This window comes from Azolla caroliniana, unplaced genomic scaffold (assembly GCF_043228905.1).
Source record: "Azolla caroliniana isolate FFs.n. ecotype wild unplaced genomic scaffold, voAzoCaro1.0.p SCAF_3, whole genome shotgun sequence".
NCBI lineage: Eukaryota > Viridiplantae > Streptophyta > Polypodiopsida > Salviniales > Salviniaceae > Azolla > Azolla caroliniana.
Window position 1 is genome coordinate 13394172 of NW_028230438.1, and position 72089 is coordinate 13466260.

Genomic DNA, 72089 nt, shown 5'->3' on the forward strand with positions numbered 1-72089 from the left:
CAAGGTTACTCAAATAACAAGTCCTATTTGCTTACTAGTTAGTCTATCATCCTTCTACCACAATCATCGTGATAGAACGTTCGGATTGGAATGTTCGACCTATTCTGTCAGCTATGTACAGTAATCAACTATCGGCCGAAGAACACAAATTATAATTTTGGCATGCCCGGTTACATATGCAATAGGCAGAGAACAAGGTTGAATGGATGTCGTCTAGTCTGAAAACATCTGTTGGCCGTAAATGTCTTCGCACACGATTAGAGACTTAAAGTGTAGTAGAAGGTAATGTTGACAATTTCGAACATAGCCATCAACTAACAATGGGCATGGTTTCGGCTCAAACCGAACTGAACCGTTAAGCCATGGTTTAATAGTTTATTGGTTCCAGAAATTTATAATGGTTTGGTTTGGTTTAGAAATTCAATAAACGGTTCAGTTTCGGTTCTAAAACTTGGGTTTATAGGTTTATAGGTTTTTGGTTAACTTTTTTAATTGTTTACCTTAAAAGTTTATTGATTTAGTGGTTTAATTAATGGTTTTTTATTGATTTAATAGATTTAACTTAAATGCTTATTTAATTTAATGTATTTTTGTTTATTTAGATGTTTAATCAGTTTGACTTAAGTGGTTAGGTTTAAACTTTTTATTAAATGGTTTAGTTTGGTTTCATATTTTTTGTAAACGGTTTGGTTTCAACTTTTTCTTAAATGGTTTGGTTTAAATATTGAGAGTTCATAAACGGTTTGGTTTCTTTGTCTTGAAACCGAACCGAACCGAAACCGAACCGTGCCCATTACTACCATCAACATCAACAACAAGCTGATCGGGAGTGGAGTACAATTCCCGATTTAACTGATAATCATTCAGACAAGGAGGAGTCTGATCAAAGTTTTGTTTACGACATTTGGGGAGACGACAATATGCCTTGCCCTTACACGAAATATCGAGATGGTGCTAATGCCGAAGCACACATAAGAGATTTTCGGACGACATGGGAGGTGAACCATGTGGCACAACAACTGTCGGCAACAACCGACGAAAAATAAAAAATTGCCGAGTTCGTCTTATCGCTTGACGGTCCGTCGGCAAATTGGTATGCTCAGAACGGGCCAAAAGTGTTTGACTCGTTCGAACAATTAGTTGCAAAATTCTGTCAAAGTTAATATGCGGAAGCTTTGACAAACCGGTTTATTCGGATAGTAACAGAAAACAGAGACAAGGTTAATGGAAGCTAGGAACGGAGAATACACAGGAGAGAGAGAGAGTAGAAAGCATAAACTCAATTCAAAATAACAACACTTTGTACATACAATGTGCTCAATGAGCACTTTTATACAAGCCCATAAAGGATTGACAAAAGTACTGACAAGTACTTCTATGCTCATACGAGTGACTATCACCGAATCCAAGGAATCTGCCTATGTACTAGGCTAGATTCATAGGCCTCTAATGGCCTACCGATTACAATCCGATCGGGCTCCTAGTTCCGGATACCATCCAGACACCGATCCGGTTCATCGTTTCGGAATCCGATTTGGCTCTGGCTTGTTCAGCCGATCTGGATCCAGTTGAGCTTGTCCGCTCAACACTCCCCCTCAAGCTCAACTTGAGGTCGGATCACTATGTTTGTGTGTGTGTTTGCCAGTCGTCTTCTCCGGCTCCACTTGGTGTCTTCCCACCTAGCTCACGTTCCACGTCTGGTTCGGTTTTGCTTCCCACAACGCATTTGGTTGTGCGCACCTCAACCCTCTCGGTCGGCTTGTCTGCTCATAAGGCCCTTCCTAGCTCCTTCGCTGTTTTGACTTCGGCGCTTCTCGACCCGTCGGTTCCTCTGTGTCAGTGTTGACTTTTGTTGCCTCCTCATCCGTTTGGCCTCCTGTTGATTCGGCTCCTTCGAATCGAACTCCCCTTCAGAATCAACTGCCTCCTATTCGTTCTAGCTCTTGTTTGAATTAGTTGTCTCCAATTCGTCCTCAATCTTCAGACCCTTCACAACATTGGACCATGTCCATGTCTTGGTCTTCCCAGCTTTGCCTCCCCCTTTTTCAGTTGGTTTCGGCTTGGGCTCTCTGTTCCAGTGGCTCTGCTTGCATCTGGTCTCGGCTTCTTCAGCCGTCCTGTGCACTCAGACTTCTTCAGTCGGGCCGAAATCGAAATTGGTTTCCGACTCGGTTTTTCGGTCGTCTTCCTCATTCCTCTTTTCATTCCCACCCCTCAAGTTTGGCACATTGAGGTACTACACACTTGTGCACCGGAAAATTACCGCAACTTGTCTAAGTCGAGGGGTTTGGTGAAGATATCGGCCACCTGCCAATCCGTCGGAACATACAAAAGTTCGACTTCACCGGAAAGAACGCACTCGCGGACAAAATGATAGTGCACCTCACTGTGCTTAGTCCGGGCGTGAAAGACGACGTTCTTAGCCAACTAGATCCTGCTAAGGTTATCGCAATAGATCACCGTCGGATCCGATACCTCCACATGCAAATCCTTTAGGAGCCTCTTGAGCCAGATGGCTTCACACGTTGTGACAATCGCTCCTCGGTACTCGGCCTCAGTGCTTGACAATGTAATTGTTGGTTGCTTCTTACTACTCCAGGCGATCGTGGCGTTCCCAAGTGAAAACGAATATCCGGATGTAGACCTAAAGTCGTCAGCATTTCCGGCCCAATCAGCATCCCTGTTGACGACAAGCTGTTTGGCTACATCGGTCTGATACAACAGTCCCCTGTCCTTACTGCCGCTGATGTACCTTAGTATTCAGTCCGACCGGATAACTAAGGTGCGGCTTGGTGATGGCCAGATAGATGAGGCTTCTGACTATTTGTCGGAACCTTTTCGGTTCGCATGCCATTCTAGAGTCGGGGCAAAGCTTTACATTCCTGTCCAGAGGAGTCGAGATGGATTTGCATTCCGTCATACTAATTTTGAAGAGCATACTCAACACATAGTCGCATTGATTGATCAATATGCTTTCGGGGGTTTGGATCCCGAGGAAGTAATGAAGGTCTCCTAGATCCTTCATCTCGAATGATGCCGCGAGCTGGGATTTGATGAAGGGGGAGTTTGTTGGGAGATAGGTACCTCCGGATGGGAAGGAAGAAGAACAGTGCCGATGAAAAAACTCGGCCGAGGCCGATAGGCCGAGTACGAAACCAGATGAGGAGTACCCGGCTACGGAGAGCCGGATGGTGCAGACCCGGTACGAAACCGGATGAGGAGTACCCGGCTACGGAGAGCCGGATGGTGCAGACCCGGTACGAAACCGGATGAGGAGTACCCGGCTACGGAGAGCCGGATGGTGCAGACCCGGTACGAAACCGGATGAGGAGTACCCGGCTACGGAGAGCCGGATGGTGCAGACCCGGTACGAAACCGGATGAGGAGTACCCGGCTACGGAGAGCCGGATGGTGCAGACCCGGTACGAAACCGGATGAGGAGTACCCGGCTACGGAGAGCCGAATGGTGCAGACCCGGTATGAACCGGATGAGGAGTACCCGGCTACGGAGAGCCGGATGGTGCAGACCTAGTATGAAACCGGATGAGGAGTACCCGGCTACGGAGAGCCGGATGGTGCAGACCCTGTACGAAACCGGATGAGGAGTACCCGGCTACGGAGAGCCGGATGGTGCAGACCTGGTACGAAACCGGATGAGGAGTACCCGGCTACGGAGAGTCAGATGGTGTAGACCCGATACGAAACCGGATGAGGAGTACCCGGCTACGGAGAGCCGGATGGTGCAGACCAGGTACGAAACCGGATGAGGAGTACCCGGCTACGGAGAGCCGGATGGTGTAGACCTGGTGAGAACCGGATGAGGAGTACCCGGCTACGGAGAGCCGGATGGTGCAGACCCGGTACGAAACCGGATGAGGAGTACCCGGCAACGGAGAGCCGGATGGTGCAGACCCGGTATGAACCGGAGGTAGAGACATATTTGTAAATATGTTTCTGAGGGCAAACTTTTAGTTGTTGTTGTCATTTTTTTTTGTTGGTGCAAGAAGAAGAGAGAGCATGTAACAGTGTACAGAGAGAGAGAGAGAGAGAAAGAGGTCGCTGCCTCTGTTGTAATCGCCGCCTGTGGCGAAGATCGTGAGCACAAGGTCGTTGCCTTTGTGAACTCACTGTTTTGTACATTCCAACTTAGTGATAGTTTGCAACCTGTGGGCTGCCGTGGTTTTTCCCTCTTTGGCTTTTCCACGTAAACATTCTGTGTACCCTTTTCTCTCCTGTGTCGCGTGTTTTCGTTTCCTGTTTCCTGTGTATGAAAAGAAGCTCGGTTGCAGCCGAGCGTTGTGTATAAGGAGCGTTGAGTTCCCGTCAGATTTCATCTAGGTCGGTGCCGGCGATGACTAAATCATCAACATAAAGTAAATTACTAACTGGCCCGTTCTGACCTTGTTGGATGAAGAGAGAAGAGTCCGATTTCGATGGAACAAACCCCATCCGATGTAGTCTCTGCGTGATTTTCGCGTTCGTAGCACGCGAGGCTTGCTTGGGTCCGTAAAGGGACTTCTTCAGTCAGCAAACGACCGACGTGTTCATTCCAGACTGAAATCAGGGGGTCTGAACCATAAACACCTGTTCCTCAAGATCACCTTGCAGGAACGCGTTTTTCACATCTATCTGATGCAGATGCCACCCCTTCGCCGCTGCTACCACAAGCAGGACATGGACGATCGTTATCTTTGCAGCTGACACGAACGTCTCATTGTAATCGATGCCGTGCTGCTGCGCATAGCCCTTTGCCACTAATCAGGCCTTGTACCGGTTGACGGAGCCGTAGGTGTTGTATTTGACCTTGTACACCCACCGAAAACCGATCGACTTCACTCCTTTCGGTACATTGACTAAATCCCACGTCTCATTTTCCATGAGTGCATGCATCTATTCCTCAATGGCCTTCCTCCAGTTCAGATCCTTAGCCGCTTCTGCGTAACTCTCCAACTCGTGCGCATAATGATGTGTCATACATTGTACCCATACCTTTTCACGGGGTTTTTCGGGCGGGTGGAGCGGCATAACTTTGTGTTAGCTGATTTCAAGGTCCTCTTGGCCGACTCAGACTTCTCTTCCGAAGGTCCATCTTTGTTCTTTCTAGAGTCGGATTCGCTCTGACCCGAGTTGTCTCTGCCGGTGGCGTTGTCGTGAAGATTCTCGGCTATAGTGTGAAACCGGGGTGGAATAGGGCCAGTCGGTGGTGTGCAAACATGTGCACATGTATAGTAGGAAACGGTGGGAGTATTTGTCCCACATTGTAACGCCCTCCCCACCTTGGTCTATAAAAGGAGGGAGGGGTCCCTTGTTGAGGGGTTGCCCATTTTGAGTTAGGAAGGGTATACTGTTAGATTTAGGCAGTTTCCCTTATTCTTACTTCATTCTAGGGTTTCATCTAGGTAGTTTCTTTTCTTCTTCTTCTTTGTCGTGTCGGTGGAGATTTTGTGTCTGTTTAGGGTTTGCTTATGCTCGGTCTCCTGTGCAAGACCCCACTCGGCACGACGATCCCGAGAGCTCCCCGATTGGCGGCTTGGCAGTAGACTACTGTTGTAACCTACCTTACCTTGGTTCGTCTCAAAGTCGGGGTTGTATCTTTCCCCTTGTAATATATATAATCATATCTGTTTGTGCATATTGGTGTATTTGGTGGTGTCAAGAGCATAGCCCCTTGTTTCCTGTGCATAAGAGTCGGTGTCGCGCACATGCTCTCTCTCTCTCTCTCTCATGTTCGGTTGCCTCCGGGATGTGTCCGGAGTCGGCTTCTCGGCATCCCTTCCTCCCTCGTCCGAGACCCCCGTGGTCCCGCCGCTTCCACACGCACGTGTGTAATAACGCGACATCTTTGGTGAACCCAACGTGAACGGCGGTAAGGGAGAATGGAGTTGGAAGAAGACGACTTTGCACAACTTTTGTCGAAGCGGTGTCGTGCCTTTCGGCTCCGGATCGTTTGCGTGAGTCGGGTGGGAACCGCCGAGGTTTTGGACTAGGAGAAAGAAGAATATGAGATGAGGCTAGTAATGAATAGATTATTAGAAAGAGAGATAGAAATTTCGTGAATCCCACGAGTGTATTTTATTCGATTAATCAATATTTAGATAAGAATATGTATTTAGATTGAAAGAAAGATATAAGAAGCTTGTGAATCCCACAAGTATAGATTATACTATTTTCGTGAATCCCACGATTATATTAATTGGTGTTTTAGGAAATATATCCAATTTCCCAAATATTTTTCACACACCTATTACATTGTGCTCCCCATCCTTATGTAGTGATGGGAGAGACTAAGCATAGCTACATGCTTTTTTTCTAATATGTTCATGCACACTAAATGTGCATGTGATGCTTTTCTAATCCTTGCTTTTATTTGCTAAATATAGTGCTCATGCACGCTAGATGTGCATGAGTCACTTTTTTAGTTGCTTGCGTTTTTCTATAAAATATTCACGCACTCTAAAAATACATGATTTACCTTTTAATAAGGGTAGGCGCAAATAAAGCACTTATAGTTATTAAATCTATTTATAGAACACTAAAGATAAGGTAGCATAATGGTAAAGTTGAGGTTTGGCTATGTGGAGGTATAGGGTTCGAATCCTGCCCTATGCACGTGATAAATATCTTGATATATTATTTTATTTATTTATATGTAATTAAATCGGTTATATTATTTTTACTTTTTCACGTAGTGTACGAAATACACTACGACACTCGCCCCCTCCGAACCCGCACATCCTCCGGTATGTGCCGAAGTTGCCGATGCTCGTTGTCTCCCCTTCATCCTCCGTTTGTCCCGCTATGTCAACTTTGTCTCTCCATTTTGAGTAGACCCATTCTTTCCACCCAAACCATTGTCGCCATCCGATCCACCATATTCTTTGTTCTCTCTCGTCATATTCTTGGCCCTTGTCATTCGTGGTAGTGTCTTTTACTGGCCTCTTTCTTGTCTTCATCAACCTTGACTTTTTTCCGGATCGCTCTCGTCCGATCGACTTTCGGTTTGATCGGCTTCCGATCGGATTCGTATTCGGCCGAATCGGAATCGGTTGTTCGGTTTCGATTGAGTCGGTCTCCTTCCGGCCCGGTTTCGATCTATCGGTTTCGGTTTCGTCTTTTCTTTCGGGTCGACTTTCGGTCGAATCCTCTTTTACCCGGTTCGGCTTTCTTTCGGATCGGAATCCCATCCGGATCACCTTCCATCCTAACTGGCTTCTGACTTTACCTTTCTTGCTGCCACCTCCCGTCTCTCCGGTCTCACGTTGCTTCTCAGACACAACCGCCGAAGTCTCTAGGATTAGTGGGTAGGAATCCTCGGTATTATCATCCTCCATTGTTTCACCCATAGCCATATTCTCGGCTATCTCTCCGTCGTATGCATCGACTTCGACCTTTGTTTTCTCTCCGCCACCTTCCGTCTCTTCGGTCTCATGTTGCCTTTCGAACGCAACCGCCGGAGTCTCTAGAATCAGTGGTGGGGAAGTCTCGATATGGCCATCCGTCGTTGATTCGTCCATAGCCACCTTCGATTCGATGTCGTCTTTTGTGGCTACCTCCTTAATCACATCCGCTTCACACTCTTTATCTGCATCAATTATGCAAACATCTATTATGCTTACCCCTTTTTGACCCGATGTCTCGGGCACTTGTATCCCGAAATTTCCTTCTACACTTGAATTATCGGCCTTATCCTTCGCCATCGTTCTTTCACAAGACGAGTGGGTGTCTTGTTCCACTCTTTCTCCCGTGGTACCATCATGTTGTATTTCGGCCTTCATATTGGCTTCATCGTTTTTCCTCAATCGACCATCCTTCATGGGCCATGTCGTTGTTGACGAGATTCTCAGCTTCCTTTCATCATGTCTTCGGCATACCCTTTCGACTTTAGCCCAATCCTCGGTAAGGCCGTTCGCACCGTCATCATCTTCGAGTTCGATCCCAATGTCCATCCTTTCTTTCCGATCGATCGATCTTACGAACATTAAGACTTTATCTTCTCCCACCAATCTTCGTTCCCGCTCCGAGAGTCGAGCAAAACGATGCTCGAACTCTAGGAACGCTTGCGTTGCACTTCGGTGAGTCTTCTCCGACGCCACCCATTCGTTGAATTCTCGTCGATCTCGTCCCGTCCATCTCTCATAGTCATATGCCTCCCGTAAAGCTTCTTCAAAGGACTCCCATGTCGAGTTTTGTTGTTGTATCTTGTGGATTCTCTCTTGTAGTTCGTCCGAGGCCACCCGACTAAAGGATATCACTTGCAATCCTTCCGGTATCCGATATTGCATCATCTCCGCCTTATATTCACGTAGGTAGCGTGACACACCCTTACCGTTGAATTCCCCGTTTCGTCGCAGAAGCCGCTCTACTGCCACCTTCATCTCCGACATCGCACGTTGTTCTTGTTGCATCCGCTCAAACATTATCATCATCATGTTCATCGCCTCTTGTTGATTCTCCATCTCCTTGCCACCTGCCTTCACGTCGGGTTCACCAACTGTGTCGTGCCTTTCGGCTCCGGATCGTTTGCGTGAGTCGGGTGGGAACCGCCGAGGTTTTGGACTAGGAGAAAGAAGAATATGAGATGAGGCTAGTAATGAATAGATTATTAGAAAGAGAGATAGAAATTTCGTGAATCCCACGAGTGTATTTTATTCGATTAATCAATATTTAGATAAGAATATGTATTTAGATTGAAAGAAAGATATAAGAAGCTTGTGAATCCCACAAGTATAGATTATACTATTTTCGTGAATCCCACGATTATATTAATTGGTGTTTTAGGAAATATATCCAATTTCCCAAATATTTTTCACACACCTATTACATTGTGCTCCCCATCCTTATGTAGTGATGGGAGAGACTAAGCATAGCTACATGCTTTTTTTCTAATATGTTCATGCACACTAAATGTGCATGTGATGCTTTTCTAATCCTTGCTTTTATTTGCTAAATATAGTGCTCATGCACGCTAGATGTGCATGAGTCACTTTTTTAGTTGCTTGCGTTTTTCTATAAAATATTCACGCACTCTAAAAATACATGATTTACCTTTTAATAAGGGTAGGCGCAAATAAAGCACTTATAGTTATTAAATCTATTTATAGAACACTAAAGATAAGGTAGCATAATGGTAAAGTTGAGGTTTGGCTATGTGGAGGTATAGGGTTCGAATCCTACCCTATGCACGTGATAAATATCTTGATATATTATTTTATTTATTTATATGTAATTAAATCGGTTATATTATTTTTACTTTTTCACGTAGTGTACGAAATACACTACGACAGCGGTGAGGGAGTTTGGACGAAGCAACAACAAGAAGAGAGACAACACAACAAGCTATTGAGCGAGTGGTCGAAAGAGTCGGCCGTTTCAACCGGGACAAAGTCCAATTCTACTTGGAGGCCTACAACGCAAAAATGGAGGAGCAAGACGTAGACGAGGCGTTGAGGTTGGAGTTCTTCTGTCGGGTTGTCGTTGTCCGTATGCATGCGGAAGTGAAGGAGATCCGAGAAGCTCATAGTTCGTGGGAGGCCTTCGAAGAGGCGCTCCTCTAGGCATATGGAGGACGACAGAAGAGCTGGGGACGACGCGACTTCGACCAGTGGGTGGCATCGACGAAGACCCACCAGGGCGCAACGAAGGTGTTCTGAGAGTTTGAGCGACGGCTTGCTCAGCTCCCGGAGCGGGAGCAAGGTTTGGTGGGGGCGGACAAAGTCCTGTTGTTCGTTAGGTCAATCGACCGAGTAGAACGGAAGGCCATCGGGATTGAGCTCGAAGATGAGGACAGAGTGAATGGCCTTACGGAGGATTGGCTGAAGGTCGGAAGGGTATGCCAACGGCTAGATGACGAGCGAGCCGCGAAGCCTAGGAGGAAGGCGCGCGACGGCACGCCGTCACAACGGGAAGAGGTCGAACGACAAAGAGAGTCGGCAAGGCTCGGCTTTGGGTCTAGGATTGCGGAGGCATATGCAGCTCTCGAGGCAATGCTCGAGGAAGAGGAAAGATCGAGGCCGCAAGCTAACGCCAAGGAGACGGACTTGCCCCACAAGATGGCAGAAGATCGGTACGACGGTACCAATGGAGAGGGTGCATAACAAAACACCCTCTCGGCTTGCAGAGATAGAACAGCCAAGGACAAGGCCGAGATACCGATCGCAGAATTGGAACGTTGGGACCGGCGGTTTCGGGCATGTCAGCCCGAAACTCCGGATGTTGGAGAGGCAAGCCCAAGTAGGGCTTGTGCGATTGGGAAGAAGTCGGCCACCGACCACAAGGAGTCGGCGGCTACATCCAAGGGCGTAAATAGGACGGGCAATTCTACGCGTCTTCCCACACTTGCTCCCGAGACGATGGCAGTCGGGCCCGAGTGCCCAAGTGAGTCCCAAGAGGAGGAAGGCGGTGGCGTGAGACCGAGAATCGCACCGATTCCGGAGAACTCGGCATTTGGGCCCTTACGCCCACGTGAGACCGAGGAGATGGATGACGGTATCGAGGAATCCTGGCATGATGCCAACGAAGATGGATGGGAAATGGCCCGTAGGACGGTCGACGGAGGAACCGGAACACAACCTGAACGGGGACCGAACCACGCGGCATTCCGATTCGGGTGGAGCACGATCCGGTCGTGGATTGTTCGACCGAGGTCAAAATCGGCATGAAGGTGTCGATACAGAAGAGGGTGCGGAACGAGCCACCCTCTTTTACATGGGGAGAAAGACCGACTGGGCGAAGGTCGGGAATCAAAAGGAAGGTGATCAAGGGTTCAAAATGAGTCCTCCAGGATCAACATCAGAGCCGAAACTCTGGACATTGGAGAATCAAGCCCAGGCGAGGCTTGGTTGATCACAGAGTGGATGCTATCCAACGACACTACTAAAAGGGTCGGTGGCCCCGGATGAGTCGTCGGGAATCATTACGAAATTGGAGCCCCACATCTTGACCGGAGACTTCGGTAGTTCAAGCCAACATGGCAATGTGAGACCGAAAGAGACGAGAGATGGTGGGGAAGCGCAAGAAAGGGGATCAACGGCGACGAGGAGAAACGGAAGGGGCGGTTGACCGAAGTATGGGTCCTCCACACTCGTTCCCGAGACTTAGGAGTTTGCGTCCGAGAACCAACGGAAGACCTAAGAGACGGAAAGTGGTGGCGAGGACACTGAGCTCACGGCCAATACAACCGATCCGGAAAGAGGAGGAACAAAGAACAGTCCTATGGGTCACCTCACACCGGGCTAGAGACTCCGGCAGTCGACATCGTATCCGACGTAAGACCAAGATACTGACGGTGGCGGTAGGAGAATGAGACCCGGCAATCCAGAGAATGACGGACGGACCCGGGCGGAGCGGACTTCCGGATAACCGATCCGGAAGAGAGGAGAGAGCAGGCCTATGAAGAGGCCGGGGGACACGGTTTGTCGGTACCATGGGAGAGGGTGTGGAGTGAGCCACCCTCTCAACTTGCGGAGAAAGGCGACCTGAGATAAGGGTCCGAGATACGAAGAGCCCAAGGAGGATCCTTCACACCGGTTCCAGAGACTCCGACGGTCGGCCCGAGAGCTGGCTTGAGACCTAAAGTGACGAACGGTGGTGGTGAGGGGACGAAGGCAAAGGACGGCAGAAGGGGTGGTCCCACGGAGATCCTCACACTGATCCGGTGGTCGGCCCGAGTGCCGGCGTGAGTCCTATAGGAGAGATCGATGGCGGTAGGTGAACGTGATCGGATGACGAAGGCAGAGCAGCAAGGAGGTATCGGGCCGACGAGGCGGTCACAAACCAAAACCGGACCTTCCGGCAAGGTCGATGGAAGGAAAGAGGGGAAGAAGAAAGGGAAAACCGGTCCTATGGGATCCTCACACCAATTCGGAGACACCGACAGTTCGAGCCGACATGGCAACGTGAGACCGAGTGAGAAGGGTGGTGGCGGTAGGAAACGGGAACTGGCGATGTGGGAGATGCGGATGGGCAGTCCTAAGGGATCCTCAGACTGATCCGGAGACATCGGCAGTTCAAGCCGACGTGGCAACATGAGACCGAGTGAGAAGGATGGTGGCTGCAGGAACGAGAATTGGCAACACGAAAGATCGGATCGGGAGCCGATAAGACGGTGTCGTGTGAATCTTCACACACTATGTAAAAAAAATAATGAAATAATTATTATAGATTAGATTAGTAGAGTATTATAGAAAGATGGATATACTCAAGAGCTTCAAAACGTTTTTTACTATATAAAAAATGGAGAAATACATATCAAGTTATGAGAAAATAAAGTTTGAGAAGATAGGGAAATTAGAACTATCCCACATAGATAGGAAAGTTAAGGCCCTGGCTATATAAACACCATGAGCTCCCTCATTTGTCATTTGTGCTAAGAGCACTTTGGCCACTTTGTCTTGATGGATGATGGTGGCCAAATTCCCTAAAACCGGAAACCAGTCGGTAAGCAAATCTGGAAAACGGGGCCGATAAGCAAATCCGGAAACCGGCTGGTATGCAATCCGGAAACCGGCCGGTATGTAATCCGGAACCGGCCGGCAAGCAAACCAGAACCGAAACGGGTATGCAAACCGGAAATTGGCCGGCAAGCAAAACCGGAAACTGGCCGGCAAACAAAACCGGAAACTGGCCGGCAAACAAAACCGGAAACTGGCTGATAAGCAAAACCGGAACCGAAACCGGCAAGCAAACCGGAAACCGGCCGGCAAGCAAAACCGGAATCTGGCCGGTAAGGAAAACCGGAACCGGAACCGACCGGCAAGCAAAATGGAACCGGCTACCGGACGAGGTTGGACGCGGACGGACGAAAGATTGGATCATGCAACAAACTAAAGTAAAGGTCAAGTGGACGGTCGCATGCAACTAAAGAAAAAGCCATGCAACTAAAAATAGATTCAATGAAAAGAAAAGCTATGCAACTAAAAGTGGAGGCATATGATCAATGAGGAACTCCATATATAATTCCATTTTTTTTCCTATACTAGCATACTCTCCATATTATCTTAATTTTCTTCTCAACTCCCTTATCTTAGGGAAGCCATAACTCTCATAAACCCTAAAATTCCCTACGGAAGCCATAACACTCAAAAACCCTAATCTTCCCTACGGAAGCCATAATACTCATATAATCTAATCCTAATCTTCCCTACGGAAGCCATATCTCTCAAAACCCCTAATTTTTCTTTTCTATTAATCTTAGTAAACCTAAAACTTCTAAATCCCAATCTTGGGACATATTGTAATTTCTTTTTCCTTTGTTAATGAAAATTATTAAATTTCTTCTTTCTGTTAATTGTTAAAAATATAAACGCACACATGTGATTATCCTCTGGTCGGAGGCCCCGGGGTCTTGCCTCAAAGTTCACGTATCCTCGTCGTATTTTCGCGACAACGGGAGCCGGCAAGACCGGAGTTGACAAGGGCGAAACCCTTACCGGCCAATTACGGGTTCGGAAGGAAGCCAATAAAGGGTGAGCGAGGAGCGGTGTGCCAAGCCGGATGGGCACACCCAGGAATGGATTGAGAGACGTGCATGTGGTCATTAAGGGCCGGTTTGAAGCACGAGTACGACACGATGTTCGGCACGGGCGGTGCCCAACAAGGACGACGGAAGACGGCACACAACGCCGCCGGGAACAAGGTAACGGGCATGCAACAGACTACATGGGTCAGAGATCAGCAATGATATCACGGGCCGGAGAAGGATCCTCCACACCCGCTTCGGAGATCTCGGCGGCTCATCCGGAGTGGCAACAACTGGCGTGACAAGACAAGCCTGAGATGATAAGTTGGTGGGGGCGAGGGGACGACGGCAAGCAGAAGGCTCCAGACCGGTCGCAACAGCGCGAGATGAAAGGGAGCCAACCGGGCTACTACTAGGTGATCCTCGGGCACGGAGGATACCATCATGCGAAACGACGTCAATGGATGATCTAGCCGGGCAAGGGCCGACGACGCATGCATGGGAAGTAATCGGAGTTCGGCACGAGCGGTGCCAAACAACGAGGAGGGGATGCGTGGCACACGGAGGTGCCAGAGCGGGTGTACATGCGCGAAGGATGGTTGCCGGTTCAGGTGATCTCGCGTAGAAGGCCGGAGAGGGATCCTCCACATTGGGTCCCGAGACCTTGGTAGTTCGAGCCAACGTGGCAACGTACGACCAAGGAGAAGGAAGGTGGCGACGAGGGGATGAAGGTGACGGACGACAAGGGACATCAACCAACACGATGCGAAGGTCTACGAAGGCTAAGACGAACATCATGGGTGCTCCTCGGACGAAGAACACCGCATAATCCGGAGGAATGGGAAGCATGTAGGCGATCGAGAGAAGGACCAACAAGGGAGCACGCGCGTAGGAGGGGTCATGACAAGGATCTATCGATGGGTCAAACGAGCCTACGGAGAGGCGAGCGCGAGGAGGAACTGGAGCCGACGGTTCGGACTGGCAAGGCCGACGCAGTAGCCGGAGGGCGGATTACGGGAGACTGGTTCCACACCTGTCGGAATCTTTCACCTTCCCCGAATTTGGCACATGCCGGTGGATGGGCGGTTTGGTGGGGGCGGATGTCGTGAAGATTCCCGGCTATAGTGTGAAACTGGGGTGGAATAGGGCAAGTCGGTGGTGTGCAAACCTGTGCACATGTATAGTAGGAAACAATGTATAGAATAAGGGGGAGTATTTGTCCCACATTGTAACGCCCTCCCCTCCTTGGTCTATAAAAGGAGGGAGGGGTCCCTTGTTGAGGGGTTGCCCATTTTGAGTTAGGAAGGGTATACCGTTAGATTTAGGCAGTTTCCCTTATTCGTACTTCGTTCTAGGGTTTCATCTAGGTAGTTTCTTTTCTTCTTCTTCGTCGTTGTGTTGGTGGAGAGTTTGTGTCTGTTTAGGCTTGGCAGTAGACTATTGTTGTAGCCTACCTTACCTTGGTCCGGCTCGAAGCCGGGGTTGTGTCTTTCCCCTTGTAATATATATACTCATATCTGTTTGTGCATATTGGTGTATTTGGTGGTGTCGGGAGCATAGCCCCTCAATAGGAACTACACGCTCCCTTTGAAGAACGCTCGGCCACAACCGAGCCTAGAATAAAACACAGAAAACAGGGAATGGAACACAACACGATAGAGAGAAGAGTACACAGGATGTTTACGTGGAAGACCCAAACTCGGGAAAAACCACGACAGCCCACAGACCGCAAACTATCACTATGTCAGAATGTACAATAAGAAAGCACCGAGGCCACGACCTCGAGCTTGCTATCTTCGCCACAAGCGGCGGTTACAATCAGAGGCAACGACCTCTTCCTCTCTCTCACTCTCTCTGTACACAGTTGTGTGCTCTAATCTTGCGCCAACAAGAATGAAAACTACTCTATTCATAAGTTTGCCCTAAGTCATATTTATACTAATATGACTTTTTGGCTATTTACAAATATAGCCACGATGGACTCTCAGAAACATATTTACAAATATGTCTCTTCATCCGGTTCTCACCGGGTTTGCACCATCCGGCTCTCCGTAGCTGGGTACTCGTCATCCGGTTCTCACCGGGTCTGCACCATCCGTCTCTCCGTAGCCAGGTACTCGTCATCCGGTTCTCACCGGGTTTGCACCATCCAACTCTCCGTAGCCGGGTACTCGTCATCTGGTTCTCACCGGGTCTACACCATCTGGCTCTCCGTAGCTGGGTACTCGTCATCCGGTTTCGGCCGAGTTTGCTCATCAGTACTATTCTTCTCACTTCCCATCCGGAGGGACCTATTTCCTAACAAACTCCCCCTTCACTCCGGCATGGGATGTCTTACTAGTTCGACCCGCTTCCGAAATGCATCCAACTTGTCGGGTATCAATATTTTGGTCAGCATATCTGACCCGTTCTCGGCCGTGTGTATCTTCGTCAGCGCGAACTCCTGGTCATCTACTCTTTCTCGGATCCAGTGATACCTTTGCTGGATATGCTTCGTCCGGGAATGGTAGGCCGCATTCTTAGCAAGGTGGATGGCACTTTGACTGTCGCAATAGAGCCGATATTCATCTTGCCAGATACCGAGCTCTCCGATGAAGTCCTTCATCTATAGTATTTCCTTGCCGGCTTCCACAGTCGCCTTGTACTCCGCCTCCGTGGTTGACAACGCAACCGTCTTCTGCAGCCTTGATTGCCACGAAACAGCTCCCCCTGCATATGTCATTACATACCCGGATGTAGACCGGCTGGTATCCACATCAGCCGACATGTCCGAATCGGTAAAACCGTCAAGTTGAGGTTTTCCGGAGCCGAATCGGAGACACATATTCGAAGTGCCCTTCAAGTACCGAAGTATCCATTTGACCGCGTTCCAGTGCTCCTTGCCGGGATTGCTCATAAACCGGCTCACCACTCCGACTGCATAGCCTATATCCGGTCGGGTACACACCATTGCGTACATCAAGCTCCCGACGGCAGAGGCATATGGAACCTTCATCATATCAGCCTTCTCTACTTTTGTCTTCGGGCTTTGCTTACCGGATAATCTGCAGTTTGCCGGGGGTGTCGATCCGACCGGTTTCGCATCTATCATGTTGAACCGGTGAAGCACCTTTGTCACGTACTTCTCCTGTGACAACCACAATTGCGTCACTGACCGATTCTGGATAATATGCATCCCCAACATCTGTCTTGCCGGACCCAAGTCTTTCATTGAGAAGGTCCGGTTGAGAGCCTTCTTCAGCATCCGTATTTTGGCTTGGTCCCGTCCGACGATCAACATGTCGTCCATGTACAGAAGGAGTATCAGGAAGTCGCCTCCTTCGAACTTCTTCACAAACACGCAGTGATCGGCCTGCGTCTTGTGGTACCCTTGATCGGTCATGAAGGAGTCGAACTTCCGGTACCATTGCCGAGGGGCCTGCTTCAACCCGTAGAGGCTCTTCTTCAACCGGCAAACCAGGTGCTCCTTCCCTTTCTCCACGAATCCTTCCGGTTGCTGCATGTAGATCTCCTCTTCGAGGTCGCCGTGAAGGAATGCTGTCTTCACGTCCAATTGCTCTACCTCGAGGCCCATGCTTGCCGCTATACTCAGCACCGTCCGGATGGAGGTCTGTTGAACACAGTGCTCGGCCACAAGCGAGGAATAGGATCAACTCGCAGAAAACAGGAAATACAAAATGCACGAAGACAGTAGAGAGAAGAGTACACAGGATGTTTTACGTGGAAAACCCTAAATGGGAAAAACCACGGGAGTCCTCAAACTCCAACTATCACTATAAACAGAGATGTACAATGGTGAAGCTACAAGGCAACAACCTTGAGCTCACTGTCTTCGCCACAGGCGGCGGTAATACACAGAGGCAACGACCTCTTCGTCTCTCTCTCTCTCTCTCTCTCTCTCTCTCTCTCGGCTGCTCACTTAGCTCCCTCTAAGTGGAAAATCAAAAAAATGAGTAACAGCACACAAAACTGTTTGCCCTAAGTCATATTTATACACATATGACTTTCGGGATATTTACAAATATAGCCTCAAGGGCCCTTGGCAAACATATTCACAAATATGTCCCCGCATCCGGATCTCTCTCCGGGTTCATTCGTCATCCGGCTCCGTAGCCGGGGTCTTCATCATCCGGCTCCGTAGCCGGGGTCTTCATCATCCGGATCCGGAACCGGGTCTTCATCATCCGGATCCGGAAACGGGTCTTCATCATCCGGATTCCCGGACATCCGACCATCCCATCCGGAGGGACCGTAATCCCAACAAACTCCCCCTTCACTTCGGCATGGGATGTCTCTCCAATCCGATCCTCTTCCGGCATGCTTCCAGCTTGTCGGGTGTGAGCACCTTGGTCAGCATATCTGACCCGTTCTCGTTCGTGTGGATCTTCGTCAGCACGAACTCCTTGTCTTCTATCCTTTCCCGGATCCAGTGATATCTTCGCTGGATGTGCTTCGTCCGGGAGTGATAGGTCGCGTTCTTCGCAAGGTGGATGGCACTCTGACTGTCGCAGTAGAGTCGGTAGTCCTCCTGCCGGATACCGAGCTCTCTAATGAAGTCCTTCATCCATATTATTTCCTTGCCGGCTTCAACAGCCGCCATGTACTCCGCCTCCGTGGTTGACAACGCAACCGTCTTCTGCAGCCTCGACTGCCACGAAACAGCTCCCCCTGCATACGTCATCACATACCCTGATGTGGACCGGCTGGTATCTGCATCAGCCGACATATCCGAATCGGTAAAGCCGTCGAGTTCGGGCTTACCGGAGCCGAATCGGAGGCACACGTTTGCCGTGCCCTTCAGGTATCGGAGTATCCACTTGGCCGCGTTCAAGTGCTCTTTGCCGGGATTGCTCATGTACCGGCTCACCACTCCGACTGCATATCCTATGTCCGGTCTTGTACACACCATTGCGTACATCAAGCTTCCGACGGCAGAGGCATATGGTACTTTCATCATGTCCTCCTTCTCAGCCTTTGTCTTGGGGCTTTGCTTGCTGGACAACTTGCAGTTTGCCGGGAGGGTCGATCCGACCGGTCTTGCTTCCGACATGTTGAACCGTTGAAGCACCTTTGTCACGTACTTCTCCTGTGACAGCCACAACTGCTTCTTCCTCCGGTCCCGGATGATGTGCATCCCTAGTATTTGCCTCGCCGGACCCAGGTCCTTCATTGAGAAGGTTCGGTGAAGCGCTTTCTTCAGCATCCGTATCTTGACCTGGTCCCGTCCGACGATCAACATGTCGTCCACGTACAGGAGGAGTATTAGAAAGTCTCCTCCTTCGAACTTCTTCACAAACACGCAGTGATTGGACTGCGTTTTGTGGTACCCTTCGTCGGTCATGAAAGAGTCAAACTTCCGGTACCATTGCCGGGGGGGAGCCTGCTTCAGTCCCTAAAGGCTCTTCTTCAACCGGCATACCAGGTGCTCCTTCCCTTTCTTCTCGAATCCTTCCGGTTGCTACATGTAGATCTCTTCTTCGAGGTCACCGTGAAGGAATGCCGTCATCACGTCCATCTGTTCTACCTCGAGGTCCATGCTTGCCGCTATGCTCAGCACCGTCCGGATGGAGGTCATCTTCACTACCGGGGCAAATATTTCGTCGAAGTCGACGCCCTTCTTCTGTTGGAACCCCTTCACCACGATCCTGGCTTTGTATCTCAGGGGGTTTCCGGCATCTCCCGGTTTCAGCTTGAACACCCACTTGTTTCAAAGTGCCCGCTTTCCTTTCGGCAACTCCACAAGTTCATATGTGTGGTTCTCATGCAGGGAATCCATCTCCTCCTGCATGGCACTTAACCACCTGCGGCTATGGGTGTCAAGCTTTGCTTCTTCAAAACTCTCCGGCTCCCCCTCGTCGGTTAGCAGCACGTGCTCTGGTTCCGGAAATCTCCGGGGGGCCCTTCTCTCTCTGAGAGGATATCTCCGTTCCGGAGCTTCGGTAACCGGCTCCTCCGTTTCCTCTTCATCCGAATCCATTTCGGGATCGGGGCCGGTTCCGGTATCAGTTTCATCTTCCTCGGCCGGTTCTGTTTCTTCACCGTCTTCGGCCGGATCCTCGAGTGCTAACCGGTCCCTTGCCGGTCGGGACTGCTCCTCGTAGAGTTGATTCTCACCGGTCGACTTAGAGCTCTTCATCTTCTTCTCCGACTCCCAGTCGGCGAGTGTCTTGTCCTCCATGATATCTCGACTCCTGAATATCTTCTTGTCGACCGGGTCCCATACTCGGTAGCCGAACTCGTCGTCGCCGTAACCGAGGAATATGCATGGCCGGGTCTTTGGATCTAACTTTCCTCTCCGGTCCTTTGCCACGTGCACGTATGCGAGACACCCGAACACCTTCAGATGCCGGTAGGATACTTCCCTACTGGTCCACACTCTCTGCGGCGTGTCTCCGTCCAAAGGTACTGAGGGTGATCTGTTTATCACGTATGTCGCCGTCGACATTGCCTCAGCCCAAAACCCCTTGGGTAATTTCGCATGCGCCAGCATACTCCGGACCCTCTCCATTATGGTCCGGTTCATCCTCTCGGCCAGCCCGTTCAGTTCCGGCGTCTTCGGCACAGTAAACTCGAGCCGGATTCCCTTCGAGCGACAGTACTCCGCGAACTGCCCCCGGTATTCCCCTCCGTTATCCGCTCGTATCGCTTTCAGCTTCTTGCCGGATTCTCTTTCCACTCTCGCGTGAAGTTCTTTGAAGACGGACAATACTTGGTCCTTTGTCTTCAACGGTGCCGTCCACAGCTTCCGGCTGTGGTCATCAATGAATGTCACGAAGTACTGGGCTCCGCCATGTGACTTCGTTTCTACTTGACACACGTCAGTGTGCACCAACTCCAATGGTGCGCTACGTCTCGTCGGTGGCCTTGAGTGGAAGGAGGTCCGGTTTTGCTTACCGGCCAGACAGTCGGTACACTTCCCCAAGTGTACATGCTTTACCGGTATCAGGTTGTCTTCGGCAAGCCTCTTCATCCCCTTCTCGCTCATGTGGCACAGTCTCTTGTGCCATAGCTCACCGGCAGTGTCAGCTGCCACGTTCAGCTCCTCCGGACATAGCCGGGAATTCATCAGGTACAGTGTGTTGATCTTCCGGGCCCGAGCCACTATCAGGCTCCCTTTGCTGAACTTCATGACACCGTTCCGGATGCTACCCGTGTAGCCTTCATCGTCTAGCCTCCCGGCCGAAATCAGGTTCAATCGAACCTCCGGAACGTGTCGAACATCCTTCAGCAACATCTTGCATCCGGTTGATGTCATCAGCCACACGTCTCCTATGCCGGCAATCCGGCATGTACCTTCATTTCCCATCCGGACACAGCCGTGCTCACCGGCTGTGTAGGATGAGAAGTATTTCTTCTCCGGGGTCAGGTGGAACGATGCTCCGGAATCGACCACCCAGGTCATCTCTTCACCGGCAAGGTTCAGCTCCCTCTCTTCGGTAATGAGCATTATCTCTTCTTCACTTGCCGCGAGTGCCGTCGTTCCTTTCCGGTCCTGCCCTCGCCGATCCGGACCTCTCCGGTCCGTGGCTCCCCGGTATGCACCGTTTCGCTCCGGTGACTTCTTCGAATCGGTGTCGTCGGCTCCGTTGTCTTTTCGGTAATGCCGACAATTCTTCCGGAAGTGCCCCGGCTTCCCACAGTGGAAGCATGTGGGCCTTCCTCTTGACTGCGACCGGGTCCCCGACTTCTCCCGTCTTTGCGGACTCCGGTTCCGTTGTCTTCCCCGTTCCGATTCGGTAAGCAGCGCCTTCGAGTCGGAGGCCGGTTCTTTATCTCTCCGACGCGCTTCTTCGTTCAAAATACTTGTCTTTACCGTTTGTAGGGACAAGTTATCTTCGGTGCAGGAGGTGCTGAGAGTCACCACCAAGTTCTCCCAGCTTTCCGGCAATGTACACATCAGGATGATGGCTTGCATTGCATCCTCCAACGGGAACTTGATCGCCGCAAGCTGGTTCACGAATCCCATGAACGTGCTTACGTGTTCCACCATACTCTCGCCGTCCCGGTACTTGAGGTTCACTATCTTCCTCATCAGGGAGGTCCGGTTCAACGCATTCTTCCTCTCGTAGAGGCCCGACAGCTTCCGCCACATCTCATATGCGTTGGTGTCGTTCGCCACATGTTGTAGAACGCTCACGTCGACGTATTGCCGAATGGTTGCAACGGCTTTCCGGTTTAGAAGCCTCCATTCCGTCTCAAGTACCCCCTTGGGTATTTCCGACCTGTCGATCGGTTCATACAGGTCCCGAACAATGAGCAGATCCTCCATCTTTATCTTCCAGTCGGCGTAGTTCTGCGCATTCAGCACCATCATCCCCGGCTGCCCGCTGCCGCCGCCTTCCATTTTCTGCACTGCCGTTGCTCTGATACCACTTTGTTGAACACAGTGCTCGGCCACAAGCGAGGAATAGGATCAACTCGCAGAAAACAGGAAATACAAAATGCACGAAGACAGTAGAGAGAAGAGTACACAGGATGTTTTACGTGGAAAACCCTAAATGGGAAAAACCACGGGAGTCCTCAAACTCCAACTATCACTATAAACAGAGATGTACAATGGTGAAGCTACAAGGCAACAACCTTGAGCTCACTGTCTTCGCCACAGGCGGCGGTAATACACAGAGGCAACGACCTCTTCGTCTCTCTCTCTCTCTCTCTCTCTCTCTCTCTCGGCTGCTCACTTAGCTCCCTCTAAGTGGAAAATCAGAAAAATGAGTAACAGCACACAAAACTGTTTGCCCTAAGTCATATTTATACACATATGACTTTCGGGATATTTACAAATATAGCCTCAAGGGCCCTTGGCAAACATATTCACAAATATGTCCCCGCATCCGGATCTCTCTCCGGGTTCATTCGTCATCCGGCTCCGTAGCCGGGGTCTTCATCATCCGGCTCCGTAGCCGGGTCTTCATCATCCGGCTCCGTAGCCGGGTCTTCATCATCCGGCTCCGTAGCCGGGGTCTTCATCATCCGGATCCGGAACCGGGTCTTCATCATCCGGATCCGGAAACGGGTCTTCATCATCCGGATTCCCGGACATCCGACCATCCCATCCGGAGGGACCGTAATCCCAACAAGGTCATCTTTACTACCGGGGAAAATATCTCATCGAAGTCCATGCCCTTCTTCCGCTGGAACCCCTTCACCACGATCCTGGCTTTGTATCTCGGGGGGTTGCCGGCATCTCCCGGTTTGAACTTGTACACCCACTTATTTCGGAGTGCTTGCTTTCCTTTCGGCAACTCCACCAATTCATACGTATGGTTCTCATGCAGGGAATCCATCTCATCCTGCATGGCACTTAACCATTTGCGGCTGTGGGTGTCATCCTTCGCCTCTACGAAGCTTTCTGGCTCCCCCTCATTGGTTAGCAGCACATGCTCTGCATCCGGAAATCTCCGGGGGGCCCTTCTCTCTCTTAGAGGATATCTCCGTCTTTGGGCTTCGGTAACCGGCTCCTCCATTTGCTCTTCATCCGAATCCCATTCGGGGTCTTGGCCGGTTATGGTTTCGGCTTCCTCTACTTCTTCTTCTGCCGGTTCGATATCCTCACCATAACCGGCTGTTTCCTCCAGTGCTAACCGGTCTCTTGCCAGTTGGGTTTGTTCATCATAGAATCGATCCTTACTGGTCGACTCAGAGTTCATTATCTTCTTCTCCGACTCCCAGTCGGCGAGCATCTTGTCCTCCATGAAGATAATATCTCGACTCCGGAATACCTTCTTGTCGACCAGGTCCCACACTCGGTAGCTGAACTCATCGTCGTCGTAATCGAGGAATATGCATGGCCGGGTCTTTGGATCTAACTTTCCTCTCCGGTCCTTAGCTACATGCACGTACGCGAGACACCCGAATACCTTCAGATGCCAGTAGGACACTTCCTTACCGGTCCAGACTCTCTGTGGCGTGTCTCCGTCCAAGGGTACTGAGGGTGATCTGTTTATCACATATGTCGCCGTCGACAGTGCCTCAACCCAAAACTTCTTGGGTAGTTTTGCATGCGCCAACATACTCCAGACCCTCTCCATTATGGTCCGACGCGCCTCCTCATCTAGCAAGCTCGACTTCACTCTTGCTAGGGATAACCGTTTCCTTTCCGGCCCGGCGTTACCGAAAGTGACAACCAACGTCTCCCAGCTATCAAGGAGGGAACCGAGCAGGAGTAGCGCTAGTACCTCATCGGCGAGAGGTACTTCCAATGATGTTGCCTGGTGTATCAGCCCTTGGAAGGCATTCATGTGCTCCGCCATGCTGGAGCCATCTTGGTACCGGAGTCTTACTAGCTTCCGAAATACCGAAACCTGGTTAACAACATTTTTGTTTTGAAACATAATGTCGATATTCTCCCAGAGCTCATGAGCCTTGCTCTCTTCATTGAAGTTGTTGTATAGGCTCATGTCGATAAAGCACCGTATGTAAGCCGTTGTCTTCATGTGCATCACCTCCCATATCGTGGCGTCGATTTTGTCCGGTCTCTTGTCCCCAAACTGAACCGGCAACCAAAGATCTTTAACCACAAGCATGTCCCTCATCTTCGACTTCCACACCGAATAGTTGGAGCCGGTGAGCTTGAACATGCCTCCCAACGAGTCGTCCATTTTCTATGTTGTTTCGCTCAGATACCACTTTGACAGGAACTACACGCTCCCTTTGAACAACGCTCGGCCACAACTGAGCCTAGAATAAAACACAGAAAACAAGGAATGAAACACAACACGATAGAGAGAAGAGTACACAGGATGTTTACATGGAAATCCCAAACTCGGGAAAAACCACGACAACCCACAGACCGCAAACTATCACTATATCAGAATGTACAATAAGAAAGCACAAAGGCCACGACCTCAAGCTTGCTATCTTCACCACAGGCGGCGGTTACAATAAGAGGCAACAACCTCTTCCTCTCTCTCACTCTCTCTGTACACAGTTGCGTGCTCTAATCTTGTGCCAACAAGAATGACAACTACTCTATTCATAAGTTTGCCCTAAGTCATATTTATACTAATATGACTTTTCGGCTATTTACAAATATAGCCACGATGGACTCTCAGAAACATATTTACAAATATGTCTCTTCATCCGGTTCTCACCGGGTCTGCAGCATCTGGCTCTCCGTAGCCGGTACTCGTCATCCGGTTCTCACCGGGTCTGAACCATCCGGCTCTTCGTAGCCGGGTACTCGTCATCTGGTTCTCACCGGGTCTGGACCATCCGGCTCTCTGTAGCCGGGTACTCGTCATCCGGTTTCGGTCGAGGCCAGTTTGCTCATCAGTACTGTTCTTCTCACTTCCCATCCGGAGGGACCTATTTCCTAACACCCCTTGTTTCCTGTGCATAAGAGTCTGTGTCACGTGCATGCTCTCTCTCTCTTCTCTGTCTCTGTCTCTCTCTCTCATGTTCGGTTGCCTCCGGGACGTGTCCGGAGTCGGCTTCTCGGCATCCCTTCCTCGCTTGTCTGAGACCCTCGTGGTCCCGCCCCTTCCACACGTACGCGCGTAATAACGTGACAACGTATTTTAGCATCTTCTTCTTCCCATTCTCTTTGCACGTGAACCATCTCCTCTGTTCCTTACGCGGGGAAAGGACGATCGAGTCTCCACTACTTGCCGACTCTTCATTTGATTGGTCATTCCGACTCAGTAGCTCATTCGGCCCACTTTGCCGGATTGAGATCAAACTCTCATCTAGAGTACCGAATCCTTCTTCATCTTCTGTCGAGATCTTTTCGGGCTCACTAGCCCCATCCTCCAAAATTGGGCCGTAGTCAGACATTGGAGCCGGTAGAGAGTACCATGATGCCGACTTATCAAATTCTACATTTCAGCTCACTCAAACTTGTTTTGTTTGGGGGTTATAACACTTATAACCCTTTTGCTCATGTGAGTAGCCGACAAGGATGCACTTCTCTGACTTTGGGTCCAACTTTCTCCGCTTCTCATTTGGCACATGCACATATGCAATGCTACTAAATATCTTAAGGTGTCTTAAATTTGGCTTCTGCCTGAAATATAGCTCATGTGTTGACACCTTATCCCCTATTCAATTTTGGATGTAGATGACCGTCCAGACCGCTTCGGCCCAGTAGAACTTGGGCATGCTCTTCTCTTCAAGAATCACCCTTGCCGCTTCCACAATTGAACGGTTATTCCTTTCGGCCACACAATTTTGTTCCGGTGCGTATCTAAAGTTGAATTCTCTTTGAATTCCTTTGTGCTGTAGATAACTGTTGAATTGGCCGGAAAAGTATTCTTTTCCACCATTTGACCGCAGGCACTTGATCTTCCTCTCCATTTCCTGTTCTACAAGACTTTGCAAGTTTTGGAAACAATCAAAAACTTCGCTTTTTCTTTCGATTAGGTAGATCCACGTTGTCATGAAGAAAACCGTCCACAAGCGGAATCGGTGTACGGAATGAAACCAACTCTTCATGCACGCGCGCCTTAAGTTGTACATAGGAGATCCTAGGTAGATTCGGTAGGTAGGGAGTGAAGGGGGGGAAACGGCTCCTTCCTTGCCTATAAAAGGGAGGGGGATGAGGAGAGTAGGGGATGGCGGAGAGTCGAGGACGAAGAGCTGTCGGATTGGGCGCGAGGGCTTCTCTCTCTCTCTGGTTCGCAGACTCCATAGCTACCTTCTGTGCAGGTTTCGGGAGGCTCGCGTTGCTCTGAGGAATGCCCGAGTGCTTCCGGCAGCACCTCCAACTTGTTCCTGTCTTTCTGTGCGTTTACGAACAGGTATCGGCATCTGTCCGCCGGCCTGTTCGGTTGTAACCGACTTCGTGTTTTGTTGTCTTCGTGTTCTTGTCGTTTGTCTTGTCAATACATACATACTTTCGTGTCTTTCTGTGTCGCTGTCCCACTCGCATCTTTGCTTCGAAGGTCCGTGTCCCTGTGAATCTACGCTCGCACGTAGCGGGTCTCTCTCTCTCTCTTACTCTTCGGTACAGGACCCCCGAGGTCCCGCCTCACTCCACGCATCCGCGAGGAATACCTCGACATATTTGGTGAACCCGACGTGAAAGAGGCGGCAGAAGAGCAGAAGATGAGGGGGTCGGATCTTGCAGAGGCCATGGCTTCGGCCGTGGATCGGATATTGAGCACACGCGAGGGCACCGGTGCTCTCGACAGAGCCATTGAGGCAGTCGTCGGTACGATCGGCCGTTTCAGCGGGAAGGATGCTACGAAGTATTTGGCGTCCTACGGGGCGGAAATGCTGATGCGGGACATTCCGGAAGAGAGGCGTCTTGCCGGGTTCCCTCGAGTGGCGATGCCGAGCATCCATGCTGAGGTGCTCGAGGTACGGGCGGAGAGCCGTACCTGGGAGGAGTTCGAAGGCCGACTCCTAGAGAAATATGGGCTGGACGACGCGCTCCGGCTTTCGAAGCGGGACTTCATGGAATGGGTGGAGTTCCTCGGCAAGGGAAGAAACGCGTCGGCACTCCTCCGGGAGTTCGAAGAATGCTTTGCGCGCCTTTCGGCGCTTGACCGAACCATTCTGGATACGAGCCGGGTCCTATTGTTCGTCAAGTCGGTGGACGAGCGGGACCGGGATCAAGTCGGCTCCTTGCTGGAAACTGAAGACGGGCTGACAACCGATTGGGCTGCGGTTAAGAGAGTCTGTGGCCGTTTCGACAAACGACGAGAATGGGCTGACAACGGGGCGGCAGGTGCAGGCTCTGTTACAACAAGGAGGCTTGAACCGGCACCGCAAGTGCGAAGGGAAGAAACCCGGGAATGGCTCGAAACCGGTCCGGCTTCGACCAGCATGGTCAATGGCTCGTCCGGAGGAGCCGCGCTAGAGGAGTTGACGCGGGCGATAAAGGATCTCCAGATCGCCCAGACTCGAAGGGAAGGCGGCGAACCGGCTCGTGATCGACGGCCGGCAGCGGGGAACAGGTGCATGTGGTGCGACGAGGTCGGCCACATTCGGAAGGACTGCGGCGATTTCGCAGAGGCGTTGAGAAACCGGGCGGTGTACCTGTGGGAAGGCCGGGTGCACGCTGGCGACACCAGGAGGGCCCTGAGCCGAAACGACGGGCGAGGAGGTATGAAGAGATTGATGGAAGAGGCAACGGCCCGACACGTGGAGGCCATCCACTACTCGGCGTCGGCCGGTATTCGGGTCGGGGGCAGCGAGACCCAAAAGGAGAGCAAAGACGGTTTCTGGTCGGCAATGCTAGAAGGCCTCGCCGGCGCGCGACTGAGGAAAGATGAAACGGACCACGCTGAGAGATGGGTCCGGGAAATAACCGGGTGGAGCGATCCGGTCGAGGAGAAGACGGGCTTCGTAGAAGCCGCTTGCCGGAACTACGAGGCTCTGGTAGAAGAGAAACGAGTGGGGAAAGCCGGAGCGACCGGGCCCTCACAACGGTACGAGACCCGATTCGGACAACAACGGAACGATGCCGGTGGGCCCGGCCCGCAAGATAACCCCAGGAAGGGCGGGTACTGACTGGGGACAGAAATAGAAAGGACTACGGACCTACGGAAGGTCCTAGAGGAACAGATCCTCGATAGCAAAGTGGAGCTGTCATTGCAAGAGGTGCTAGGGATCGCCAAGAAGGAATTCCACGACTCCATTGTGGACCTGGTGAAACGGAAGAGGCTGTCAACGGAGACGGATGCGGAAAGACCGGTAGAGGTGCGGACGACGCACATCGACGACTCGGCGCTGGCAGATGAGTGGGCGGAGAGCCACTATTCGAGGCCACACTGGGCCCGAGCGACCACGGAGACCCCGGTAAAGATCGGAGATGTTCGGGAACTGGTGGTGGCGTTGGTGGACCACGGTTCGGAAATAAACCTAATGTCCATGGACTTCTATAAGAAGGGGAAGTGGCCGATCAACACCAAGCACGGGTGGAAGATACGGGCGGCGACGCGCGCCACCGAGGAACTGCATGGGGCCTGCCCGAACGTGCGAGTCAAGATCGGCGACGTCGAGGTTGACCAGCACTTCTTCGTACAGGAGACGTCTTCGCATCCGGTCATATTAGGGGAACCATACATCACGGCAGCTCGAATGGAGACCAAGGTGCTAGACAACGGTTCGGCCTACGCAAGGGTCAAAAGCCAGGACGGGCGCCATTCGGTGCAATTTTTGACGGTACGGCCGAACCACGAGAGAAACCGCGAATCCCTCGGTGGCGAGAGCCGGGAGGATTTTTAGAGAGGGCTGCCAAGGCGTGGGGCCGAGACAGCCCGGACACCCGGAAAAGACCCCACGATTGTACGATAGGTAGGGGATTTTGCTTCTTCGACAGCGGAGGGTGTATGATGGTCGGCATCGTTGGCCGAGAGAAGACAAGGGTGGAAGAGCGACTTCGAGCGTGCGGAGTTCTTGGCCCGGACGAGGAAATCAGCGGAGCCGTGGAGGCGGTCTCCTTCGACGACACCTTGAGGATGCTGAGGAAGGTTGCCGGGGAAGACCTTAACGAAGACCGGACGATACCGGTATGTTCCGAAGAGATGTACGAAGTCATCGCGGACTTCAGTCGGGGGCTTGGGTCGGATCGGACGGCCCGAGTTAGCACAAAGTACAAGACTGTGGACCGGAAGGTAAGGCCAGTCGCGGCACCCTTACCGGAGGGCAGCGAGTCCCGGATCAGAGGGGTTGCGTCGGACCCCAGTTTACGAGATCCGGCCGGCATAGGACACACCTTCACCGACGGGACGCTCCGGGAGCTCAAAATCGGTGGGGGCGGGTTCCTACTGCCGGCGGAGGAAGACCGGTTTCGGAGGATGCTCGGAAGGCACGGGAAAGCCTTCGCATTCTCACCGGAAGAGATCGGGTGCGTAGACCCGACGATCGTGGAGCCGATGGTGATATTCACGGTACCGCATGTACCGTGGAATCTCAAGCCGATTCCAGTACCGAGAGCTCACATCCCAAAGTTGATGGAGCTATTGAGGCAGAAAGTCGATATGGGTATTCTCGAACCGTCGAGCACCCCATACTCGAACCGATGGTTTACCGTACCGAAGAAAAACGGAATGTTGCGTTTCATTCAGGACCTGCAGCCGGTCAACAGAGTGACCATTCGAAACGCAGGAATCGGACCGACCATAGACGAGTTCGCAGAGGCCTTTGCCGGAAGGTCGATTTACTCGGTCGGTGATCTGTACTCGGGGTACGACCAGTTCCAGCTAGCCGTGGAGAGCAGGGACATTACGACAATGCGAACTCCCCTCGGTCTAGTGCGAATGTGTACCCTGCCACAAGGAGGGACCAACTCGGTGGCCCACATGGTGAATGCAATGAACAAAGTACTGAGGGATTGCATACCGGACATCACCATGCCGTTTCTAGACGACATCCCCATAAAGGGATGCCCGGTGGAGGAGAAGGATGAGACAGTCGGGCCGGACGAATGCCGGCGATTCGTGAAGAAACACATCGACGACTGCGAGAAGGTGCTACAAAGGCTAGAGGATGCTAGGCTCACCTTCTCCGGGGAGAAATCGGCCTTCGGGCAATCGGAAATCCTGGTAGTCGGACACCTATGTGGGCCATATGGCCGGAAGCCATCTCCGGCAAAGGTAGAAGCCATCTCCGTGATGAAGACCGACTGTGGCTCGGTTACGGAGGTTCGGAGGTTCCTGGGGGCATGCGCATTCTACCACATATGGATCCCGCATTACGCCCACGTTGCGGAGCCGCTATACGGGCTGCTGAAGAAAGGGCAAAAATTCGAATGGCGAGACGAGCATACGGAGTCGGTCCGGAAGCTGAAGGAAGCTCTTGCGGCAGCACCGGCGCTCCGGAAGGCTGTTTACGGGAAGGGTACCCCGGTATACATAACGGTGGATACGAGTCCGACCGGGATTGGATGGGTCGTCAACCAAGAAGACGAGGACGGCATTCGGTTCCCGATCCGATTCGGCGCGAAGGTCCTCAGTGAGCGACAGCGAGGGTACGCCCAGGTTAAACGTGAACTCTGGGGTATCGTTTCGGCAGTAAAGGCCGACAAAGACTACCTGATCGGGGCAGAAGTGATTATCGAGACGGATTGCCTGCCAATTCTCGGCATGGTTTCCGGATGCGCGACACCGGACCTGGCAATGCTCAGGTGGATAGCGTACATCAAGTCCCTGGACCCGGAGATACGACACATTTCCGGAAAGGACAACGCCATGGCCGACATGCTTTCGAGGGCGAGGTTTGATGACGAGGGCGGCATGGTTTCGGAGGACGAAGAAGTCGGCGTGGACTTCTTCGAGTCGGCGTACGTGACGACCGATGGGACGAGCACTCCGGCACTTAACGACTTCGACGAGAGCAAGTACGACGGCGAGTGGCTCCAGATCGGTGGATTCTTGAGGACAATGGCGCTGGATGCGTCATGGACGAAGGACGAGGCCAACCGGATCCGGAAGAAAGCTTACCGATTCTTTCTCCGGGACGGATACTTATGGAAGCACCCGAAGAAGAGGGACGGCGCTCCGCTCCGGGTGGTGGCGATGAAGGAAGAATAGGAGGAGCTGCTGACGGCCTACCACGACAGCCCTTGGGCCGGACACCGTGGAACCTGGGCCACGTTCAAGAAGATAAAAGGGAAGTACTGGTGGCCGGGACTGTACCGGGACGTGCATCGATTCGTGACAACTTGCGAGAGCTGTCAGATGCACTCCATAGTCCGACACCGGGACGAACTTCACCCTACGTACCCTCCGACCATCCACTTCAAATGGATGGTAGACCTGGTAACGATGCCGATAGGAGTAGGACAGATGCGGTATCTGGTCCTGGCTCGGGAAGATCTAACGAACCAGGTGGAAGGCCGGGCCCTTCAAAACAAAACGACTGCGGCCGTATGTCGGTTCCTGCTCGAGGACGTAATATGCCGGTACGGGTGCGTCGGGAAGATCGTGGCTGATCGCGGGGAGTTGGACGCCGGAGAGGCCGAGGAGCTGTTCGACCGGCTAGGAGTCAAGCTCTCGCTTACCACTGCGTACAATCCGGAGGCGAATGGAAAGGTGGAGCGCGGACACGGACCGATCGTCAAGGCGTTAGTTCGGGCATGCGGAGGTCGAGTCGGGAACTGGCCGCGGCTACTGCCTTACGCGTTGTGGGCTGACCGGACTACGCACAGTTCGGTAACCGGATTCATGCCGGCAGAGCTCATGTTTGGGCAGAAGCCGATCATGCCGATCGAACGTACGGTCTCCTCATGGGCAACCGTGGACTGGAGAGACGAGATGAGCCGGGAGGAACTGTTGACAGCGCACATACGACAGCTCGAGCGGAGACCGGAGGACGTGGAGCAGCCTGCGGAAAAGCTTTGGGAAGCAAGGATGAGGAACAAAGCCCGGTTCGACCGAACACACCGGCTCCGACCAAAGAAGATCGAGGAAGGCGACTGGGTGCTAGTCTACGACAGCAGCCTCGACAACCAGCACCGAGCAACGCGGAAGTTCGCAAGAAGGTGGTTCGGGCCTTACGTGGTACAAAGCGCCAACGACAACGGGACATACCATCTGGCGGAACTCAACGGTACGAAAATAACGATACCGGTAGCCGGGAAGCGGATCAAGATGTTCAAGAAGCGTCACGACGACATGCCGGATCAGGTTGACTTGGACCGCGACGACGAGCGGTCCGAAACCGAGGAAGAACCGACGGGCGGGGAATGAAGGCTGGACCGGTTTCCTCCGTCCCAACTCAATTTGGCGCATGCCGGTGGATGCACGGTTAGGTGGGGGCGGATGTCGTGAAGAAAACCGTCCACAAGCGGAATCGGTGTACGGGAGCGCAGAAACCGACTCTTCATGCACGCGCGCCTTAAGTTGTACATAGGAGATCCTAGGTAGATTCGGTAGGTAGGGAGTGAAGGGGGGGAAACGGCTCCTTCCTTGCCTATAAAAGGGAGGGGGATGAGGAGAGTAGGGGATGGTGGAGAGTCGAGGACGAAGTGCTGTCGGATTGGGCGCGAGGGCTTCTCTCTCTCTCTGGTTCGCAGACTCCATAGCTACCTTCTGTGCAGGTTTCGGGAGGCTCGCGCTGCTCTGAGGAATGCCCGAGTGCTTCCGGCTGCACCTCCAACTTGTTCCTATCTTTCTGTGCATTTACGAACAGGTATCGGCATCTGTCCGCCGGCCTGTTCGGTTGTAACCGACTTCGTGTTTTGTTGTCTTCGTGTTCTTGTTGTTTGTCTTGTCAATACATACATACTTTCGTGTCTTTCTGTGTCGCTGTCCCACTCGCATCTTTGCTTCGAAGGGCCGTGTCCCTGTGAATCTACGCTCGCACGTAGCGGGTCTCTCTCTCTCTCTTACTCTTCGGTACAGGACCCCCGAGGTCCCGCCTCACTCCACGCATCCGCGAGGAATACCTCGACAACGTGTGCAGACTGTAATCGTCGATGAAGGAGACGAAATATCGGCACTCGCCAAGACTAACATTCCGTGTCGGTCCCCATACATCTAAATGTATTAGATCGAGCTTGTTATGGCTCCAGTTTCTTTCGGTGGGGAATGGAAGCCGGTGTTGCTTCCCGAGTTGGCAGGCTCCATAAATTTGGGCCTTCCGGGCACAGAATTTCGGCAATCCGAAAACAACTTGTTTCGATTGCAGGTCTTGAAGCCTTTAGTAATTGACGTGGCCGATCCACTTGTGCCACAGGTCGATATCTGATTCGATCTTCTGTCCTTTTGGGAACATAGCAGTGTCGACGTCGTTGGTGTTGAGGATGAATATCCTCCTGTCCCGGTGGCCTTGCGCGATGATCCGACCTTCTTCCTCAATGAAGGACCCGAGGTGCGTAAACCACACCTGCATCCCCTAGTCGACGATCTGCGTAACCAACACTAGGTTCTTTACGATTGTCGGAACACGAAGTATGTTTATTAGCTTTCCCTTTCGTCCGACATGGCTTAAAGGGACTTCTCCGATCTCCACTATCGGGTGAGGAGTGTCGTCTCCGGTTTTGACAACTCCCGGTTGCTCCGGTTTTCCAGAAATGAGAACCACTCTTCGTGGCTCGTCATGTGGTTAGATGCACCGGAGACAACGTACCATAATTCCTCTGATTTGGAAGTGGTCTTCTTCATTGAGTTTTCCTTGTGCTTGATCACAAAGGTTGGCCCTTCTCCGGTCTTACCGGTTCTAGATCCTTCCGATCCTTCTGCGTAGTGCGAGCTCTCCCGGTTTCCTTGTCCGGCTTTGCTGGATCCGGATTTATCCGAATCGGCGCGCTTCTTCCAGCACTCGCTCTCTCGGTGGCCTTTCTTGCCACAATACCCTCATTTCGTTTTGGTCTTTGATTGCCGATTTCTGGCGTCACTTTGACTCCCCCTGCTTGTGGAGGGTCCAGAACAACTGTCAGCACTATCTCTATGCCTCTAGTTTTGCTCTTGCCGGACGCTAGTATTGTGTGCTGACCCACTTCGTCCTCCACGCCCACGGGGCCGATACGCCTCCATGTATAGCATCCGGTTGTCTGATTGTGTGGTCCTTGACCCACTCGCGTGGTTTTCTTCGACCATCAACATCGATTGCAGGTCGAAGAAGGACAATGGTTTCTCCCGGGTGCAAATAGTCGTTCAGATTGGCCCGTACCATTGTGCTAGACAACCGAGGCAGATCTAGACCATCTCGTCCTCGTCCACCGTCATGTTGATGGAACCGAGCATGACGTAGATCTCCTTGATCTTGGTGGTGTAGTCGGTGATCGACATGTCTCGTTGCCGGATACTGTTAAGCTCTTGCCGGAGCTGCAACTTCCGAGCCGTGGTATGGTTAGGAAATCGGTCTCTCCGGATGGGATTCAATGATGAATAAAGAGGACCCAGTGTGAACCGGAAGAGATCCGAAAACCGGAGGAGACCTGGTGAGAACCAGAAGAGAAGACATATCTGTAAATATGTTTTGAGTAAGCCTATTGAGGCTATATTTGTAAATAACCCTAAGTTCACATAAGTATAAATATGACTTAGGGAAATCACTTTAAAAGGTGTTGTTATTGTCATACCGGTTGGGCAATCACATAAGGAGAACGGGTCGGACATGCTGACCAAGGTCCTGACAACCGACAAGTTGGACGCGTGCCGAAAGTGGATTGGGGTAACAAGATATCCCATGCCTGAGTGAAGGGGGAGATTGTTGGGAAATCGGTCTCTCCGGATGGGATCCATTGATGAATAAAGAGGACCCGGTGAGAACCAGAAAAGATCTGGAAACCGGAGGAGACCTGGAAGAGAGCCGGTGAGAACCAGAAGAGAAGACATATCTGTAAATATGTTTTGAGTAAGCCTATTGAGGCTATATTTGTAAATAGCCTTAAGTTCACATAAGTATAAATATGACTTAGGGCAATCACTTTAAAAGGTGTTGTTATTATCATATTGTTGTACAGATAGAGAGCGACCGAGAGAGAGAGTGGGAGATATAGAGAAATACTCTGTTGTAACTGTCGGTTGGCGAAGATACAGAGCTCGAGGTCGTTGCCTCCGAGGCTCTGATTGTACCTTTCTCCTATAGTGATAATTGGAGTCCGTGGGCTCTCGTGGTTGTTTCCCTATTTGGGGTTTCCACGTAAACATCCAGTGTATTTCCTTTTGTGTACTCTCCACTTCCCATTTCTATGTTTGATTCTCATTGAAGCAATTCATTACTCGGAAGATTTGACAAACCGGTTTATCCGGATGGCAACAGAAAACAGAGACAAGGTTTAATGGAAACTAGGAACAGAGAATACATAGGAGAGATAGAGAGAGCAGAATGCATAAACTCAATTCAAAATAACAACACTCTGTACATACAATGTGCTCAGTGAGCACTTTTATACAATCCCATAAAGGACTGACAGAAGTACTGACACGTACTTCAATGCTCATACGAACGACTAGCACTCACTCCAAGGAATCTGCCTATGTACTAGGCTAGATTTGTAGGCCTCCAACGCCCTACTAGTTACAATCTGATCGGGCTCCTGGTCCAGATACCATCCAGACTCCCATCCGGCTCTGGCTTGTTCAGCCAATCCGAATCCGGTTGAGCTTGTCTGCTCAACAAATTCACACAATTGTTTCATCGACAGATCCCACAAAAGGATTTAATAGGTTAGTTCTATGTGGCTTATCAGGAGCCACAGGAAATGGTGTCACAATTTGTGATCCAATTTTAGAACCTACGACTTCAAATTTCACGGCCAATTCTAGAAGAGGAATTGAAGGATATTTTCCTAGAGACTATACGTGAAACTCTTCATACAACTCTAGTAGTGTTCGACTTCTGGAATCAATCATTGGAACAAGTGGTAGATAAAGCTCTATCTATGGATCAGACGCACAATAATAACAATATGAACATGTCGGTGTTACATAGGCACTTACCTACATTAGAAGAGCTAAGATTCAGGCAAGTTGTTCAGTGTACTACTTGCCTCAACATAGGGCATTCGACAATTGAATGCAGTCTATGCACTCATTGTACAATTTGCCATTCCAAAGCTCATTCAATCGAGTGGTGTGAGTATAATTTGCTCAATAAAACAGCTGCACTGGTTCAACAAATACATGCTGAAAATAATTATCAGGGAAATCAAAATAGGTCACGTGAAGAGGATCGCTATCAATCGGAGCGGCGAGATGATTCTCGACGTGAAGATAACCATAGAGATGATAATCGATGAGACGATTGTCGGTGTATTGATTGATATGATGCGGATCATCAGGAGGACTACCAACGGTATAGTGGAAATAATTTTGATTGGGATTACTCACTCCGACGAGATAACAATAACCAACAAGTACAACCCTATAGGGAAAGTCGTTATCAGGACGACAGAAGGTCCAATAACTATAGAAGACATGATGATAATAGACCACCAAATCATCGATTTAATGACAACCAGAAGCCGAAAGGGTCTCAGTAACTTCAACATGATACCAGAGACGGGGATAATTCTGAACCTCAGGATGCTCGTCGAACTCAATATGAACTCGGAGAATCTAGTGGCTCATCATTTCCAAATTGCTACATATGCAAAAAAGATGGGCACTATGCAAATCAATGCCCAACGAAAGATAATGGAAAGGCACCAACAGTAAATATGGTGTTACCGGAAATACAACAAGTAACCACTCGTAGTAAAGGAAAACAATCAGAGTGGGAGGTGCAAGAAGTAGTATGGAAGGAGGCTAAGGAATGGGTCGAAGAAGCCAACAACAAGAATGTCGCTAGAATGTTGCAAAACAATGATGCATCATTTGACGCTCAACTAGACGGCCAATCGGCACCCAAAATGGGGTAGAAAAAGTGTCGGTTAATTATAACAATCCAATCACCGGACCGACAGTAATGGATGAACAGAGTCCATCAATAAAAGTAATTCGGGGTTAGGAAGTCACCGACACTATTGTCGACGACGGATCAGGGGTAAATGTGATTAATAAGATCACATGTGATCGGCTTGGAATTACTAAATGGGACACCTGTCCTTCCTGGTTAAGAATGGCCGACACAAGTACAGTCCGGCCACTGGGTCTAATTCGCCAATTGGATGTCATTGTGGGGGGTCACACTTTCGTAATCTCGGTTGTAGTGCTTCATTTGGATGCACCTGATGCATATCCATTATAATTAGGCCGACCTTGGCTAAAGACAACAAATACAGAATTGGAACAAGAACATTGTAACATTCCGGAAGGGTAAGAGTAAATTTTGGGTGTCAACACAAGAAAAGATTAGTACGACTCGGTAGTGTTTACCAGTTCATGACGAAGCAATGAACATGATGGAAGGATTGGATATTTTGAAGACAATACAAAGATCATTCCACTATTCGAAGTCGATATCATACAGACACATACAACATATATGGGTGAGGAAGATAAAGAAGAAGAAATTCTTGTTGATGACAAAATGTTGAAGGAGTTACGACTTCAACAAGAAGCTATAGAAAGGGAGATGCAGGTGTCCCAAAGAGTTCAGGCGTTGGCACTCGAAGAATTAAACTTAGCCGACACCAACTCCAAACCGAAGACCATTCTGATAGCTAAAGAAATAGAGTCGGTTGATAAAGCTAAGATGATTGATTTATTGCTTCAATATAAAGATGTGTTTGCTGAGTCATTTGAAGATATAACAGGATTAGATCCGGCCTTCTGTCACCATAAGATAAATTTGCATAAATATGCGAAGCCAGTACAACAACGTTGGTACCAAATAAATCCCAATTATGCTATGAAAGTAAAAGAGGAAATCGACAAACTACTTAGAGTTGGTTTTATTCGAATAGTGAAGAAGGCAACTTGGTTAAGTCCAATCGTAGTCGTACCCAAGAAGAATGGAAAGATCAGAGTATGTGTTGACTATAGAAAGCTTAATGCGGCTACAACAATAGATGCATTTCTGTTACCCTTTATAGATGGACTTTTGGATGCGGTGGCAGGACATGAAATTTACAGCTTTCTAGACCAAGTTAGTGGCTATAATCAGGTTCGCATGCACCCGGAGGATCAAGAGAAAACAACATTTGTAAATGAATGGGGAATATTTGTCGTAGTCGTAATGATGTTGGGCTGAAAAACGACTTCGGCGACATTTCAGAGGGTCATCTAGGAAATTTTCATTGATTATATATCTACATTTATGCAGGTATTTTTTGATGATTTTGCTTAAATATATACTAAAAAAGCTAATCATTTCAAGCATTTACGTCTCTGTCTAGAACAGTGTCGACAAGGCCGGCTTAGTCTTAATCCTGCTAAATGTGCATTTGGAGTAATAAGTGGTACGTTACTCGGCCATATTGTCAGTCGGGACGGCATAGCAGTTGATCCTGGCAAAGTGAAGGCAATAAGGGAAGCTCCGACGCCGACTAATGCTAAAGCTCTCAGTAGGTTTTTGGGCCAAATCAGATGGCATAGTCGGGATGATTCGGTATTTAGCCGATGTAGCAACACCTTTGCATACGATAATGCATAAAACACCTTTTCAATGGACAAATGCAGAGCAGGATGCCTAAGATTGTCTTAAAAAGATGCTAACAAGGTACTAGTTGTGCAACCGCCCAACTGGGGAAAGCAATTTCATGTCTTTGTCAATGCGTCCGATATAGCTATCAGAAGTGCCTTAATGTAGCTGATGGAGCCTAACTGGTATAGACCAGTTTTTTACGCGAGTTAGAAGCTATCAATGGGAGAACGCAACTATTTGACAACCGAATGCGAGGCTCTCGGCATGATATATAGTATCAATAAATTCCAACATTACTTGTTGGGCCGAAAATTCACATTTCATGTGGATCATTCAACATTATTATATTTAGTGTCCAAGCAGGAATTAACAAGAAAACTGGCCTGATGGACATTATTGCTGCAAGAGTTTGAATTTGACATAATCCATCGCCTAGGGGTACAACATGTAGTCCCGATTGTCTGAGTCGACTAGAGTTGGGAGAGTTAGGTACAGGAGTTAAGGATGATTTTCCCAATACTCAGCTTTTTAGAGTCGACACCGTAGTAGCCATAGAGATGGATGAAGATAAGGCAAATTTATGGATAACTAAAATGACGATTTTTTTGAGTACAGGATTGCCGCCAGAAGGCATGCCACTTGATGAAAGAAAAAGGCTAGCGGTAAGAAGTCAGAACTTCTGTCTCCTGAATGACACATTATAACATAAAGGAGTCGACGACATATGGTGGTGGACGGTTCGACAATACGAGAAAGAAGCGGTTCTATGCGAGGCCCATTGCGGTATTGTCGGCGATCATTATGTGAGGGAAACGACAGTGAGGAATATTTGGAATAGTGGCATGTGGTGGCCGATTACCTCAAAAGACGCTGTCGTGAAGATTTTCGGTAATAGTGTGAAAATCCCATAAAACGTACAAAATCGAGTATGAATCACATAATACAATAATTGTGAAGATAACATTTTAAATAAATTTAATATCTAAGTACAAAATGATGGAGGTTTCGAATGCACTTTATTACACGAGAAACGGATAACTAAATGTCAAGATATGAGGGTATAAAGTTTCTGAAAGGAAAAGAGAAAATTGTGAGATATCCCACATAGGCACGACAAATACGGCTCTCATCATATATAAGGTAGAGCAAAAGATATTATCTTTGTGTCTATGTGTGGAGCATAGAGAGTTCAAGGTAACTTGAACTAAGAGTGGAGGTGGGCTAGCTACTCGTAAAGGGTTTTGGCCAACCAAAACCGGACCGACGATGGAGCCGGTGATCCGGCGGCATCCAGTGCCAGTGAGACACCGACATCCGACGACAATCCGGCGACGACGAGGTGACGGTATCCGGCGGCGACATCCAGCGCCGGTGAGACGACGACATCCGGCGAGGCAGTAAAGGGTTTTGGCCAACCAAAACCGGACCGACGATGGAGCCGGTGATCCGGCGGCATCCAGTGCCAGTGAGACACCGACATCCGACGACAATCCGGCGACGACGAGGTGACGGTATCCGGCGGCGGCATCCAGCGCCGGTGAGACGACGGCATCCGGCGAGGCACGGTAACCGACGGCATCCGATGCCGGTAAGGCGACGACATCCGGTGACTAGATAAATAAATATATAAATATATATACATATATACATTTACAAGGAGGGCAAGTAAGGATTCGAACCTTGCACCTCCGAGTTAGGAGTCAATTGGCTTACCATTAAGCCATGCCATTTAGTTGAATTTATATTTCTATCATTGTACTTTTACATGTAAATTCTCATACATGAGAGCTAAAATGAGTGACATGGTTATCATGCACCACATGTAATACATAAGCGCCAAATGGCAAACATGCATTTTATGCATGTCTTGTACCCTCACATGCATCATATGCATGAGAGCATCTATAAAAGAAGGAAGGGGGAGGAGAAAAAACGTTTTTTTTTTTTGGGTTATGAAATTAAGAGGAAGAAATTCGTTATCAAATTGATCGTGTAACTTGTTTCTTAAATCCAAAGATAAAAGTTCAATCAATCTCTCTCAATCGTTTAATCCTAACTTCTCTCTTTCCCAATCTATCTTAAGTACTTTCTCGCTAAAGCTTGCGCCAAAGCTTGTACTGACTTTGAATCCTTCCGGTCCAGAACCCCGGTGGTTCCGCCTCACGATCCGCGTGTAGTGACGGATCTTCACGACATAATTAAGTGGTGAACCCGCCATGAAAGAGGCGGTAGGAAGGATCAAGTCGAGATTAATACTTGGAGATGGCGTCCTCAAGCAACCAAGCGGGAGAGCTCGAAAGGATGATGCTAATCGTCGAGCAAATGATGAGATCTCGGGACAACGACGCGAGCGTGGAGAAGGCTGTCGATCGTGTCGTAGAGCTCGAGGGCCAATTCGATGGAAGGAATGTTACGAAGTTCCTTGATGCATATAGAAGGGAGATGAATCAGAGGGACGTGTCCGAGGCACGTCAAATCGTAAGCTTCAAGAGAGTTGTCACCAACAACATCCAAAGACGCGTCATCGAGCTTCAGGAAGGTAAGACAACATGGTCCGAGTTCGAGAAAACGATACTAGCGGAGTTCGTGATTGAAGTCTCAACGAGGATGACTCGACATGCCCTGATGAAGTGGATAGAGAAGAAGAATAAGAAGATGAGCGTCTCGAGGGTGTACGACGAATTCGACCAGATGTTTAGTCGTCTCCCCAATACGGACCAAGTGTTGCTTGAAGAGGACAAGACTTTGTACTTCTTGAAGGCCGTGGACATAAAGGATAGACGGGAGTTGGGGACTCTTCTCGAAGATGATACCCAAGCAAATGGGCTCGTAGCAGACTGGATCACGGTGAAGCGGGCATGCAATAGGCTCGACAAGTGTCGCCAATGGGTTGATGACACCGACTTGACGGGATCGACTACCACGGAGAAAGGAAGACCACCGAAAGTAGCTGAGCCGCCAAGACAAAGTAACGTGGAAGAAAAGAAGATTGATGATGACATCATTGAAGAGCTAGCGAAGAAGTTCGAGAAGGTCACGCTAGCCAACATGAATCGTCAGGGCCCTAAAGGAAAAGAACCCTTTAGATGCGTGTGGTGCGATAGCATGGACCACATGAGAAGGGATTGTGCGAGCCTTCGAGAGGCGATTCGACAAAATATCGTATACATAGAGGACAACATGATCTGCTCAAGCGAGACTAGAAGACCCCTACGGGTGAATTTCGGAAGAGGAGGAATGAAGAAATCTATGGAGGATGCCGATGCGACTCATGTGGATGCGATGCACTATGCTGCGTCGGCCGGAATAAGAGTCGGGAAAGACAAGACTGAAGCTGCTAGAGCGGGAGCAAAGTTTTGGACTTCCATTCTTGAATATGAGAAGAAGGGAAAAGTCACATTGAACGAGGTAGAGCTTGCGGACCGAAGCATGCAAAGCATAACCGGGTGGTCGGATCCGGTGGACGACAACACCATACTCGCAGAGGTGATGTGCGACAACCACGAGGTGTTTGTCGAAGAAAAGAGAAAGAGAATAGAAGAGCAAGGGCCATCAAAAAGACATGAAACAAGGAACGCGAAAAAGAAGGATGATGCGGAGATGAGTCGACCTTTACAAACGGAGGAACGAGAATCAAGCCGAAAAGGGGAGCCGAGCATACGAGTTGAAGAAACGGTTCGGCCCGTGAAGGTTGGTGTCAAAGACCCCGCTCGGAGGACAAGGACTATACCTACCTATAAGCTAAGGTCGGACATAGAGCAGACGACGGAGCTAAAGAATATTCTCGAAGAACGAGTTCTTGATAGCCACGTAACTTTGTCCCTGAGGGAATTGCTTGGTATTACGAAGAAGGAGTTCCATGACACGATCGTGGACCTTGTAAATGTCATGTGGCAAGACTCGAACCCATGACCTTAGGTTATATGGGTCGAGCTCTTGACCATTAGACCATCTATTGTAATACGTAGGATATTATTTTCATTTTCATTTTATTATAGGAAATTAGTGTATATTCCAGATTTCTCTGGAACATTCTAGAAGCTTCAGGATTACTCCTGAAAACACTATAAAAGAGGGCACTAGGCATTATGTTGAACCAAATTGGTTCAACGCCAGTCTTAAGACTTTTAGCCACCATTGTATATTCTCTTCATATAATACATATCTTTCTTATCATCACACACACTCTCTCTCTCGATCTCTCTCTTTCTCTCTGTCTCGCTCACTTCTTCCTTCTCTCTCGAAGAAGTTCCACACCCCTCATAGTATTAATCCTTCGTTTAGTACTAATTCCTTCTCTGTCTCAGTACTGTTCATGACAGTTTGAACCAATTTCCCTACCTTTTGTCTCTCTCATTTCCTACTAATCTTTTATTCCTCTTTTCTTTCATCCCATGGCCACTGTTAGCGCTGAAGAATATCAATCTGTTTTCTCGGAATTTCAATGCTTGAAGGAGAAGTTCCATGTTTTGGAACAAGAAAACCAACTGTTGCTGGGGGATCTTCAGCAAATCTCCTTAGAAAAGCAGCAAACGCAACAACAACATGGGGAACTTGCGTTATGCATGCAACAACTCGAAGCCACCATCGTAGTGATGCAACAACAAGGGCCCGGAACACAAGGGATTCATAAAGAACCTAAGATTGGCCTTCCCACGAAGTTCGATGGAACGCGATCGCAGTTTAGAGGGTTCCTTAACCAGGTACGATTAGTTATTCAAATGCATCCTTCCCGATATCCCACCGATGCATCACGAGTGGGTTTAGTAGGCACTTTGTTAAGTGGCTCATCGTTGTCATGGTTCGCTCCACTATTAGAAAAGGAATCTCCATTACTCAACAATTTTGAAGAGTTTCTAGGTGAGTTTAAAGCATGTTTCGGAGATACTGACAACATCAAGACCACAATCAACAGAATCCGGCGATTACGCCAAGGTGACCGTCCAGCCTCTGCATACGCTGCAGATTTTCGCCTACTTGCCGCAGATATCCCTTGGGATGATCAAGCGTTGATGGAGCAATTCCGTTATGGTTTACGCAACGACGTCAAGGATTTACTCTTGACCTTCCCCGAACAGCCAAAGTCCTTAACAGAAGCAATCAGTCGCGCGGTGAGATGTGACAACCGCCTCTTTGAGCGATGTTCGGAACGACAACTACAGATGCCGAGGGCAAGATTAGAGCCCACCTACGCCTCAGTGGTAGCAAGACCTTTTCCGAGGGAGTCATATAATGCGCCTCCAGCGAATACTCCGACTCCGATGGAGATTGACACTACACGTCATCGAGGGTCATTATCCGAAGAAGAAAAGCAGTGACGCCGTACAAATCGACTATGTCTTTACTGCGGTGGACCAGGACATATCGCAATAAATTGCCCCCATAGGCCAAGAAGACAGGTAAACCAAATAGTCGCTAGTTCTAATTGTACTAAATCCGAGCCTATTTTAGTAGGGATATTTAATAGTCCTAATAGTACTAATATCCCAGATCTAGCAAACAAATTTGATGTCCTTAGTCAATTAGAAGAAGAGTTAAACGACTAAGTCCAGCCAAAATAGGAGCCGTTTGGTTGGACAGCCCTAGATCTGTGCAACCCATTAGTGGTTCCATTCCCTCTAAGCAAGTTAGTGATGTGTTCGTAGCCCAAGTAATAGTTAGTACTAAAAGTACCCCTCTAGTACATGTCCTAGCACTCCTAGATTCCGGAGCTAACCCTTGCTTTATGGATAAGAAATTTGCTCAAGCTCATAAGATATCCCTAAGAAAACTCTAGTGTCCAGCCTCTGTAGTAGTCATTGATGGACGTCCCATTGCTTCCGGAAATATCATAGAAGAGTCAGAGCCCATTAATATTGTCCTAGATAACTTAGCATGTGTAGTATCATTTAATATTATTAGTATCCCAGAACATCCTATAGTTTTAGGACTACCGTGGTTCGAGTTACATAACCCAGACATAGATTGGAGAACAAGAGAAATCCGGTGTCGACAAACCCAAGGGTCAACTCAGAAGATGGCAACCATTTCGCTACGTCAGTTGCGTAAAGAAGGGCACAAGGAGGAAATGTTCCTCTTTGCAATATCAGTAAACCCCTCCAACACCACTAAAGAAGAATCCACCGTTCAACTTCCCGAGAAGTATCGTCATTACACCGATGTGTTCGATAAAGTACAAGCCAACACACTTCCTCATCATCGACCGTACGATTGCCCCATCGATTTACAACCGGGAAAAGAGCCGCCATGGGGACCGATCTACAATTTGTCACCAACCAAGCTGGAAGTCCTTCGGGCCTATATAGAGGAGAATTTGGAAAATGGTTTCATTCGGCATTCGAAATCTCCAGCCGGCGCGCCCATTTTCTTCGTCAAGAAAAAAGATGGATCGCTTTGTCTCGTTGTAGATTACCGTGGCTTGAATAAGGTTACAATCAGGAATAGGTATGCTCTTCCCCTTATCTCAAGTCTTTTAGAACAGATCAATGGTGCCAGGTTCTTCACGAAGATCGACTTATGGGGAGCATATAACCTCGTACGGATCCGACCAGGAGACGAATGGAAGACTGCGTTTCGCACCAGATATGGGCACTTCGAGCATACTGTCATGCCGTTCGGCCTCACTAATGCGCCGGCAGTCTTCCAGCACATGGCTACTGATATATTCCGAGATCTATTGGATGATTGTTTGATTATCTATTTAGATGATCTACTGGTTTATTCAAAGACCCAAGAAGAACATGATTCTCATGTACTATTAGTACTAAAACAACTTCGAGAACATGGTCTGTATGCAAAGCTGGAAAAATGTAGTTTCGGGTGCAACCAAGTGGAATTTCTCGGGTACATCATTTCGTCAGAAGGCATCTCCATGGACCCAGCTAAGGTCAAAACGGTGGTAGAATGGCAGACTCCGCGTTCGGTGCGGGATGTGCAATGCTTCTTAGGCTTTGCCAATTTTTACCGGAAGTTCATACAAAATTACTCAAAGATCGTTCTACCTCTCACACAACTTACCAGGAAGGGACAACCGTTCATCTCGTCTGAAGAAACGGACATGGCTTTCGAGAGTCTTAAAAAGGCATTTACATCGGCTCCAATTCTAGCTCATGTCGATCCGGAAAAACCATTCATTATCGAAGCTGACGCATCGGATTTTGCATTGGGGAGCATTTTGTCACAACAGGGGAATGATGAGAAGCTACATCCTGTGGCTTTTCACTCACGCAAGTTTGATGTCGCCGAAATCAACTACGAAATTCATGATAAGGAGCTATTGGCAATAGTGGATTCTTTTATGCAATGGAGGCATTTTCTGGAGGGATCCTCTCATCCAGTCATCGTATTTAGTGACCACAAGAATCTTGCCTACTTTCAGGATGCTCGTGTGTTGAATCGACATCAAGCTCGGTGGGCCCACTTCCTCACGCATTTCGACTTCAAAATTACATATCGTCCGGGGAGGCACCAAGGGAAGGCAGATGCATTATCACGGCGTTCGTATCTAGCACCCCGTCCCGGCGAGCCAGCTTTCGATAACCAAAAACAAGTCATCTTGGGACCGGCACGACTACAAGCAACACAGATCTTTGACATGCCTATGGATTCCCGCGTTATCGATACCATACGTGAAGACTTGAAGATAGATGCATTCGCCCAAGCTATACTAGCACAAATTGATCCCTCTCGAGCATCGTGTTCATAGTCGCAACCACCAGGTACGGACTATCGGCAATTCAAATACCATGATGGATTACTCTTCTTTAAAGAACTTTTGTATGTTCCTAATGGTTCTTGCCGCCTTCGAGTAGTACAAAACTGTCATGACACATATATAGCTAGGCATTTTGGTAGTACTAAAACATTACATTTTGATCATTCTGGTGGCCCTGTATGCGACAGTTTGTCGAGGATTTTGTTCGGACTTGTGATACATGTTGCAGAGCGAAAATGCCAAGGCATCATCCATATGGTTTATTAGAACCATTACTAATTCCAAGCAAGCCATGGCAATCCATTGCTCTAGACTTCATCACAGATCTTCCAATCTCTAAGGGGTTCAATGCGATTCTAACGGTGGTCGATCGATATACGAAGATGGCTCATTTCTTGCCATGTACTAAGGAGATCTCCAGGGAAGACACTGCCAAAATTGTCATGCGTGAAGTATGTCAGCATCATGGACTTCCCGATAGTATCATCAGCGACCGTGGACCCCAGTTCGTGTCAAAATTCTGGAAGCACCTTTTTAACATGCTCAAGGTCACTTGTAACCTCTCCTCCTGCTACCACCCACAAACCGACGGCCAAGCTGAACGAACAAATCAAACGTTGGAGCAATATCTGCGGTGCTTTCTCAGCTATCATCAGGACGACTGGGCAGATATTCTCCACTTCGCCGAATTAGCCTATAACAACTCTATCCATGCATCCACTAAAGTTACGCCATTTTATGCTTATACGGGATGTCGCCCCTGGTGGAGTGTACTTGAAACCCTAGAGGTGTCCACAAATCCGTGCGCGGAGGATCGTTTGGAGCGGTTACGCAAGATACAAGCGGATTTATCTACTCATCTCCAGTAAGCTCAACAAACACACAAGGTCTACGCGGATCGTCATCGACTTCCATCCAGTTTTAATATTGGAGATCGGGTGTGGCTGCTACGACGACACATCAAGACTACTCGCCCATGTGAGAAGTTGGATTATCGGCGATTAGGTCCTTTCCGTATTATTGGAAAGATTAATGATGTCGCTTTTCGTCTCGATCTACCTCCTCAACTTCGGATACATCCGGTGTTTCATAGTTCTCTCCTCGAACCCTACCACGAGAGCACCATCCCAGGACGTCTTATCCAACCTCCACCCTCGATCGAGCTTGAAGATGGGCCGGAGTACGAGGTTGCCGCCATCCTTGATTCCAAGATTGTTCGCAACAAGCTCTACTATCTAGTCAATTGGCTAGGCTATAGCCCCAGTTTTAATATTGGAGATCGGGTGTGGCTGCTACAACGACACATCAAGACTACTCGCCCATGTGAGAAGTTGGATTATCGGCGATTAGGTCCTTTCCGTATTATTGGAAAGATTAATGATGTCGCTTTTCGTCTCGATCTACCTCCTCAACTTCTTATCCAACCTCCACCCTCGATCGAGCTTGAAGATGGGCCGGAGTACGAGGTTGCCGCCATCCTTGATTCCAAGATTGTTCGCAACAAGCTCTACTATCTAGTCAATTGGCTAGGCTATAGCCCCAGTTTTAATATTGGAGATCGGGTGTGGCTGCTACAACGACACATCAAGACTACTCGCCCATGTGAGAAGTTGGATTATCGGCGATTAGGTCCTTTCCGTATTATTGGAAAGATTAATGATGTCGCTTTTCGTCTCGATCTACCTCCTCAACTTCGGATACATCCGGTGTTTCATAGTTCTCTCCTCGAACCCTACCACGAGAGCACCATCCCAGGACGTCTTATCCAACCTCCACCCTCGATCGAGCTTGAAGATGGGCCGGAGTACGAGGTTACCACCATCCTTGATTCCAAGATTGTTCGCAACAAGCTCTACTATCTAGTCAATTGGCTAGGCTATAGCCCCAGCGAACGTACTTGGGAACCGATCGAGAATGTAACCAATGCTCGTGCTCTTCTTGAAGACTTCCATCGTCAATATCCACACAAACCGGGTCGTCAATCCAAGATGACTCGTGACACTCGTTGTTTTAAAGGGGGGATAGTGTCATGATATGGCAAGACTCGATCCCATGACCTTAGGTTATATGGGTCGAGCTCTTGACCATTAGACCATCTATTGTAATACGTAGAATATTATTTTCATTTTCATTTTATTATAGGAAATTAGTGTATATTCCAGATTTCTCTGGAACATTCTAGAAGCTTCAGGGTTACTCCTGAAAACACTATAAAAGAGGGCACTAGGCATTATGTTGAACCAAATTGGTTCAACGCCAGTCTTAAGCCTTTTAGCCACCATTGTATATTCTCTTCATATAATACATATCTTTCTTATCATCACACACACACTCTCTCTCAATCTCTCTCTTTCTCTCTGTCTCGCTCACTTCTTCCTTCTCTCGAAGAAGTTCCACACCCCTCATAGTACTAATCCTTCGTTTAGTACTAATTCCTTCTCTGTCTCAGTACTGTTCATGACAGTAAAGAGAAAGAGACAACAATCGGACGAGGAAGAAGAGAAGCCGCAAAAAGCAAAAACGAATGCCATAATGATGGCAAGACACGAAGTCGATGAAGATATGGTGGACAACCACTATACTCGACCTCATTGGGCACGAGCGACAACGGAGACGCTGGTGAAGATCGGGGAGAAGAAAGAGACCGTGGTAGCCTTGATCGACCACGGCTCGGAGATCAACCTCATGTCAACTGACTTCTACAAAAAAGGAAGATGGCCAATCAATACAAACCACGGATGGAAGATTCGCGCGGCAACAAAGTCTACGGAGGACTTGTACGGAGCTTGTCCCAATATCAAAGTCACGATCGGGGATGTGGAGATGGATCAACACTTCTTCGTACAAGAATCGGCGTCGCATCCTGTCATCCTAGGGCAACCTTATATCACATCATCTCGGATGGAGACCAAAGTGTTCGATAATGGAGCAGCCTTCGCACGAATAAAGAGTCTTGACAACCAAAGATCGGTCCAATTCCTAACGGTGCGAGCCAATCATGAAAGGAATCGAGATAGTCTTGGAGGCGAATCCTCGGATTTTTAGAGCGGACTATTGAAGCATGGGGCACAAATAGTCCGAGCAATCACAAGACCCCACAAGAAAGAAGAGTGCGTGGATTGCGAGGAGAAGCAACATGTGTCACACCTAGTGGCGCATGTAAACTAATACTACCCGACAAGAAGCACAAGCGCCGGATACAAGAATTCGAGAAGATGTTGAAAGAAGAAAACATAATAGAAGAAGGAGAGTTCGTGACTCATATTATGGAAGAAGCCTCATTTAACGACACCATCGGCGAAATCGAGGACGTTGTGGACTTGAGCTATCTTCACAACCAACGCGTGATTTCGGTTAACTCCGTCAACATGTACGCTATCATCGATGAATACCGTCGTGGCATCTCGATGAAGGAAGCTGACATCAACACGAAATATAAAACGGTGGATAAGAAGATCAAGCCAGTTGTGGCTTCGCTACCGGAAGATAGCTGGCAAAAGATGAAGGAAGTCGCTAACGATCCAAGCTTAAGAGATCCGAAGAAGATAGGTCATGTCTTCACCAAAGAGACGAAGGGGAAGCTACGAGTTGGAAAGGAGGATTTCCTTCTCCCTGAAGAGGAGCGAATGTTTCGCGATATGCTTGAGAGACATGGGAAGGATTTCGCATTCTTCCCACGAGAAATCGGATGTGCCGACCCAAAGGTTATAGAGCCGATGGTGATCTTCACGGTGCCTCATGTGCCTTGGAATTTGAAACCGATACCGGTTCCGAGAGCACACCTTCCGAAGCTGATCGAGCTCTTAAAGGAGAAGGTGAGTATGGGAATTCTAGAACCGTCGAATGCTCCTTATTCCAATAGGTGGTTCACGGTGCCGAAGAAGAATGGATCATTGTGATTCATCCAAGATCTTCAACCCGTCAACAAGGTGACAATTCGAAATGCCGGAATCGGTCCGTGCGTGGACGAATTTGCCGAAGCGTTTGCGGGCCGGTCCATCCACTCCATTGGCGATCTCTACTCCGGATATGACCAATTCCAATTGGCGATCGACAGTCGGGACATTACAACCATGAGGACTCCGATCGGGCTTGTGCGGATGTGTACCTTACCCCAAGGCGCAACGAACTCGGTGGCTCATATGGTGAATGCCATGAATAAAGTCTTGAAGGATTGCATTCCGGACATCACGATGCCATTCTTGGATGATAAAAGGATGTTCGGATGAGGAGAAAGATGAATCGAAAGATAAGGAAGGTTGTAGAAAGTTCGTTGCGGATCATATGAAAGATTGCGAGAAGGTGCTTCAAAGGCTTGAAGATGTGAATTTGACATTTTCGGGAGAAAAATCCGCATTCGGGCAACCAGAGATCTTGGTGGTAGGTCACTTGTGTGGAGCATACGGCTGGAAGCCCTCACCATCCAAAGTGAACGCAATCCAAGACATGAAAGAAGAATGCGAAAACCAAATGGAAGTTCGAAGGTTCCTTGGAGCGTGCGCGTTTTATCATATATGGATTCCTCACTACGCTCATGTCGCCGAACCGTTATATGGACTACTAAAGAAAAGAATGAAGTTCGAATGGCGAGATGAGCACACAAATGCGATGCGAAGATTAAAGAAACTGCTTCTTGAAGCTCCGGCACTAAGGAAGGCCGACTATACCGAAGGAAAACCAATTTACGTGACTGTAGATACGAGCCCAACCGGAATCGGGTGGGTCATCAATCAAGAAGGTGAAGATAATGCGCGATATGCCGTCCGGTTCGGAGCAAAGGTTCTCAACGAACGGCAACAAAGATATGCCCAAGTCAAGCGGGAAATTTGGGGTATTGTTTCGGCAGTGAAGACGGACAAAGATTACTTGATCGGGTAAGAAGTGATAATAGAAACAGATTGTCTCCCAATTCTCGGAATGGTCTCGGGATGTGCGACCCCAGATCTTGCTATGCTAAGGTGGATCGCCTACATCAAGTCTTTAAACCTAGAGATCCGTCACATTGCAGGGAAGAAGAACGCCATGGCTAACATGCTGTCAAGGGCAAGATTTTCAAATGGAAGTAACATGGTTTCGGAAGATGAAGATGTCGCCCTCGACTTCTTCAAGATGGCTCGATTGTCGATGGAAGACCAGGACACGCAAACCCTCCACGCCTTCAACGAGAACGAGTACAAAGTAGAGTGTATACTCATTGGTAGATTCCTAAGAACATTGACGACAGATGCTTCGTTGACAAAGGAGGAGGCCCTACGAATCCGAAAGAAAGCTTACCGATACTTCTTGAAGGGAGGATTCCTTTGGCGACATCCAAAAAGAAGGACAGGAATACCACGTCGAGTGGTGGTAATGAAAGAAGAGCAAGAGACGCTGATGACCGAATTCCACGAGAGTGCTTGGGCAGGTCATAGAGGAACATGGGCGACGTTCGAAAAGTTGAAGGAGAAGTACTGGTGGCCAAGCATGTACAAAGATGTACTCCATTTCGTGTCCACATGCGAAACTTGCCAAATATATTCAAATATACATCATCGTGATGAGTTACAGCCGACATACCCACTCACCATACACTTCAAATGGATGGTGGATCTGGTCTCGATGCCAATGGGAGTGGGACAAATGAAGTACTTAGTGCTGGCAAGGGAAGACTTGACAAATCAAGTGGAAGGACGAGCCTTGACAAATAAGACGACTTCAGCCGTTTGCAAATTTCTGCTTGAAGAGGTTGTTTGCCAATATGGATGTGTAGGGAAGATAGTGGCTGATCGAGGGGAGTTGGACGCGCACGAAGCGACGGAGCTCTTCGAAAGACTAGGCGTGAAGCTCTCCCTCACGACTGCCTACAATCCGGAAGCGAATGGGAAGATCGAGTGAGGGCATGGACCTATCGTTAAAGCCATCGTACGGGCATGCAATGGTCGAGTCAGGAATTGGCCACGACTATTACCCTATGCCTTGTGGGCCGATAGAACGACCTATAGCTCGGTGACAGGGTATATGCCGACGGAGCTTATGTATGGACAAAAGCCGATTATGCCCATCGAAAGGACGATCGCCTCATGGGTAGCGATACCGTGGGAGAACGAGATGAGCCGAGAAGAGTTATAGACCACCTCCACCTCCACTCGTAAAGGGTTTATATTTCTATCATTGTACTTTTACATGTAAATTCTCATACATGAGAGCTAAAATGAGTGACATGGTTATCATGCACCACATGTAATACATAAGCGCCAAATGGCAAACATGCATTTTATGCATGTCTTGTACCCTCACATGCATCATATGCATGAGAGCATCTATAAAAGAAGGAAGGGGGAGGAGAAAAAACGTTCTTTTTTTTTGGGTTATGAAATTAAGAGGAAGAAATTCGTTATCAAATTGATCGTGTAACTTGTTTCTTAAATCCAAAGATAAAAGTTCAATCAATCTCTCTCAATCGTTTAATCTTAACTTCTCTCTTTCCCAATCTATCTTAAATACTTTCTCGCTAAAGCTTACGCCAAAGCTTGTACCGACTTTGAATCCTTCCGGTCCAGAACCCCGGTGGTTCCGCCTCACGATCCGCGCGTAGTGACGGATCTTCACGACAATGCAGTCGACTATTGTCGACAGTGAGATTTATGTCAATGAACCGGCCAACCCACAAAAAAAGATAGGATGCTGCATCAACAAGTATTACCTTTGGAGCCATTTCAAAAATGGGGTCTCGATTTTGTCGGGCCATTCAAACCAACAACTACACGAATCGAAAATCAATATGTTATAGTTGCCACCAACTACTATACCAAATGGGTTGAAGCGAAAGCTCTTCGGGATAACACGACGGCGTCGATAGCTAAATTTCTCTATGAAGTCATATGGTGTTGATTTGGTTGCCCAATTAAATTGGTAAATGATCAGGGTACTGATTTTATATATAAAATTGTACATGAGATATCCACCTATTATGCAGTAGTACATAAAAGAAGTACTCCGTACTACCGTCAAGCCAATGGATTGGCAGAATCGACAAACAAAACCTTACAAATGATTCTGAGAAAAATAATTAATGAGAATAGAACTGATTGGGACCAGAAGATTCATAGTGCTTTATGGGCATACCAGACTTCATACAAGACATTTATCAAATCGACCTCGTTTCGGATGGCATTCGGACTAGAAGTTGTAATGCCAATTGAATTCCAAATTCCGACACTACGAGTTCAGATCACTGGGAGATTAGATGAAGCACAGTCAGAACGAATGAGGAAGGAACAATTATTGGTATTGGAGGAAAGTTGGCTTCAAGCCATGTGTGCACTAGAGTAGAAACAAAGACAAACAAAGGCATTTGTTGACCAACACCGGAAACAAAAGGAAAAGATGTTTGAAGTTGGGAAGCAAGTGTTGGTATTCCAAACAAAGATGGGTTCAATACCAGGTAAACTTTGATTTCGGTGGACAGGACCATTATGGATAGTCGACAACAAAAATGGTACATATCAAGTCAGTACATTAGCTAGTGAAATTCTACCGAAATGGGTAAACAGGTTCCGACTCAAGCCTTATCAAGGATTGACACCGGAAAATCCATTTAGAGTCGGCGTCGATGCCGACAACCTACTGACCACTCAGTGATGTGGCAAGGGGCCAAAAGTGTAAATATTATTTAGAAAAAAAAAACTTTGCAAAAATATAATAGAAATTGATTCTTGTTATGGTAACTTCTTGGCATTTTCCTTTTCAAACTATAAATGGACATGCCAATTAATCATTTAGTATTCATGCCGAGTGGTGGTTATTAAAAGCTATTATTACTATATTCGTACTACCACTACCATTAATAGTATATTCCTATTCATGAAAACCCTCGAAAAATGGCCCAACTCTTCTCCAAAACCTTGTCCTCTACATTATGTTCTTCACAACAACACAAACATTTTCGAGCACACTTAGCACAGAGTGTTAAGGATTAGGTAATTAATTAAGGACGAATTATTACCTAATTATGTGATAAAGTTAAGTGCAGAAGATTATGTGATATGTGTGTGAGAGGAAGATAGATAGATAGATAGATTATATTATCGTCTTCGGAGGTCAAATATGACCTATGAGACCAAAAATATTACATTTCACGTGATATGTGTGAAAGTGAGTAGTGACTCTCGATGTTCAAGAACTTTACCAATGAATGTTGCAATCGAGAGTGCACATTGTGGTTGTGAGAGGAATTCATGCAAAGATTGGGCTCGATCGAAGAGATGTGTAAAGCATGGTCGAATATGATCAAAGGCAGAGCATTGTATCAAAGTGTGATACTCAGACTCGCGAACTTGTTTAGGGCAAAGTGCGCATAATCGACCACTCTCATCACTTGTACCCCAACGCCCTGTTTCACATCGCAATGCATGTGAGCTAAGTCGCATGGAAGCAATGGTTCGAATGGAAGATAACGGTATGGGCTCTAACATGTATGGATGTGTACGATTTCCCCGTTCCGCGAAGAATATGGTTTTGTAGTTAGGTGCAACATGTGTAGTATAATGTGTGAAGCGTGAGCCTCCACATTTGTCCCATGTCATGATACATTGGCGTTGCAAAAATGCCTCATTTACAGAGGAATCTAATGATGCATCATGAAGCAAGTGTCTCGCATCCCATCTACCAAACCATTTTTCTATATCTTGCATCCAACCGGAACACAAAATTTTGCTTTTATGCGTCTTTTGGATCTTTTTGCTTGCTTCCCACGCAATTCTAGGAAGTCGATGTGAGGGACTTTTTTGAACCTTAAGCATGTATTCAACAACCCTTTCCATGGCCATGATCTCAATGGGAAGCGATCCCGTCTCAAGGAGGAGGAGGGTGTAGGGCGTTTGTTTCTTAACTTGTAGAAACTTGGTAAGAAAATGCTTTTGGACATTTTCAAACTCTTTCCACATAGATTTAGGGATGCTACCGCCCCATACTTCCACCCCATAGAGAAGAACCGGTGTCACCAAAGTGTCGAAAAGATATTTCTTGAGGACCCAACACTTAATATCTCCAAGATTGCATGTGTTCTCAAAGAGAGAGAGAGAGAGAGAGAGAGATACACTTATGAATAACACAAGATGGGGGATGAGTAAGTATATTAATTTAGCATTATCATCATCAAATACAAAAATACCTTCAATGAGGTATATATAGGTTTCATGTGCAAGGGTGCACATGTGCTAGGAGAATATAGGTACAACGTGTAAGTCCTATATTAAATGAGCATGAAGTGGTGGATCTACAATGTATCCCACTCAAGTACAAAATCCTATTTAGGGCTTTATGGTCAACACACTAACTAGATTCTATCTAGGTAACTACTAAGTTACATGTGTTGACTAAATAACTAAACTAAGTTGAGCTTGATCTCTCAACACGCCCCCTCAAGCTCAAGTGTGAGGCGTCCAACATCCGGCGTTGTTTTCGGCATTGTCCGGCTTCCGATGTCGGCTTCTGTGCGGCTTCCGTCCGGCCTTCGACTTTCCTCGCCGTGGCAATCTCGGTTCCTCCCCCTCAAGCCGGTGACGAAGGCTTGTAGTGTATGGGCGAAGGCTGACTACTTCCACCCATCGTGGGTGACGAGCCGCTTTGCTGGAGCTCTTGGGCTCTTGTTCGGCCGCTACCTTCATCGCGAAGGCATAGTGATGGGCCATATACTCGTTGTCGCCGAGCCGCGTGACGGGGTTCTTAGCTCTAGATGAGTGTCAAAGTTTTTCGCTCGCTGATGTGAGCACCTTCTTTACTTCGGGTGTCCGCATGATGGGTACACCGAACTCACTATCTAGTGAGGGAGCCGATCCATCTGAATCATTGTCGTCGAGGTGATCGACTTTGTATTCGGGCATCTTACCTTTGCATTTGTCCAAGTTCGTACTTGGCTGCGCCGTGCTTGGGTTGCGTGGGGGCTCTTGTGGCCCACTAGGCTTTGTCGTATTCGAACTTTCTTCGAACATGTGTTCGAAGCGATCTCCATCTTCTACCTCTTGTTCGGTGGATTCCGGGTTGAGCGGAGTCGGAGTCGAAGTTGTCTCCGGTGCGTACCAAGATGCGGACTTGTTGAAGACTACGTCTCGACTTACCCGAACCACTCGAGTAGAAGGGTTGTAGCACTTGTACGCCTTCTTCTCGGACAAGTATCCTATGAGGATACATTCCTCCTGTTACGGGCATGACCATATAATATCCCGTGGTAAGAATTTACCGTAGTATTCTATACACGTGGATAAGTGTGAGGGTTAAATGAGAGTGTAAAGAAGGGGAGGATTACTTTTAATCCTCGGGATTGAGACAACCCATTAGGTCAAGTGTGAACTTGCCTGGGGGCCTTGGGTTTCGCTATAAATAAGAGGCCTAGCTACCCTCATTTGATCATCTTTTGACTACATCGAGACTCTGCTCGTGTGGTGGGTCAACTCTTGTAGCGAGCGCGCCAGCACCAGGTACGACTCGACGCCACGGCGGTGGTATGGGACGCCGATCGAGGCTCGAGTCCGTCTCGATCCCTTCGCTCGGGGGTGGTCGGGTGGATCGGCACCCTTCTTTCTCTTTCTCCTTTCTATCTATCTTTTCATTATCCTTATCTTAAGCTTTCATTAGTGCTATGATCTATAATATTTGGTATCAGATTTTTGTACTAATGTTTCTTTGTTTTTCATTTGTCTTTTGATTGATGCTGATCGATCGTTGTGCGGTTGGCCTTGATCCAGACAACGATCAACAAAGAACTTCGGTAACTCTTTCCATAATTTTTCTTTCTATTCTCTCTTCTCCCATCTAATCATGTGTTTCGTTTATATTTAATTTTTTTCATTAAGTCAATGATGTTGTAGTGGTCTTTAATTGATTATCTAAAACGTTTACATATGTGCACGAGGTCAATACCTCGTTTGACATATTGATAATATGTGATGAGTGTCGTATGCGTATGAGGTTAATACCTCAATTACGTATTACGTTCACGAACATATGTTACGTTTGCGTATGAGTTTAATACCTTGATTTGTTGTAAACGATATGCGTTTGGTCTCGTATGCGTAAGAGGTCAATACCTCCATTGCGTATTACGATGATCTCTTATTTGTGGATGTTTCGTGTGCGTAGAGGTATATACCTCGATTACGTATCTCGATCACATCATTTGTGGCTATTTAATATAACGATATGTTTAATATAGGCATATGTGGTCACATATATACGTATTTGATCGTATATATGTGATAAGTAAACATATGTGTATATTCGTTATTACGTGATTATATCGAAAGTTGTCCTTGTCGGGAAAAGGATGTTGGTGGCCGTCCTCACATTTTTGTGAGAATGGCGTTGTCACCATCTCTTTTTCAACATTTTTTTATTGTTGATAACCCCGTTGACGACCTCGATTTCGTTACGTAAAGAAACGCGAATAGCCAAAATGATGTTGAGTACGTAGGGCTTGACCCACTTCAAGTGAGGTCGCTCCAATGACGCACGTATCCAACATCCCTCCCTCGTTACATGGATACGATGCCACCATGAGCTCGTTCTTACGAGAGGCATTCGTAATGACGTGACCATGTGATGGCCCACGTGAGCCTACTACGAAACAAGGGCTCATTTGGCTTCACCATTAGGTTGCACTTTGGCGTATGGCATCGTAATTACGAGACTTGAGGTTAGGTAACGTACCAACATAGTTTTGGTAAATGAGGGCGAAATAAGGACCCTTGACATATATGTTCTTTTAAAAAAACATATATGATCAATTGCCTCGCATATCTCTTATACGCATCAAACATTAAGCATTCGAGAAGAGCAACTTACTTGGTTGGCTCAAGTGTTTAACGTATTTGTTCTCGAGGTCTCGAGTTCAAATATGACCAAGACCATACAACATCCTTGATACATATGACTATAACACATGTTGAGACTTAAGGTCTAAGTGCACCTCGGGGTCCTCGTAATAGGACTTAAAGAGCCGAAACCACTTATGTGGGCACCGAAACATAGTTTATTGTTAACATTTTTTTTTCGTGTATAAACTATTCATGACGCGAACATACATGGTTGAGCCTCGGGGAGCCACCATGAAAAAATCGATATAGAGATCAGGGAAAGATATTTTTTTGTCACCCCCATGGTTTTTAAAACACCTTTGTGTTACCATAGTAACCTGATCTTGAACCTCATCTCATACGTCTAGAGGGGTATTGACGTGAGATAATGATATCGATTAATGCTCGCCCATGATATGTTTACATCACGACATGATGTTATGACTATATCTCTGACCTTATCCTATTTCTTTTCCAGAAATAATCTTTAATGGCTCAAATTAACGACCCGATGTCATCCGCTCAAGCGGAAGGAACTCAAGGGAATCCTCCTGGACAAATGTCCACTGAGATGTATTTGGCACAAATAACCCAATACCTTAGTTTCACCGCTCAACAGATGACCGAACTTCGGCAATCTCAGAGTGCTCTTGAGGCACGTGTCATTAGTCTACAACGTGAGACTAATAGACCTGATGAGCGACAAGGTGAACCATCATTTGTCGTTAAGCCATTTACGGGAGACAAAAAGGAAAGAACCGAAGAAGCAATCTGCACATGGCTGGGACGATGGGAGTCTCATTTTGAGCTCTATCCCACGCCAGATAGTACGAAGATTGCATATGTCGGTCGAGAACTCGGGGGTAAGGCCGCCGCCTGGTGGCGTGGCCTCCGTACTATGGGGAAATTGCCCGATACCTGGACAGATTTTGTCACGGTTTTTAAGGGCCAATTTCTGCAACCTCCCTCTCGAACCGAGGCAGCGCAAGCTTTAATGAACCTCTCTAGCAGGAAATTTTCCTCGCTAGAAGACTATGTTCACCATGCTAGAACCCAAATCCAAAAATCGGGTCTAGAAGGGGACAATTGGTTGATAGCTTGTTTTGTCAATGGCATCCCCAATTCGGACTATCACTGGATAGTGCATGATAAGGATCCAAAATCCTTCGAAGAGGCCGTTGAAATAGTTCTTCGCTATCAACGCACTTCGAAGAAGGACCATAACAAACCCAACGAAGCGCCTGGGACTAAGCAGTCGCAATTTGTTGGGAAACGCAAGACACCCAACGAATTCCTGGATCGCGATTGTAAGCGACAACATCCTTTTTGTGTATTCTGCAAAAAGAAGGGTCATACAAAAGATCAATGTCGAAAGCTCCAACGGAAAGAGCACGACAACAAAGCTAAAGCTGCAGACCATAAAGGTCAGATTCCTAATGTCCTTCAGGTCTATACACATCATTTAAGTAATTGTCAATGTTCTTTCCCTCACTATGTATTGGGTCCCAATGATTTACTACGTGCAAACGGGTATATCAATGGATCTCCCGTACAGTTTTTATTTGATTCGGGAAGCTCACACAATTTTGTGAATGATCGTTTGGTTCAGATATGGGGAATCCAACCCACCGTAAGTGATCACACCTACACGGTGCACTTGGCTGATGGAAGAGTACAATACATCAACGGGGCGATTCATTCATTAGGAATTTCTATTGATACTTATATAGAGGAAGTAGACTTCCATGTAATGAATCTTTGTACCACCGATGTAATACTGGGTTATCCCTGGTTTTATAATAAAAACTCTTCTTTATTTATTGATTGGGTTCATCATTCCATTTCTTTTGTACTGAACGATTGTACGCATTTTATTCAATGTGTAAAAAAACAATCCCTCTCGATTGTTTCCTCGTGTCCATCAATATCTGAGTTGTCTTGTTCTACGTTATTTTATTGTGTACTTGATCCGGACATTCACGTTTACAATATCGATAATGTCCCGATTCAATTAACATATTTTGAACAACAACAACTTGATGAAATCTTAAATGATTTTCATGATGTTTTTCCAAGTGAACTACCTGATGGGTTACCTCCTAAACGTAATATAGACCATCGTATAGATATTGTACCTGGTGTTGCACCAATAAGTATACCTCCGTATCGCTTAAGTCGATCCGAAGAAGATGAGGTATCTAAGCAACTCAAGGACTATTTACGAATGGGTTATATACGTTATAGTAAATCTCCATGGGGTGCACCAGTTCTCTTGGTTAAAAAGAAAGAGGGCACATGGCGTATGTGTATTAATTACCGACGCTTGAATAAAGTGACGATCAAGAATTCGTATCCATTGCCCCGGGCTGACGATCTAATTGACCGTCTCCAGGGAGCTAGGTATTTTATGAAACTTGATCTCCGTACTGGCTACCATCAAATACGAATAAGTGAGGACGATGTTCCTAAAACGGCATTTCGTACGCGCTATGGCCATTACGAGTTTTTGGTTATGCATTTTGGTTTGACCAATGCTCCGGCTACTTTTCAACAAGAAATGAATGACATTTTCCGAGAACAACTTGGAAAATTTGTCGTTATTTTCTTGGATGATATTTTAGTTTATAGCCGTACATTACAAGAACATGCTAGACATGTCCGCTTTGTTTTACAAACATTGCGTGACAAACAGTTTTATGCGAAGATCTCAAAATGTGAGTTCTTCAAGAAATCAAGTACTTATCTAGGACATCTCATAACCGAACGAGGAGTTGAAATTGATCCTTCTCGCATTGAGAAAATCAAGCTTTGGCCCACTCTTCGGAATATTCGAGAAGTTCGATCATTCCTTGGTTTTGTGGGGTTTTTGCGAAAGTCTCTTCGTAATTACTCCCAATTGACGACGCCGTTTACTGATCTTTTAAAAGGTCAAACACGTAAGTCTACAAAACCTATTGTGTGGAATGCTACACTAGACCTTGCCTTTAAGGAACTCAAGGACCTGGTTTGCAAGGCTCCTTCACTTCTTTTATCCGATCCTTCAAAACCTTTTGAGGTTGAAACCGATGCCAGCGATTACGCTATAGGTGCTGTCTTGTATCAAGATGGTAAACCAATAGCATTCGAGAGTAAGAAACTTGATTCTGCTCAATGTCGGTATACCGTTCAAGAAAAGGAATTATTTGCAGTTATACATGCGCTCAAAACATGGCGCCATTATCTTTATGGAAATCACTTTGTGGTAACTACGGACCACGAGTCCTTGAAATATTTTTGTGACCAACAAGACCTGAAAGGTCGTAAGGCACGATGGGCTGATCTCATCCAGGACTTTGATTTTTCCATACGATATCGTAAAGGTTCCATGAACATTGTTGCTGATGCACTAAGTCGCATCCGTGAAGTTAACACGCTTAGCTTCACTGAAATATCATCAGATCTTTATGATCACCTTCGAGGAAAGTATCCTGATGACAGTTATTTCGCAAAATACTGGGCAAGAGTTGAGTCTGGAACAGACACCACCACATCCTCGAAGGAATACTTCCACATTGCTAACGGTTTGCTCTACCGTAATGGGAAGGTTTGTGTTCCACATTTACCCGAGGTCAAAAAGAGGATTCTTTTTGAATGCCATGATGCACCCTCCGCAGGGCACCCTGGAATACATCGTACACTCGTTCTCATCTCCACTCAATTTTATTGGCCTAAGATGCGTCCTGACATACATAGCTATGTGACTAAATGTCACCAGTGTCAGGTTAACAAAGCCAAGCGACTTAAAGCCGCAGGACTTTTACATCCCTTGGACATTCCCAATAATAAGTGGGAAAGTATATCCATGGATTTTATTGTTAGCCTTCCTCGCACCCAAAAAGGTCATGATGCCATCTGGGTTGTCGTTGATCGACTAACTAAAATGGCTAGATTTATTGCTACTAAAACCACGGTAACAGCTCCTGAATTGGCTTACCAATTCGTTGACGAATTGTTTCGTTTTTATGGGTTACTGATGGATATCGTGAGTGATCGAGATCCAAAGTTTACTAGTGACTTCTGGACACAAGTCTTTAAGAAGTTAGAAACTACGTTGAGCATGAGCTCCACGGATCATCCTCAATCCGATGGACAGACAGAACGAGTAAATCAAATTATTGAGGACATGCTTCGAGCATACGTTGGTGCAAAACCAACAAAATGGGAACGTTATCTCCCAATTTTGGAGTTTGCTTATAACAGCTCCAAGCATACGTCGACGGGATATAGTCCTTTTATGTTGATGTATGGTTTTCAGCCACGAGCCCCGATTGATGTTACTATACATCATGATGAGTTGCGAAGTACGCAAAACTTTCTTCGGGATATGCAAGATATGTTGCATATTGCACGAGATAATATAAAAACAGCTCAAGATAGAGCGCGTTTTTATGCCGATCATCATAGGCAACCTCGTGTATTCAACCCTGGACAGAAGGTATTCTTACGTGTACCTCACAATTCTAAGACACTGTCTACGGGTAAGTGCGCTAAGTTAGCCCCACGGTTTTGTGGACCTTTTACAGTCCTCAAACGCATTGGGTCATCAGCCTATCATCTCGCTCTTCCCGATGGTGTCGGAATTCATCCAGTCTTTCATGTGAGTCGTCTAAAAGAACTTCTAGGTTCTGGCGACAATACAGTTACGACTGAAACTCTGGTTACTTCTGAAGAATTATCTTCTAAACCACATGTACCAGAAAGAATTCTCGATGTTAAAACAAAAAAATTACGTACTAAAGAAATCCGAGAATTCAAAATAAAATGGATGGATAAATCAATAAAAGATGCCACATGGGAACGCGAAAATACTCTTAGAACTAACTTCCCTAACTTTCCATTGCAAGAGTGCAATGTTTTAAAGAGGGGGAGTATGTTTCGGGCATGACCATATAATATCCCGTGGTAAGAATTTACCGTAGTATTCTATACACGTGGATAAGTGTGAGGGTTAAATGAGAGTGTAAAGAAGGGGAGGATTACTTTTAATCCTCGGGATTGAGACAACCCATTAGGTCAAGTGTGAACTTGCCTGGGGGCCTTGGGTTTCGCTATAAATAAGAGGCCTAGCTACCCTCATTTGATCATCTTTTGACTACATCGAGACTCTGCTCGTGTGGTGGGTCAACTCTTGTAGCGAGCGCGCCAGCACCAGGTACGACTCGACGCCACGGCGGTGGTATGGGACGCCGATCGAGGCTCGAGTCCGTCTCGATCCCTTCGCTCGGGGGTGGTCGGGTGGATCGGCACCCTTCTTTCTCTTTCTCCTTTCTATCTATCTTTTCATTATCCTTATCTTAAGCTTTCATTAGTGCTATGATCTATAATACCTCCGACTTCGCGTCGGGCTTCTGTTGGCTTTCGATTGGGATGCATACATTCGCAATGCTACCGAACACCTTGAGGTGCGACAGGATCGACTTCCTTCCAACGAGGAGCTCGTATGGAGTTAGCTCATGGACTCCATTGGTGGTGCATCGATTCATGAGATAGACATCTGTGGATGCCGCTTCGGCCCAATAGAAATTCGGCATGTGCTTCTCATGCATCATGGCGCGTGCTACCTCGAGTATTTGCCGATTTTTCCTTTTAGCGACTCCATTTTGTTGGGGTGTGTGTCGGCACAAGAATTCTCTACGAATGCCTTCACTTTGGAGGTAGGAGGTGAATTCATTGGAGAAGTACTCCTTTCCTCCATCCGATCGTAGGCATCGAATGTGCCAACCGGTTTTTTTTCGACTTGCCCCTTGAGCTTTTGGAAGTGGGAGAGCACTTCACTTTTCTTGTTCATCGGGTAGATCCACGCGTAGCGCGAGTAGTCGTCGATGAAGGTTACGTAGTATCGGCATCCGCCGATCATCGGCGTTTGAGCCGGTCCCCATACATCCGAGTGTATGACGTTGAGGAGGCCTTTGCTCGCGTGGCTCTCCTTCGGGAATGGGAGTCGATGTTGTTTGCCGAATTGACACGCTTCGCATACTCGGTTGACTCGAATGTCGGAAGTCCGATGAAGACTCCCTTTGTTTGCATAGCCCGGAGCCGTTGGAGGTTGATGTGGCTGATTCTTTTGTGCCAGAACTTGATGTTCGTCTCATTTTTGAGACCTTTAGCATCCATTGCTGATTTCACCTCATTCTAATTGAGGATGAACATTCGACCTTCTCTCCGCCTCTTAGCTACGACTTGACTATCTTTCTCGATGAAGCATCCTTCTTTGGTGAAGCGGACTTGCATGCCTTGCTCCATGATTTGGCCAACCGAGACCAAATTCTTTGTTATTGTGGGCACGTGCAAGACATTCTTGATGCAAGTTTGCTCACCTTCTTTCCCGAATGGGACATTGGCGATGTGCCGAATGGGATGCGTGGTGTCGTCTCCCGTCTCTATAAAGCCGGGTCGATCCGGCATTCGTAAATGGCGAAACCACTCTTCGTGGGATGTCATGTGATGTGAGGTGCCGGAATCTACGAACGACACGTCTTCCGGATTGGAGAGGCTTGCAGATTCGGAGGCCGTCATAGAGTTCGCTCTATGCCGCATTACGAATAGTCCTCCGTAATCCCCGTATTCGGAGTTGTTGGCGTAGTTTGTGAGTTGCCGGCTTGTCGACGCCGACTCGGTTCTATTCTTCCGACACTCTGCCTCATAGTGGCCGATTTTGCCGCAATAATTGCAAGTTGCGGGCCTTGTTTGCGGACCTTGTTCGGCTTGGAAGCTCCCTCTTCTTTCGAAGGTTCCTCGATGGCTTCCTCTTCTACCGCCACAACCTCTTCCTCGACCACCATCCAAATTGGAGAAGAACATTTGTCCTTCCGGTGCCTTGCTTTTTGGTTCGGACGTTGTAACAGGAACTACACGCTCTCGATGAACAACGCTCGGCCACAACCGAGTCTAAGATCAAACACAGAAAATGGATAATGAACGCACGACACAAAGGAGAGAAGAGTACACAGGATGTTTAACGTGGAAAACCCTGAGAGGGAAAAACCACGGGAGTCCACAGACTCCAAACTATCACTATATCACAATGATTACAACAGTGAGCTCACGGAGGCAGCGACCTTGCGCTCACGATCTTCGCCACAGGTGGCGGTTACAACAGAGGCAACAACCTCTTCCTCTCTCTCTCTCTGTACACTGTTACGCGCTCTCTAGTTTTGTGCCAAGAAGAATGACAACAACATCTACTAAGTTTGCCCTAAGTCATATTTATACTTATATGACTTTTCGGCTATTTACAAATATAGCCCCGATGGACTCTCAGAAAACATATTTATGAATATGTCCCTTCATCCGGTGAGCACTCCTCACCGGGCCTGCATCATCCGGCTCTTGCCGGGCACTTGTCATCCGGTTCTCACCAGGTCTTCTGTAGTCGGGTACTCTTCATCCGGTTCTCATCGGGTCTTCACCATCCAGCTCTTGCCGGGTACTTCTCATCCGGTTCTCACCGGGTCTTCACCATCCGGCTCTTGTCGGGTACTTCTCATCCGGTTCTCACCGGGTCTTCCATAGCCGGGTACTTCTCATCCGGTTCACATCGGGTCTTCCGTAGCCGGGTAGCCCACATTTGGTTTCGGTACTCATCAGTACTGTTCTTCTCACTTCCCATCCGGAGGGACCTGTTTCCTAACACGTTGTTGCGTTGTTACGGGTGTGCGTGTAGAAGGGGCGGGACCACGGGGGTCTTGGACTAGGGAGTAGAGGAGAAAGAATAAGATATGAGAAATGGAAGCTTAACACCGGATGAGAAGATGAAGAGTAGCACATAAGCATGGACCAAAATAGATGGAAGCAAGATCCACAACAAGATATATTAAAAACAAGCGAATGATTACAACAATGGTGGCTGCATGGGCCGCACCAAACGACTATGAGAAAACCCTAACTGAGGATGAATAAGGAAACCCTAAACGAAACCCTAACTCTAAAACGGTAAGAACTCTAGACTAAGTGGTATACCTCTCATACGCAAAATAGGCAACCCCTTCATAAGTGACCCCTCCCTTCCTTTTATAGCCCAAGGAGGGAGGGACCTTACAATGTGGGATAAATTTCCCCTCTTATTTCTATACACAATTTCCTAGTATAGGTGTGCACATGTTGCACACCATCGACTTGCCCATTCCACCCTGGTTTCACACTATAGCCGGAAATCTTCACGAAAACGTGGTTTTCTTTGACCAATAACATCGATTAGAGGTCGAAGAACGAAGGAGGGTTTTCTCTCGCCAAGATTGCCGTCTATAGTGGATCAAATCGTTGTGTGAGGCTGCCCAAGCATACTTGAACCATCTCGTCTTCGTCGACATTTATGTTGATGGAGCCAAACGAGTCACAAATGCTCTTGATTTTGGTGTAGTCCGACACGGACATGTCTTTTGCCGAATGTTATTCAACTCTTGCCGGAGTTGAAGTTTGCGGGCGGTCGTGGTGGCGGCAAACATTTTCTTTAAGTTCTCCCACGCCTCTTTAGGCGTCTTGGCGTCTCGAATGTGGCTAAGCATATGGTCGTGGACACATGTTGCCAAGCAATACATTACCCGACTCGCTCCTTGCTCCCACATTGGGTAGTTGGTGTTTGTGTTGTCGGGCTTGTCCTCGAGTGCGCCATTGATGTAGCTCCAATACCCTTGGCCGACGAGGTATTGGGTCATCTTGTACTCCCAAGATGAATAATTGCTTCGGTCTAGCTTTTCGCTAGGGAGCGAGCTACCCATTTGTGTGTTCATGTTGTTTTGTGTCTTCCTTGTTGGCTCTTCTTTCTTCGATCACATACTTGTGCTACGTAGCGGCATTACGGTAGCGGATGGCCGGAATTTGTCGTCGGCGTTTTGAACACACAATCACGGAGTTGGGTGGGCTTAGTGGATTTCTAAACTACACGCTCTGATACCATGTTAAGGATTAGGTAATTAATTAAGGAATAATTATTACCTAATTATGTGATAAAGTTATGTGCGGAAGATTATGTGATATGTGTGTGTATGTGTGTGAGAGGAAGAGAGAGAGAGAGAGATACACTTATGAATAACACAAGATGGGGGATGAGTAAGTAGATTAACTTAGCATTATCATCATCAAATACAAAAATACCGTCAATGAGGTATATATAGGTTTCATGTGCAAGGGTGCACATGTGCTAGGAGAATATAGGTACAACGTGTAAGTCCTATATTAAATGAGCATGGAGTGGTGGATCTACAATGTATCCCACTCAAGTACAAAATCCTATTTAAGGCTTTATGGTCAACACACTAACTAGATTCTATCTAGGTAACTACTAAATTACATGTGTTGACTAACTAACTAAACTAAGTTGAGCTTTATCTCTCAACCATTTTCACGCTTCTTCTTTCTGCAACCGATAAACAGACCGAAGCTTTCGCTATTCTCAACAATAACCAATAGCTCACACATCACCGAAGAAAAAACCATGTCGATCCCTGTATCTAACAGACTTCATCAATGGTTGCACAACAAGGGATTGCAAGGATATCTTAGGGTTGTAGATGTTGAACCACACCCCCGTGCTGCAGAAATTGTGAATCAAATTGACGTCGCCAAAATCACCAACAAACAGGTACGCCGATTTTGGAATCTTAAAAGGGAAGGGTTCAATGCTATGGATCCACTGAAACCAAAAGTGCTAAGGTCATATTTTGGCGAGTATTCGCCATCGGCCAAAGTTTATAAAACACAGGGATGTGAAGAAGAACTATTCTAAGAAGTTGCCAAATTCTTGCTAGAAGTGGCTTTCATCAGTCCCTGGTTCTACTGCATGCCCAAGCAAAGGGCAAGATTTATTATCGCCACATATGAAGGGGAAACAATCGACTGGGGGTACTTGATAGGGGAAGCACTATGGGACCAATTGAAAGGGGTGTAGAATGGAAAACCAATAAAGCCCATCATCGGCCGATGGCTCACATTACTCTGCTCGACACCAAGTACGAAGAGACTTCATAAGATCCCAAGGAAGTAAAAGGGCAACCAAGGTCGACATCAACTGCCGAGAGGGAAGTGCCACGTTCTCGTGAAGAATTTCGGCCAGAGGCGGAAACCGGGAAACATTGGTTACATCGGCGGGGTGCAGCGTGTGTATGCACCCATGTACATTTAGTGTGAATATCGAGGGCGCCTTTATGGCGCCGAAGAGTAGTCAAGTCGGGGTAGACGATTCCATGGAAGGCGGGATTTGTCCCACATTGTAACGCATCCCTTTCCTTGTTCTATAAAAGGAAGGGAACACCCTTTGTGAAAGGGTTGCCCATTTTGCATTAGAGGGTATACCGTTAGGTTTAGAGTTAGGTTTCTTCTTCTCCTTCTTCTTCCCCTTCGTGTTTGCTTAGGGTTTGCTTTGGTTCGGCCTCCTGTGCAAGACCCCGCTCGGCGCGACGAGCTGAGAGCTCCCCGACGGCGGCTTGGCAGCTGACGACTACTGTAACCTACCTCAGTCCGACTCGACGCCGGGAATGTATTCTTCCCTTTATATATATATATATACGTTTGTCTGTGTATATTCGCGTCGTTGTTGGCATCGGGTGCTTAACCTCTCCTGCGTTTTCTGTACATAAGGCGTGAGTCGGGTTGGGCTGTGTGTGCGTGAGTCGGTGTTAAGCACGCTCTCTCTCTCTCTCTCTCTCTCTCTCTCTCCCTTCGGGTGCTTCCGGGGTGTTTCCGGGATGCCCCAGAAACAGTGAAGCACGACTTCCTATGCTCCATCTCTCCCTAGTCCAAGACCCCCGTGGTCCCGCCTTTCTCCACGCACGCGCGTACAACTGTGTCGTGCCTTTCGGCTCCGGATCGTTGCGTGAGTCGGGTGGGAACCGCCGAGGTTTTGGACTAGGAGAAAGAAGAATATGAGATGAGGCTAATAATGAATAGATTATTAGAAAGAGAGATAGAAATTTCGTGAATCCCACGAGTGTATTGTATTCGATTAATCAATATTTAGATAAGAATATGTATTTAGATTGAAAGAAAGATATAAGAAACTTGTGAATCCCACAAGTATAGATTATATTATTTTTGTGAATCCCACGATTATATTAATCGGTTGGTGTTTTCGGAAATATATCCAATTTCCAAATATTTCACACACCTATTACATTGTGCTCCCCATCCTTATGTAGTGATGGGAGAGACTAAGCATAGCTACATGCTTTTTTTTTCTAATATGTTCATGCACACTAAATGTGCATGTGATGCTTTTCTAATCCTTGCTTTTATTTGCTAAATATAGTGCTCATGCACGCTAGATGTGCATGAGTCACTTTTTAGTTGCTTGCGTTTTTCTATAAAATATTCACGCACTCTAAAAATGAATGATTTACCTTTTAATAAAGGTAGGCGCAAATAAAGCAGTTATAGTTATTAAATCTATTTGTAGAACACTAAAGATAAGGTAGCATAATGGTAAAGTTGAGGTTTGGCTACGTGGAGGTACAAGGTTCGAATCTTGCCCTATGCACGTGATAAATATTTTGATATTCTTATTTTATTTATTTATACGTAATTAAATCGGTTATATTATTTTTACTTTTTCACGTAGTGTACGAAATACACTACGACAGCGTAACAACGCGACAACGTGAAGAATGGCAAGAACTGGAGCCGACAATTGTTGACACCCAAGAGTCGGAACCAACCCGACAATCAGAAGACAAACCCCAGCAACAGTAGGAGCCGACTCCGAACCCCGACTCCCCAAACCCAGAGCCAAGACAAATGCCGAACCCCCAAACACAACCTATCAAGGAATCAACACCAACTTTTGAGGTTGAGAATCAACCACGACCACCTATATTCCAATCGAAGCAGAAGAGTCAGAGATTTCAACTATAAAGAATCGATGGTGATTCTTGTGTAGCGGAATAGACTAGAGATGTGCGTTATGTGTGTGTGTGTGTGAGAGAGATAGAGGAGAGAAACAAAAGATAGATTAGAGAGACAATAGAATACTCAAGAAGATGTATATTACAAAGGAGATTAATCGACCTAATTACAAAGTAGGAGGAGAGTGCTTTATATAGTCACTCTCTCTCTTCATTAACTACCGAAGCTCATGGGTCATGGGGAATGTGAAAACTCATTAGTTATGTTTCATAGAATATGATTCTATGACACATAGTTAATGTGTAGATAAGAGTGGTGACTTTTGACCTTTGAGTGCACACTCTCAAGGGTGTGTTCACACACTAGACTAGGTTGAGCTTGATTCTCAACACGCCCCCTCAAGCTCAACTTTGGTCGGCTACTTCGGTTGATGTCCGCTTTGGCTCGTATCCGGTTCGGATGATATCTGGTACATCCGGCTTGTATCCGGTTAGGACGGTATCCGGTTTTCGCTTGTACTCCCCCTCAGGCTTGGCAAATCAAGGACCGTCAATCCAAGGTCTGACAGGAATTGCCGAAGCTTGTCGGCTCCTAGGGCTTTGGTGAAGATGTCGGTTGTTTGAAGATTCGTAGTGATATGTTGAAGGTCGACATCGCCAGCTTGAACAAGCTCTCGAATGAAGTGATAGTGCACTTCGATATGCTTCGTGCGTGCATGGAACATCGGGTTCCGAGCCAGATAAATACTGCTCATGTTGTTGCAGTAAAGGAGAATCGGATCTTTGATGGGAACGCCTAGATCCTTTAATATCCTCTTGAGTCATATGGCTTCACATGCAGCCACCGCCGTGCCCCTGTATTCGGCCTCTGTGCTCAAAAGAGCGATGGTTGGTTGCTTCTTGCTACTCCAGGAGATGGCTCCACTTCTGAGGGAAAAGATGAAACTAGAGGTTGATCGTCAGTCGACTTTGTAGCCTGCCCAGTCGGCATCTGTGTACCCCTCGAGTTGAATTGGCGTGGCCGACTTATAGAGAATGCCATAGTCCATCGTTCCGCTCACATATCATAGCACTCTCTTAGCACAATCCAAATGGATATCTCGTGGCGTTTGCATGAACTGGCTAAGAAGGCCGACCGGATAGCTCAGGTCTGGTCAAGTGATCGTGAGGTAGATAAGACTACCGATCAGTTGTCGATACTGAGTCGGCTCACACTTAGTGGTGCCAGAATTGGCTTCTAGTTTGAGGTTTCGGTCGAGAGGTGTTGCCACAGACTTGCACTCAGTCATCCCAAACTTGTATAACAATTTGAGAATGTAGTGCCATTGGGAGATCATAATCCCGGTTGGTGTCTGAATTACCTCGATGGCAAGGAAGTAGTGGAGCTCTTTCATGTCCGTCATCTCGAATTTGTTGGAAAGGAGGGATTTGACCTTGTTGATGTCGACTACATGCTCACCTCCAATGACCAGATCATCCACGTACAGGATGATGACGATCGTACTTTCGGAATCACTTCTTACATAGAGAGAATTGTCGGCTTTTGAAATTCGGAAGCCGATTCGATGAAGATATTGTGTTATCTTCAAGTGCCAAGCACGTGGTGCTTGCTTAAGGTCGCAGAGAGGCTTCTTGAGTCGGCAGATGGCTTTCGGATGAATGTTGGATTTGAAGCTAGGTGGTTGTACCATGTACACCTCCTCTTCTAATTCGCCTTGAAGAAAAGCGTTCTTGACATCCGTCTGGTGGAGGTGCCACCCTTTCGCTGCTGCAAACACTATGACGGTTCGCAGGGTTGTCATCTTTGCCACCGAGGCAAAGGTCTCTTCATAGTCGATGCCCTGTGTTTGTGCGTAACCCTTTGCTACGAGTCGAGCTTTGTAGCGGTTGATTGAACCGTCGACATTATACTTCACTTTGTATATCCATCTGCAGCCAATTGCCTTCTTGTGCGGTGAGTGAGGTACAAGATCCCATGTCTCATTCTTGCTGAGAGCTTGCATCTCCTCGTTCATTGCTTCGACCCATTGCGGATCTTTAGTGGCTTCGACAAAGTGACAAAGTTTCTCATTTGCCAATGTGAGTGCTTTCTCAACTCCGGGTGACCTCGTAAGAGACACATCAAAGCCATCAAACTCACTATCGAATGGATGAGTCAATTTGTTGCCGTTGAAGTGATTGTCTTCATATTCCGGCATTTTGGCCTTCCCTTTGTCATTTTGGACTTGGCCGAGATGTGCTTTGGTTGCTCGGAGGCTCTTGTGGTCCGCTCAATCTGGTTGAGATTAGACTCT